The following is a 72,089-nucleotide window of genomic DNA, read 5'->3' as shown; positions in this document are numbered from 1 at the left end:
GCCCCTTTAAATCTGAAATTTCATCCAGTAATTTACTGTTCTCTTTCATGAACACTAGCTATATCACCAAGGTGTTTGTCTACCTCCTAAATTACAATTTCTTTTGCAACTGATTTCCCTCCTTTGTGTATATGTTTCTCCATACCTTCGTGTGTGGTGGTTGTTTAACAATGAAGCCATCAAATTGTCGGCATCCAAAAAGTCCGCGTCCTCTATGTTTTGGGATGAAATTTCAAGTGGTGTGGGTTGCAGTGTGGGGTCTCTGTCAACAAAGTCCTTCAGTGTGTTCACAAGGGTGTTCCTCGCAAGGTCAAAAGTCCAGTTTTATTGTCATTGCTCCTTTTGCTTGAGGATCCAAGAAATGGGCCACAGTGTACTCCATCTGTACAATTCCACATTGTGGGAATCTTTTATCGATCTCTAGCAAAAAGTAATTTGTAACTTGTTTGATTAAGGGATCCTTCATCGATTTTTGAGTTGTATCAAACCCTTACTTTATTGTAACAAGCATGGGTAAAACCTTGTGGATGGTCACTGTCTTGTCGGCAGAAACTGAGTTTGAAAATGCTTCAAATAACTTCAAAATTCTAATGATTATTTTGACTTTGCTAATCTCAAACTGGTGTGGCATCAATATTTTCAATTCTGAGCCAGATGTGTCACTATCAGGTCCAACTATTCGCGCCATGGCTGGAAGAAGCGCAATTATTGATTCCAGCTGGGCTAAGTCTGAATTGCAGCACGTCGAACAGTTCTGTACCAACGTAGTTGGTGTCATTTTAAGGGCCTTTGCTTTGTTGCCAAGATCAATTGTCCTCTTCTCTGAGTTGTGAAAATAGTTTACCAAACCCGTCATCTTTTTGTGAAGTTGATTCCATTGTGGACATATGTACATTTTCTTTTCCTGGTCTTTTGCAGCTAGTGAACCCTTGACAACCAAGTGGATCTTGTGGTCGACGCACCACATGTTGGTATCAATGTCACTATTTATTTTTGACCCCTTTTGAATATTTGCAGCGCCGTCTGTAACAATGGTGATTTACCTCATGTTTTGGAATTCATAATTATTTTTTTCATAAACTTATAGATTTTTGGAATGGCTCTGCAACTCAGTGTATGTGCTGAAATTTTATTGTATTGGCCCAAGGTAGCACTTTTGAATATATGAATGAATCCTCTTTTCCGGTTCTTCTCTAGGCTTTTTGGTGGGTGGTTGTTGTGGTTCGGATGATCCAATTAGTGATTGCGATTCAGAATCATCAGAATCAACCTCATAAGAGTCATTAGCCCTCATTCTATCTCAATCTTTTCTTTCCAATTCTGTGAACAGATCTGCATGTTTTCCTTTGAGTTGTTTGCGCAAAACACTTGTACAAACACTTGTGCTTTCCTGTAAATTTTTTATGACACTCCTTGCAGGTGGCTTTGTCGTTTGGCCTAAGTGAAAAGTTCCCATTATTTTGATGGTTCAGTCATTTGAAAAGAAAAGAAGAAAGTATGCAAAAAGAAAAGAAAAAAATACATATTACTCGAATTTTTAAAAAATTTTCCCGACAGCGGGTAGTTCCGTATTTCGAGTAGTTCCGATGATCGCGTATTAAAATAAGGTAGTATATTAAAACATGCTACTCGACTTAACTAATTGACTAGTAAAAAAAACAAGTATATAAATGAAATAAGAAGATAGTAAAGAGAAGGCCTTAAAATTACTAAGGGCTTCTCTTTATTTTATAAAATAGTCATAAATAAATAAAAACCCTTAAAATAAGTATAAATAAATAAAAATATAAAAACAGTATATATATATATATATATATATATATATATATATATATATATATATATATATATATATATATATATATATATACAGTATGCGACAAAAGTGTTTACATGTTTTTGAAAAATATTCTTTTTTAAAATAAATGATTGAAATACATGTTTATATATCAATATATATATACCAAAATAAAGGTAATTCATTGTAGTTTCATGTTTTGAGCCTGAATTTAAATGAATGAGAAGTGTTTATAGCAAATTATTTATTGAAACAAAATGTCAGATGTAAACAGTTTTGTCGCGATTTATGCTATTATTAACTTTAATGCGAAATTAATACTTTGTGTAGCCTCCACGACTTCTAATGACTGCTGCAATTCTCGCAGGCATGCTACCAATCAACTTCTTGCATTCTTCAACAGTTATCGAACTCCAAACATACTCAACTCGTTCCCATAATTCTTGTCGACTGGCTGCTCTTGTTTCATAATTATAAACTCGATTCTTCACAATAGACCAAAGATTCTCGATCGGGTTAAGATCGGGACTTTGCGCAGGCCACTCTAGAATCTTAAATTTCTTCGAATTTAGGAATTCTAATGTAATTTTTGCCTTGTGCTTTGAATCATTGTCTAGCATAAAAAGTGTCGAACGAATTTGCTTTCGCCATCCTCGTAAACTAGGCAAATAGCCATTGTTTAAAATGTCAATATAATGTTTCGCGTCCATTATTCCATCAATTTTTACGATTTTACCAACACCAGACGAAGAGAAACATCCCCAAAACAACAACTTTCCGCCGCCATATTTTACTGTTAGAATAAAGTCACGATTAGAAATTCCTTCTCCAGCTTTTTTCCATACATATCGAATGCCATCAGAGCCAATCAAGTTAATCTTGCTTTCGTCTGTCCAAATCACCTTACTCCACTCAGCAAAAGTCCAGTTTTCATACTTCTTTGCAAATTCCAATCGTTGTTTACGATGTTTCGGTGTTAGTAGTGGTTTCTTGATCTTCTTTTTTGCCTTGAATCCAATTCTCTTGAGTTCTCTCTGCACTGTTCGAGTACTTACCACTGTACCTTGAGCATTATTTAATTGTTTCTTTACATCGTGTGCTGATTTTGCTTTATTTGTCATGATTAATCTAGAAATTGTTCTCTGATCTCGAGTAGTGAAAATTTTCTTGCGTCCATTTTTGTTGCATTTCTCTTCTATATCGTTTCGCTTCTTAATTTTATAGACTAAACAATAAGATATATTAAGTTCTCGTCCTGTCTCACGAAGAGACAATCCTGATTTAAGCTTCTGAACAGCTAAATTTTCAATTTCTTTCGACACTTTCTTCATTCTTTCAATTATAATTTTTCTGTTGTTTACATTACGAATTTTAAGTTTAAATAAACCGTTTATTACTAATTGAGATATGTTTTATTTAAACAAATTAAAAATATAGCCACAAAGTATTAATTTCGCATTAAAATTAATAATAGCATAAATCGCGACAAAACTGTTTACATCTGACATTTTGTTTCAATAAATAATTTGCTATAAACACTTCTCATTCATTTAAATTCAGGCTCAAAACATGAAACTACAATGAATTACCTTTATTTTGGTATATATATATTGATATATAAACATGTATTTCAATCATTTATTTTAAAAAAGAATATTTTTCAAAAACATGTAAACACTTTTGTCGCATACTGTGTATATATATGAAGGCTCCGCGGGAAGAAACGGCAGGGTCACATTTTGAAAGTTTCTACTTTTTACACTTTTTAGCTTTACCATAGTCATAGTATTTAAATAGTCTGGAAACGCGGGTCGTCTTCTATGGATTTCGTTCAATAACTTGAACATTTAAGGGTGACCGGACTGAGAGTGCATCAAATAATTTTAAAATGACTTTTTCTGCCGCAGTTTCTAATAATTTAGATGAATTTGATGCTGTTTTAGCTGCTATTGATGAAGATTTGTTGGAGACTGATCCTAATTTTAGTTCAACTGTTGAGTTAGCTGTTGGAAATATTCCTAACGCAAATGAAGAGCGTGTATTTTTGTGTTTATATTGCGAAAAAAGATGTTTATCACAAGGTGGTTTAACTCGTCACCTCAATGCCAAGCACAAGGACAAGCTTATTGATAAACAGTTTAGTAAAGAGAAAAAAATAGCAGAGCTTATTCTTCATTCTAATTGCTTTCAAAATTACTTGATTCAGAGTGCAGAAAAGCTTGCCATAGATGAATGCTACCCTACTAAAATAAGAACTGAATTTAAAAATTTTAAATTGACATGTATAGAGGTCAATACAGCTTATTCTTTAATAAAAAGTATTATTGAATCATTTGATGGAAATGCTGAAAATTTTTACCCAGCTTTCTACAAAAAATTTTCTGAAGCACCAAGTCCTTTTAAAAATCTTAGCCAAAACTGCACTCTTCTTTTAAGTTTTGAAGTTGCTTATCTTGTCTTGGCTCATCTGACTGGCGCCTCCTTTAATAATGATGTTTTAACATTTAAACATGAATCTTATCAGTTTACTGAAAAAGAAAAATCTATTATCGCTTATCTTAGTGGTTATGTTTTTGGTACCTTTTATCGTAGAATTAGATTTAGTTCTAACATGTCTAGTTTGTATCATAAACAGTGTTTATCATTTTTGCTTGCTGGTAAATGTACAGGAGAAACAATTTCTTTGCCAGAGCATAAACATGTTAATTTGCATGATAGGGGTGGTTTATGGAAAGTAAGTAAAGAGGTTATTTGTATCTTTACTACTGCAGAGTACCATTTTATTTCTATGGCAAAAAAGTCATCTCATACTATCAATTGCAAAGAAATAGTTGATACGTTAATTAAAGACTCTTTTGTGCTTGTTAACTTTTCAAAAATTATACATAGTTCAACTGATAAAGTTCAAAAAGAAATAGCACTTAATTTATTAGAAGATCTTCTAACTCTGTATATACGTGTTCGTACATTTTCCTATGTGAAAGATAAGTTGCAAGCTTTCAAGATTTCTAAAAGTCAAACAAAATCAAATGCATTAAGAAAAGCAATTAAAAAAAAAGTCTCAACTTTGGAACAAGGACATTAAAGACTTGGCATGACTTGGACTTATGAAAACGGCTATTTTCATAGCCACATATCTTTTAAAAATATTAATAGCATATTACTAACTACTCCTGAAGTAGTAAAATGAATACTTAATGACTTACTTTTATGATGTATAAGTTTATGATATATTTCATATTGATATTGTATAAATCAACTTTGATATATACAATATCAATAACAAAATTAATATAATTGTTTTTTCAATTTTAAATTAACAATAACACATCTAATACTTTATAGTGTTACCATTTTTTTAAATTGTAAGATAAATTTTGATATAGACAGATCTTTAAAATTGATTATTTTTGACCAATACATTTATACCAAAAAATATTTTAAAAATAGTGTACTACATTTTTAAAAAAGAAAATAAGTCGAAATCTATATATGTTAAATTTTAAGTGAAAAATATTAATAATTGAACTCATCAAAAAATATTATCTTATGTTTAATACAGTTTTTACTTGGTTTAAATTTTTTTTTAACACGATTTAATACTCACTCGTATTATCTGTATAGCTAATTACATTTCCAGTTACAGGAAGAAATACTTTCTGATTTCTTATCATGTTATCATTGTAACCAAAGTCATTAACAGATGGATTATCTTTTCGTGATCCAAGTGATCGTTGGCGTCCAAAATAATTTTCAATTGGATCCTGACAAAAGCGTTCAGTTAAAACATATTTTACATTTTGCTGCAGTAAAAACTGAACAGATTCTATAATTGAATGAACTGTAATCTTCAAACCTTCATATGTTTGATGGGCAATGAACATCTTTGATTTTGAAATTTTTGAAATATCTCCAGGATGCTCTTCAATAGATTTTAACCAATCTTTAAAGTATTGCAAAAAAACACTTTGTAACCAAAAAAACCTATCATCATTTAATGATGAGAATGGAGCTAGATTTGGTTTTAGATCAAATTTATGACCATTTAAACTTCTTATATTCATTATATCAAAGAAGCTATCCATTAAGGCACAAAACTTAGCAGTGCCTTCAGCTTCAGGTGGTCCGTAATGTAATAAAACTTTTGATACAGTAGAACTTAGCACTTGAGCAGCAAGTTTAACATTCATTATTGAATATGGCGTCAATTTTATATGTTCAAAAGTGAGTTTAGGCAAAATATGTAAGCCACATTCTCTGTCCTCATAAAATATATCAGCAATATGATTCCACAATATGAACATACCACCATTCCACATATATCTTGTTCCTTCTGCATTTTTTGAGTTAGATAAACAGTTACGAACTGTCTTAATTAAATGTGGTGGGTCAGATATAAAATAAATAAATCGTTTTTCTGAACTAAAATAGTTAAGGGTTCTATATGTGACATCAACATGCGGATTCATATCATCATTACGTGTCATGGTAAAATGCATTTTAAACAACTTGCGATTTGCAGAAGCTCCATCACAAGTTACAGCAATAACTTTTAAGGAATTTAATTCACAAATTCCAATTGCTTTCCAAAGCAATGGAAAAATTTGACAAGCGGTGGCTCCAGTTGTTGCAAAGTTAGCTAAACTAAATTTAAAAGGATTGACAATACTACGAACAAGAAATACTAAAACATAGGTAGCAAAATCATCTACTTTTGGCAAAGTTGCTATGTTAACATCAGCATCACCAAGATCAACATAACCCACAATCTCCCCAGTGTGCTTGTCCCAAACTAAGTTTTCCTGAATTTTCATTTCATCCATTAGAATGACAATAAATTTTTCTTGCTCCGAAAAATCTTTGGTTTTTTCTTTTAATTCATCAATTATTTCCTTATTGAATCCACGTTTAGGTTTAATGTAATTTTTATAATCACGTAAGCGACGACGACTTGGAAGGACAAGAAAACCTGTTCCTGATTTCTCATTGTAACGTATATCATCATACATTGCAGCAGACTTTGATGCCAGTGAAAGACAGTATCTAATTATTATAGGATGATATCTTACATTAGTTGGAGATAACCTCAAATATTTTTGCTGCTCCTCCCAAAATAGCTTCATAAAAGGTGAGATTTTGTTTTGATCTGCATTTGACATAATTGATATTAAATCATCACTTAAACTTGAACTGATAGTCAGGGCAGATTTTGAAATTGAATTTTGTAAATCAATGATTTTTTCTTTCAACTCCTTATTTTCAATTCTATAGTTTTGAATTGTTAACTTTAGGCGATCTGGAGAAGTCAATGATATTGGTGCATTAAGTTTAGCAGGCTTTTTCGCTACACTTTGCTTTCTTTTTGATGATTTGGAAGACTTAGAAATTAAAGTTTTTTCATTTATAATACAGTTATCACAACATTTCAGTTTGCTCAAAACTGAACATGTACTTGATCTGAAATACTCAGTTTGATAAGTACCATGAAAGTTAAATTCTGTTTGATTATATATTTTAGGGACACAATGTTTGATGGCAGACTTTTTTGCTTCATCGAGTGAGACTCCTAGACAAATACTATAACTTGAAATAACTTTGATCAAGTTTGACAAAGTGATATTTTTCATTGAACTGTCATAACTTTTATAAACTTCATGGGTTGATGGTAAACGCCAGGCATAAATGCGAAGTATAAATGTTAAAGAAGCATCAATAAATATGTCTGTTTTTGTAACTGCATGAATTTCATCTTTTTCAAAAATATGAACGTGAGAAATATTATTATTTATATTCCAAACAGAAGGAAGATTAAGATGTACTATACGCTTAGTAAATTCTTCCATTGATTTGTAACATTCCTGGATTGAGTTTGGTTGAGTATTTAAATTGAATTTCTTATCAACTATGATTTCTGCAATTTACGAGAAGTTGTGCTTAAAATAAAATTATCAATTCAAGTAGTTTATTTGCAATTATACAACAGTATAAACAAAAAACTATTTTCATATATATATATATATATATATATATATATATATATATATATATATATATATATATATATATTCTTTATTATTTTTCAAAATAATTTTATTTTACCTTGAAATAGAAAAACTTTTTTGTGGTAAATTTATTTTTGGTATTGATCCAGGAATAAGTGTAGTTTTTAAATCATCTAAAATTATAAAAATGTACCTGAATTTTCTTGTTTCCAGTATAGATACCAACACAATGTTAATACTGATATAATATTTGTCAACTAATCCAGCTAAGTAAACTTTATATAAAATATAAAGTTTATTAGGCTCTATTAGCTAACATTTCAAATAAATATATTTTGAAGATAACGTATTATATCTGAAGTCATCCATCTAATTATACAGTCAATGAAATGCTTCCATATATTATAATTATATGGCATATACAAACCAATTTCTTGAAGCAGCAGATATATTGAATATATAAAATACTCCAATTTACTCACGACGAAGAAGTTGATCCTTTGTGTAATGACGTTCACAAATATAAAGATTTCTTTTTTCGATTTGAGCTTTTAATCCTTTGTCAATCACTCTGTCATGTGTAATTACACTTATTAACTTCTGTCTCCAGTTTGCACTATATTCGTCATCTTTTGTTGGAATACGAAATATAGACAATCCAACATGATTTCTTGATACTGAACAACCAAATATAGCGCAATTGGCTCCTGGCATTTTCAATATTTATCACAGAGTAAATGAAATTAAGTAGCAGCTAAGTACTATGTTTACAATTTGATGCACTCTAAAGTAGTCTGAGCACTAGTATTGAAAGGAACTTAAGTGTTATGAGAAAACGGCCCGCGTTTCCAGACTATTTAAATACTATGACTATGGCTTTACTAACCATGATAGCATATTTTGTATTTGAATTCAAATCAAATAAACGATTTGATGCATATTTAAAGTTTTTCTAAATTTTCCTAAAACTTCGAAACTTATAAAGGTTTAAAAGTTTAATAATGATTTATCTCAAAATGAAAAAATGCGACCCTGTCGTTTCTTCCCGTGGAGTCTTCATATATATATATATATATATATATATATATATATATATATATATATATATATATATATATATATATATATATATATATATATATAATTTTACGGAAAGGATTAAAAATAGTCATAAATTATTAATAATAAATAGTCATAAACATGTTTTAAAGAAATGTTATGGAAAATGCCCGAGATTTCCGATTTTATTTCCCGACTAGCAAGTAGTTCCGAAATACCGGTACCCGTATCATTGGAACTACCCGGGTAGTTCCGATGATCGGGTAACAAGAGCGGGAAGCGTATTAAATAAAAAAGTAAATAAATTTAAAAAAAGAAATTTTTACATACTTTTATATTTAAGAGGTGAGGTGATAGCACAATGAAAAAAACTTGTTGAGAATTGAGTGTTATTTCCACCTATTCCTTTTGAGTATCATTTTTTAGCAAATTAAAAATTAATACTTACATGGAGGAGGTGGAACTAATAAATAGAAACAAATTTTATATTAAAAGAATTGAAATAAAGTTAGATTTAAAAAAACTCAATAAAAAAAAAAAAAAAGAACGAAAATACCCGAGCGAAAATTTCGGTCCAATGATCGAGTAATTTTATTACCCGATTTTCGGGTACTTCTACGGGTAGTATTAAGGTAGTTTAAATCGAGTAATAACCGACCCTAAAGGTTGGGTATCGGGAAACTAAAGTTATTAAAATTACCCGTCTACGGATACCCGCGGGTGATCGGGTTGGGTTATCTCTCCCTATTAAACAGTAACTTCTAAAATTAATGTTTTAAATAAATGCATATGGGTAAGTAAAAATTAATCAAAAAATTTACATTTAAACTCAAATGAATTGGGCGCTACTGCAGTTTCTCCCTCCCCCCCCCCTTTTTTTTTTTTTTTTTTTTTTTTTAATGATTAGTTATGATATAAAATTTTATGCTGATTCAGAAGAATATAAAAACATAGACCTGAAAGTCAACAGAAAGTGCTCTAATTTGAAGTCAAAGTTTTAAAAAATCCCACTAAAAACTTGAGGAGACTTACGATTGTGATTAACCGAAGTAGCGTCAGTTTAATCGCGAACGAGGAAAATTTTGATCTTCCGAAAATCGATTAAATTAATTGTATTTTCGTAATAAAGGTCATTATTTGATTCGTAGCTTAAGTTTATATTCTAGTTAAAGGAATTAATTGAAAATTCAATTGTAATAATTTGTATCTTTTTGTCAGTTACGAAACTTCCGTTAACAATTTGCGTTGAAGTTCGTAAATAATGATTTGGGTCTTTTTACAAAAGGTGTTTTTTATATAATTTTATTTGTTAACAAAATTGTGCTCCACATACTAGATCAGTTTTCATTTTAAAAAAAGAGTTTTTAAAATCTTATTTTTGCTGGTATTTTTATTAGTATCGTTAGGTTTACTGAAGTTATTGAGATATTAATAATGAAATTCATTTTTTGTTATTTGTGTTTTAATCATTATTTACGATTCGTAAACGTAATATTCGTCAGTTACGAAATTTACCTACATTTTTTTCAACTAAGTTTCTACAGTCCTGCTGTCATTAACATGTCAAAATTCTCCATATGGCGATGGTTTGGTAAGGTCAGCGAGGGTGGTCAGGTTCCAATTGATGACTCGTAAGAGAAAGAAAACACCAAGGTCTCGAATTCAGAGGAAGAGATAGATAATGAAAGTAAAAAAGGAGCAATTGCTACTCAAAACACCTTTCAATCTCAGTACTCAGCAACAGAGGAGCATGTCAGAACACCAGCTAGGAAAAAACTTAGAAGATACGGCTTACCCAAGGTAGTCAAATGACAAGTTGTGGTTGTTGTTAGAAGATATATGTGCAAACAAGTTTAACATTTTTTGCATTGTTTAAAATTCTAAATATTTTTATGACAACTTCAGTAAAAGTGAAACTGTTCTAATGTATGTGTGTAATATTCTTTAATCGCACATTAGTAACGAATGGGTTTGTAGAAAAATCTTCGATAGTTGTAGTCGTAAGAATATTCAGTTTCGAAATTTTATGACAATTTAACGGGAAAGGATTGCAATAAAATAAATGATGGCTGTCATAGTTTTGACGAACCTTTCGAGCAAATTACTTGAAGTTGCGAATTAATTGAATCAGTTACTCGTCGGAATTTCAATATTACAATTTTATTAATACCGTTAATCATTGCGTTCGGTTAATTTTACGAACGCACGTCATTTTATTCTTTAATCGTTACGCTCGGAAAAACTTTGTAAGTCTTTCCTCTACTAAAAACCCTAATTGCCATTTTGAGAATAACAAGCTAATGATCTTTTAGCTTACAAAAGCAACATATCGATGGCTCCGCGCAAAATCTGACTATCTGCAATCTCCGCCAAAAACAAAATTGGCATATCTGCAATCTCCGCGTAAAACAAAATTGGACTATCTGCATTTTCCGCCAGCTTTATTTTTGAACTATCTGCATTCTCCGGGCGTTCAAAGTTTTTATTGCATGAAATTATGCGCCTTGTCAAAATGTGATTTCACTACAAATGGCAGATCTCATGAAATAAGTTGTTAATAAGAAGACAGTAATTGCATTATTTTCCATCTATTCCTGAGATATAAATCTGTTTAAGTTTTAACACAAAGTTTCACTTGCCACATTTGATTTTGTTTAGAAGTAATTATTTTAAATAGTTATGGCATATGGTATGTTAATGCAAATGAAAAATTTACAATATTTTTAGAACATCATTTTAGCAGCTAAAATAAGAACAGTCTGCATCTACTTTAATCTCAAGTCTGAACTTAGTAAGCGTATACACATCATGAATTGATCAAAGTGTAGCTGATCGCAAAACCAATTTTATGTATTCAAATTTAATTTGAAATTAAAATGCTGCTGGATTAAGAAAACGTTTTACAGTTTTACGAGGCTTATTCGAAACATTGTTTGGTGTTTTTCAAGTTTGTCTATTTTCAACAGAAAAAAAAAAAAAGTAGTGTTACTGTGTTATCTATATTATATAGGTATACTATATAACATATAGCAGTCAGTCATGTTTTGGTTAAATGTGAAAATAACAAGTTGGTTTGTTTAGCTTACAAAATTAATTAATTCAAGTGTATTATTGCTATCGTCAAATAAAATATGTTAGATCTTAAAAATATGTTAGGACAACAAAATTATAGATGTTTTTAGATAAGTTGTGTTTGTATGTTAAATTATAATTTCTAAAGTTAAAAGTTACCTAAATGCGACTATAATTTAAATTCAAGTAATTAATATTGTCTATTACAAATGTGATAATTTATTATATTGGGTATACTGTAAAAGTAATAAAAGCCTGATATTCAGATCAATGTGCAAGTTAAGGATATGTTTATTTAAAACAGCAGTTTTTTGTTATTTTGTAATTATTCTTTTATAGAAAAAATACAGCTATTTTTGATTGTATCATAGTTATTACTATCATAGTAAAAAAATTACAACCCTTTTTTATATATCATTACATCCCAAAGTCTTGGATATGTAAAAATTATCAAATATAATTGGACCAAAATTGTTTGATCATCACTGCAGTTGAGGTGACATCTGATTAAACCAATGTTTAATGGTTTAGAGCTCAAATCCAACTGAACCTTAGGTTCAGTTTGATTTTGATCCTAATTATTGATAAACCAAGTTTAAGAAAAGTTGGAAACCATAATGTTTAATACTCAGGCATGAGTTTTTAACTAGTTTGTGTTCAGTTAAGTGGCATCTCCAAAAAAGAATGGTTTTAAGTAGACAACAAAGAAAACTCCACATAGTTTGATTGCTTAATGAACAAAAATAGCTTAATAACAATAATTTTGTTAGTTATGATCAAGGTTACAATATATATATATATATGTGTGTGTGTGTGTGTGTGTGTGTGTGTGTGTGTGTGTGTGTGTGTGTGTGTATACGTGTATATATAAATATATGTATACATATATATATATATATATATATATATATATATATATATATATATATATATATATATATATTTATATATATATATGTATATATAAATATATGTATGTATATATATATATACATATATATACATACATATATTTATATATACACGTATAGTATATATATATACATACATATATTTATATATACACAAAATTATTGTGATATGTGTGTGTATATATATATATATATATATATATATATATATATATATATATATATATATATATATATATAATTAGCAAAAATACTTATCTAATTTTTTCTTTGACAGCTTGTTTTACCATCAGTAGGTTCATCAGGAAGTCTGATGAACCTAGTGATGGTGAAAGATAAGTTTATAAATATATAAGGTTAATATATAACATGTTAACTAATGATTAATTTGTTAACCTTCCTGATTACTTATTGATGGTGAAACAAGTTGTGGAAGAAAAAATTATTACTGCTCTGCTCTTTAAGACCATTGAGCACTCTATTTATAGAATACACTAACATAGTTTATATATATATATATATATATATATATATATATATATATATATATATATATATATATATATATATATATATATATATATATATACACACAGGGTGTCTGCCAATATTATAAGTTGGATTTCCCTAGCTTTTCCCTAATATTTACCTATTTCTCGTTTAGAAAAATGCTCTTCAACTGCAAAAATATAAACAATAATACAACCCACATTAAATATATCAAGAGAAGTTCATAAAACTATCTGCCAAATAAACTTTTAGATTACGTGAACTATATACAACTTATTTAAGTTATATAAGTTTGATAAAGACTCATCTTTCCTGATTTTTTTAAAATTTAACCTAATTTCTCTGATAATCCCCTGATTTTTTTGAAGATATCCGAATTCCCTGGCATTTCCCTGATTTCGCAGACATCCTGTATATATTTATATGCAGATCTTGTGTATAAAGACCACTTAGCAACATTGCAACATAACATAACAAGAATTTAATTTGATCTAAACTTATTAGTCACAACAACAAGGCTAAATAAAATTGACAAAGTATGTATGATGAATTTAGCAATTAGTATGTAACATAACAATGTTTTGTTACATATGCTATATTATTATTAACAATAACATAAGTTATTTTTAACATATTTATCTTAACTAAAACTACTTGATTACTCACAAACTTAATCAAGTTATGATCAAGGTTTTGTCGCTATTAATAAATGTTTAAATAATCGCTATTTAAAAAATTGTAGAATTTTATAAAAAACTTCAAATATTTAAAGAAACACCACCAAAAATTTATGCACCCGAAAAACGCAGATAGTCCAAAAATGTATCTGGCAAAAATGCAGATAGTCCAATTTTGTTTTACGCGGAGATTGCAGATATGCCAATTTTGTTTTTGGCGGAGATAGCAGATAGTCCGATTTTGCGCGATATTAATAACATGGTTTTTACGTTAAAAAAGTCGTTAAAATATGTTTATCTTGCGCAATTTCTTGTGGGTATGAAAATAGCCGTTTTTTGGTTTGTTAGAGAATAAATTATAATCCAAGTCATGCACTTTTGTAATAAATTTTAAAAAAGAATTTAACAGTTTTGTTTCCTAATAGAAGAATTTTTGAAATTTAGTTTATAATTTTTTTATCACATTTAAAATTCACAAAATATAACCCTCAAACAATACGATAACAATTATTCATCAATTTGTCTACATTCTCACATTCGGCGCTACTCGACTTTCTCCCCCCCCTCCCCTAATTTTATGATTGATTCTGATAGAAAATTTTATGCTGATTAAGAATCGCATAAAAACATGGGTCTCAAAATCAATGGAAAGTGCTCTAATTTGAAGTTGAAAGTACAAAATTATACGACAAATCCCTAATTTCGCCATCTTGAATAAACTTATTTTACGGCTGATTTTGTTCTCAAAAGCAAAACATTGGCAGTTTTTATTATAAAAAAATGTTTTTTTGAATTATTGTAGGCGCGAAAGTTCTTTCGAGTGTAATTAGATTTACAAACGAGTATAAGATATCTTACTCTTGTGAAACGTGATTCTTTCTTGAAAATTTTATTTTTATAAAAGAATTTAGGACTTTTTTTTAAATAAAAATTTGCTTCGTTGTTTTTAAGTAAAAAGTATTAGTAAAGATGAACTTTCATTGAATAATAAAAATGGAATTCTTTCATCTTTTTTGCAAAAAATTTTCTTAATGAAATTGTGTGGCTATGAAAGTAGCCGTTTTTAATTAGCAAGATCCTTGACAACAGGGCTATTGCGTTTGTTTGTTGGTTTTTGAAGAGCTATGACATGTTGATAAATGAAGAAACAGAATAATTATTTTGAAACATTCCCTTTTCGTATGACGGACAAAATGAAAATAAATTTTTACGGAAGGTAAACTTGAAGTGTTAAAAAAAAAAGTTTATAGTTTTAAATATATATACTTTGTTAATAAACAATTCTAATTGTTTTAAAATTCATTATAGTACATAATCAATAACAGAATTTTTCAACTTATTCCATAAAAACTTTAAAAGATATTCTAGACAACAAAGTAAGAGTCCTAGTTAAAGCATAATGGCGTGATAATTTTAAAGCGAATGAATTCTCACGTTCTTTTATTCGAAGTCTTCATTATGATAAAATAAAAACAAGGCCGTGGATACATTGAAATGATAACTTTTAGACAAAAAAAATCACTATTCAAGATGGCGAATATTAGGGATTTGTCGTATAATTTTGTACTTTCAACTTCAAATTAGAGCACTTTCCATTGATTTTTAAACCCATGTTTTTATACGATTCTTAATCAGCATGAAATTCTCTATCAGAATCAATCATAAATTTAGGGGGGGGGGGGAGAAAGTCGATTAGCGCCCTCACATTCTACATTCAACCTTTATTTGAAATCTTCAATTAATTTCATTTCGTTATAACGAAATAAAGAGTTGATGGAATAACAGACTCAGACTGGCACTACAGCTTACTGGCGCCACTCAAGACTGAAATGGTGACGAATTGGTGCCGTTAAAAACTAAATCTGCAAAAAAACTAGCCCTGAAAAAAATAGTGCCACAAAAAATCTTCGTCGTATTATTTTAGACAGGGGAGAATTTTTTTAAAATAATTTTGATTGCATAATAATGCATTTAAATATCTTGCCTCTGGTGCCAAGCCCTAGTTTCAGACTTCTCAAATTCGAGACTCGGGTTCAGAAAACCCGGGTTCCGGGATCGGGAAAACCCCAGGTAGATACGTTGAAAAATAATGTTTTATTTATTTTAAATCCATAAATTGTTTTTTGGTGCTGCTCTGTCTTAAGTACTCTATTTATTTTCATGGGTTTTTGATACCCATTGATATTTTATAATAATTTTTGCAAAATAATGTTTTATTTATTTTAAATGCATAAATTGTTTTTTGGTTGACTGCTCTGTCTTACACACTTTTTTTATTTTCATAGGTTTTTGATACCTATTGATATTTTATGATAACTATTAAAATTATTTTTAAAATTTGCTATAAACTTATAAGTTACAATTTCATTCTTTGTTGCATTTTTTTAGAACTTAAGGCCACTGAGGAGGTTGAAAAGCTAAGCAGGATGTTGACTGCCGTGGAAATCGCAGTGGATTTATTCTCAAAATGACGAACCAAATTTCCACAGGAACTTTTTGTTTCCTTCAAAGCTAACTTTGTATTTTGAAGATTTCTTCACAACAGAAAGCCAACTTTGCTAATCCTTAATAAAACTATGCAAAAATCATGTTTATAGAAATTTTTGCTGATAGAATTTTGGTATTAGATTTAACAAAACCTTTTTGCTTTTGCTTTCAGATTAAAGTTTAAAGATTTTGATGAATATTTTTTATTTCTTTTAGTTTTAATACATGTGATTATCGGAAAATATGATTTCGGAAAATTTCACAGCACCTAATTCCACAAGCCTGGATTTTTCTAGAAAGCACACTGTTCGAGTCTTTTTACAGTCAGGTTTCAGGTTTTGGTTAATGCAATAAAATAATTTTTGTTATTACAACTTTTCATGCAATTTGAAGATTTCTCTTGATTTAACAAAACAGGTGCAGCAAGTCTAACAAGAAAAAAAATAAAAATAGATGAAGAAAGATAAAGTTTTGATAAAACTGAAAAACTCAAGCGTTAAATAACTTAATCAACCTTTGTCATCATGAAGAAAGAGCATTGATCAGATTTTTTTCAAAAGAAAAACTTTACCGTGCTAAAAAACAATTAATAAAAAAAATTTCCGTTCCTGGAACAAGAAGATACCCTTGAAACAGCTAAATATAAGTCAGATTGCTCACTCGTATAAAAAACTTACGAAAACATGAAGCTTTTTTTTTAGGAGAAGTTTAAAAAATGAACTTAAAAAGGGAATTCAAAAGTGGATACACTACTGACGTACCAGTTGGATGCACAAAATACTGTTACTTTCTCTGTGACTGAAAGTGTGTTGCAAGAGCTTCTTGCAATCGAAAAGTTATTGTTATGTTTCTGTTCCTGGTCAATAAAACTCATCAGCCGTCAGTTGATCCAAAGTGTATGACGTTGGGTAGCATGAAAAGCTTTTTAAAAGCAATTATTTCGACAAAAGTTTTTTTTTATTGAAAGCAAAATCTAAGAGATCAGGAAAGATTTTTGTTGGCTTTCATGTTAAAGAGGTTGTGAGAGCTTGTGAGAGCTTGTGAGAGATTGTGAGAGATTGATATTTCCATCATCAACAAAATCAAGCAGAGAAAAGAGCGAAACGAGTTTATCAGGAAATATCTGCGATGAAAAGACGTGGTGGAGGGAAACGTTGACTGGTTTGGTTGCTGCTGCAGCATTTAAACAAATGTTTAAAATGTATTTATTAAGTATAAAATTTGATGTAATAAGTCGTTTTCTACAAAGATGCAAAGAGCATCAATTTTCTCTATAAACAAACGCGGTGACAAAGTTCTGAGCGCAATTGAAATCAGCTTAATAAAATAAGAAAATTAAAAAAAGGAACATTTTGCTGAGCAGCGTTATAGTTATAAGTCTTTTGATAATCAACGTAACAACCATTTTGTTAAAGGCAACTCATAAGTTTATTTATCAACAAATTCTGAGGCTTTAGTAAACTTAATAATTAAGTTGTTTTTGGATGCAGCCAAATCACACACCTGAATGTTCGCATCGATATCAAGCGTAAAAAAAAGTGCTTCTTCCAAATTAGTTTTTAAAACTTGAAGTCTGGATATTTAATTCTGCATCAGTCTTACACAAAATATTTGAGCGCTTTTTGTTTAGACGTTTAAGTCGAACTTCCAAACAATTCAAAACACAGGAACTAAAGATGCGTTGGGAATAATTTTTTGACTCAACCGGACATTAAATCTACAAATCCATGCGCAGTGCATCACCATTGCAATCGCATGCTTAAAAAAGTTAACTTTTTATATTAAATTGCGGCAAGGAACTACGATAGTTTACCGTAATAAAGTTTTTACTGAAATGAGACCGAAGAAAATGCTGATATTGTCTTGTTAACTTCATTCCCCAAATACGACAAAAAAAAAACTATTATAACTTAACTAACTTCTTTCCTAGTTCCAGGCTGTTTTTTTTAACTTTGATAAAACTTCTTTATTTTCGTTTGTCTTTACATTTTTAAGGCGCACTTCGCACTAAAATTCATCAGTTAAAACAAAGTTAAAAAATTTGTAATTTTCACTGAAAAAAATCATTCCGCATTTAGTTTTTGTTTTGAACAGATTTCGTTTCATAGTTTCTTGTGCACTAAGGCGTTCTACTGTGCACCTCACAGCTCATGCGCAGCAGGAACCTTTCTGAAAAAATCACTGAAAATTAACGTGCGCACTCAACTGCAAACAAACACTCCGCGTGTTTCATTTGTTTGTGCTGAAGTACCAAAGGAAAATTATAATTTGATTTTGTTTTCATATAATGCACAAATTGAAAAATCACTCCGAACTCATTATGTTAATTATTAGCGAAGGTCATTACTAAAATGGAGCTCGAATTCTTTTTAATTGCCACAAGCTGATTGACACCAAATAATTATAAATTAGGAGAATCCTTCGATAATGTTTTTCTGCAAAAAAAAGCAATTGGTATTAATCACTTTTTTTATGGAATAATTCTTGCCAATTAATTAGCATAGTAGTGTGTGTAGCGGGTAGCACTGGAAGCAGCAAATCTTCATCAAGAACTGCAATTATTCTGCACCAACAACTGCAATTATTCTGCACCAACAACTGCAATTTTTTTAAAAAGATATTTAAATTTTATTAAATAAGCTAAAATCTGCTTTTCAGAAGGGAATTTTTTTTTTTTGTTCAAATCATAACTTTGTTGTTTATCAATTTAATTTTAAATTGTTTTAAACTAGTTTAAAGAAATCTTTCTTTTAACAAGAATAAGATGACGAGTTTTTAAACCTTTGGATTTAGAATCAAAAATGAAAAAACTGATAGTATGTTTATGCATCATATACGGACTTATAGGAAGCTATGCTCATTATACTGAAGAGGACGAGTCTGGATCAGGAAATGACGATAATGCCATTCTGACGAAAAAAAAAGGTACGTCGTAATGTAAATCAAACCTTAAACAGTAGCTGACAAAAATTTCATGAAAATTTCAATCTTCATGAGGTTTTTTTTGTTTACAAGCTATATGTTTTTTTGTTTACGAGCTATATGTTTTTTTGTTTACGAGCTATATGTTTTTTTGTTTACAAGCTATATGTTTTTTTGTTTACGAGCTATATGTTTTTTTTGTTTACGAGCTATATGTTTTTTTTGTTTACGAGCTATATGTTTTTTAGCGAACGCAACCAATGACGAGATTAACAAGAGTTTACGTTCAGGTCTGTATATTGCAAAAGTATTTTCTTATTGATCGTAATAAAACAAAATAGAAGGTTTTTCAGCAACTTATTTAATATAAAAAGCGCATGAAAATATCATTAGCAAGTCCATAAATTTTTTTTATTTATTAATATTTTAAAAATGTTAATGATAGTTTTTAACAAAAAGAGAGTAGTAAGTGAATAAAGGATTTGTATTTGGTGAGTACTTGTTTATACGTTTATTTTATCCTATTAGTTATATGAACTTTAATCAAATGTTATTTTGTCTCCGTTTTATTTGTCTCCTTCACCATCGAAGCTCCTTTTGCAATTCAACAGATTTTATGCTGTATAAGCTATTTGCAGAATATTAGATTCATGTGCATTAATAGGTATTCGGATTAAACGATCTCATAAGAAGGCGCACAAGTTAAGCGCAAAGTGGTTACCAATGGTGCGTAACATATGGCAGTACTGGCGTCACAGAGGTACTCCAATTCTCATCTGATTGGTCTGCCCAAACCTCTCGACTGGGTCAAAAAACCGCAACACTTATGCTTGCAGAACTTTTACACATTTAAACAAAATGATGACTCTGTGGAGAGGTTTGGTAAAACACGTGACCAAGAAAATGAGAAGAGTACTGTCTTTAAAATGTGAGATTTTAGCGAATACTTTCTTTTCCGTAGGAGAGTCAGTGTTTGATGTTGGAAGTGAAAACATAATGGCGCATTCTGGTTAGTTTTTATTGACGACATTAAATTACCATTTGACAAGTTCCACACAGTTCCACACGTTTATTCGACTTAAATTTAAAAGACAGTACGCTTCTTTTTTGCCTTGGCATTGTTGAAGAACATTTACTTCCCTTCTTACTAACTTTTAAAATACGCAACTTGTTTATTCGGTTTTTAATTATAATAGCCTAATTACATAAATGGGTATTATAGTTTTGCAAATTATGTAAATTTGTTTTTTTTTTAACATAGAAAACTTATTAAGGACAGACTGACGACGTTAAACGCTTGCTTTTGTGTTGCTTTTTATAGATTGTTGATTTGCTTTTGAGTTGCAGGATAAAATTGTTTTACCGATACGCGAATTTAATCAGATCCGGACTGTTACACTACATTATTTTGCTTGTGCCCTGTTTCGTAGTGGAAAATTTTGACCGCGCTTAAAAGATTGGAAGATTACTTAAGCCTTCTTCATGTGTATTTTCCCTTACAAAAATAGAAAAAATTTGTGTTTGCAGACCGAGACTGAGACATAAAATCGTGTTATCGAGCTATCCTCACGTATTCCCTATTTGATTAAAAAATTTTTCAATTGAACTTTTTTTATTTTCATGTTTTTCAGGCGCACGTCAAGTAATGCAGACAATTGCGACCAAGCTGGCCAGTCATACGAGTAATAAAATAACAAATCATTTTGGAAAAATGCTTCAGACTTCTATTTCTAAGGACGCTGACCTTTTAAAAAAAAGTTAGTTTGTGAGTTTTTTTTTTTATTATAACTATTACTTCTGTTTTTTTTTCTTTTTTTCTTTTTGGAGTAGAGATAGAGGTGGTAGGTTATTTTAAAATTGCATTTGCATTTTTTTATTTTTAAATAAAATAATAATAAACAACAGGGTTTTTTTTTGTTTAAAGCTGTTTCAGTGAAAACAGTTTTTAAAATTTTTTAGCGAACAAGCTCTCCTCCTTTGTAAAAGCATCACCAATTGGTCCGATGGAAACAATATCTGTTGTTGTGCAAGGTAATGCGTCGACAACTAGCAACTTCACTAAACTAAAAGGAGATGAAACAGAAGTCGTGAGACCGGAGAAAGCAGGCGTATTGAATTTCCAACAAGCTGCGACCGAAAGTAATGTGGACGATTCCATAAGGAAGCATAATTTAACGGGCATTGGTAAAGTTCAGAAAAAGAAGATGCATAAAAAGAAACACACAAAAAAACGAAAGTTTAGCAAGTCTAAAAAATCACAATTTCCGAAAATTATTCTTTATCAAGGGCCAATATCAAAGGCGTTAGAAAACATACTGACCGCAAGGAGTTCCTCAAATCAAGTTCAAAACCGAGTCGTTACACCGATGACATTTGAAGAAGCCACTGCAGATATCAAACGAAGCAATATTGCCCACGCCAAAGTATGAGTAAAATTTATTCCATTTTAATTAGCGTAGGATGAACATGCGGCTCTTTATCTTAGAACGTTTGGCCAATTCTCTAAATTTAAATTTTTAACGTAGAAAGAGGCTTCAAATAAATTTTTTTGTAACCCATACATATGTATGATAGTGACTATGTTATCCGGAAAATCCGGGAAGTATGTTCATTCTAATATGCAAATACACAACTTTTTTATGGGAAAATAAATTTCGTAGGTTCATCTAGATTGGAAATTTTGGATGCACAGCGGAAACAGGAGATTAAAAAAGAAGTTGAAAGATAAAAATATAAAAAAGAAGTTAAAAGATAATAATATAAAAATAATATAATAATAATAATAATTTAATATAATGTAAAAGTAGTAAACTGGGTTACTTTTTAGAAAGTATGTCAAACTTTTTATAGATGTTACAAATTTTTATAATATGTTGAATTATTGTTGTAAACTAGACAAATATGCTTACTACGAATCAGAGCTTTGAAAAGAATATCGAAGAAGATAGGCAAAATAAAAAATCAAAACTCCACAAAAAAGCGCCGAAAAAGTACACCATTAAAGGATACGCTGATTCATGGAAGGCAGACAAAAAATCGTTTGGAACAAAAAAATCAGCGAGTAACAAAAACACATTCTCAGTGGTTTATGATTTAAATGGTGGTAAATCAAATAATGACGAAAAACTGAAAGCTGGCTTTGGAACTAGTAAGATCTTTACGGAAAAATTAACTTTTATTATAAAGTTTTCGAACATAGAAACATTAATAAAAATGTAACGCGAACCTTTTCCTTTTCTTTTAAAGTACCAATATTCACGTTGAATCCTTTCGATGCCATCGGTGAGTTGTGAATATTTCTTTACGCTTTAATTATTTTTTGAAGTCTCAGTTAGGTCTAGCATTATTTGCATCAAATTGAAAAAAGGGAATCGACCAACATAGAGGTCTGATATACAGTTTTCGATGAGGTTCCTATGATATTTTTTTGTAAAATTTACAATTCATATTGTATAATACAGTAAATGCGTTCAGCATAAAGTGGCTTGTCAAATTTTTAGTGCGTAGCTGAACCGTGAGATTAAATATTTGTCTGGCTTTTATGTCGGTTTTTTCCCTATTGTTTAATGTCGTCGAATTGTCTTTTAGTTCGTTAATTTTTTAAATTTTAGTATAAGAATATTTAAAACTAACTAGCTATCAGATAGTTAAGAGTTTTTGACTTATTGTTCGGTTAAGTTATGATCTCTTAATCTCGTGAGTCATTATGCTTCGATAAACACACAATGCAAATGCAAATTTTTTAAATTTATGACGTTTATTTAAAGAAATTCCTCTGCTTTATAAGGAAATAATATGGAAGCATCAAACCCACCAAGCAATAAAGACCAAAATCTTACACCTGCTAATGCTTTTCCTCCGTTTCTGCCGCAACATCCAATTGTATCCAGTCCATTTCCAGACAATTTTGGGGTAAGTATACTAAATTCAAACAGCAAGCAGGATAAGCAAAAATCTTTAAAAGCTGAAAATGCTGCTGTCCAAAAACATTTGAATGAAAATGATAAAGATTTTCCAAATAATCAAAACTCCTTCAATGCACCAAGTAGCGAAATTGTTGATCAAGAGCAAGATGACCCTGACGATAATGATGACTTCGTTTCAGATAAAAATAGTACTGTTCTATCAGTAGGTTAGTTCTTACATGAGATTTTTTACACCTTTTAGAGATTTTTGATTTTGTTCGCAAAACTGTTGCTGAAAAAAAAAAAAAAAACTAAAGAAGAAAATAATGAAATAGTTAACAATTAAAATTATAATTTATTTTAAAAATATATTTTTTTTTATGTAGCAGCTACCCCTACTCTTCCCAAAGGTACAAACATTGATATGGAGCCGGTTCAAAACGAACCATTTAAAAATAACCCAGAAATACCACAGCCGGTAGTTAATGCTCCTGATCATGATCGGCCAGTAAATGCTCCTGATTTTGATCGGCCGGTAAACGAAGACAATAATAAAGATGATACCGAAGAAGAAAGTGAAGAGGATGAGGAGGAAGAAGATCCTCATTTACCATCTTCTGTAACAATGTTACCTATTCAACCAGCCAATGAAATAAATAAAGAATTACTTGAAAGAGTTCAAGCAAATTCTAGAGGATTAGAAACATTAAGTGGTGAAGTTTCAGATGTCAAAAACAGAGTTGGAGAACTGGCTGTTTCTTTGAATGACATGGAAAACGAACTGAAAAAAATTGAAAAGAAATTAATAGGTAGTTAAACTTTAATCAGTAATAAAAATGAAAATGAAAAATTAAAAAACTTGTTTACTCTATCCTCCTTTATTTTATATAGAAAAAAAAGCGAAAGAATCGTTTGTGAATTTTGCTGGCCCACTTACTCCATTGCAACAGCACAGCCCGTTTTTTGGTTCTCCAAGAGTTATTGAAATCATCAAAAAGCCAACATTTAAGTTGGTCAAAGAGCCTTTTTTTTTTAACCGCCCCTTACCTATTAACATCATGGAAGGTCCTGAGATACTTAATAACCAGCCTTCTTTCACAATGTTTAGCAGTATAAAGCAGAGAAAACCTTTTAATTTTCCTTTGGAAAGAAGAAAACCCAAAGTGTTAAAGGAAATATTTTTACCCTTGCCTCCTCCAGATTCAGCGGCTGCAAAAGATATAGAAGATGGTAAACCGATGCCAGGTCTTCCTTGGCCCATCAACCAAATTGTCTCAATGATGATGAGACAACTTGAAAAATCAACACAACGACCAGTTAAAATCCCAAAAGGTTTATTAAATTCTTTTATTTGTTTGTTATATATCAATTTAAATTACGTAACCATAGTTTTACATCAACTTACAATTTTTTAAAAAAACAAACAAAGGTTTTGGTTGCAGTGGATCGAAAAAATAAGAATAAAAAATCTGTAAGAGAAGATGTGTTTTTTATTTATATTTTGTGATAAAATATTGATTTAGTTCAACTTCATGTTACAAAACCGCTTCGGCAACCGTTACCATTACCAGATATTGATTACCCTCCGCGTGAACACGACATTGATCAATTAGAACTTGAACTAGGACGAATACCAATCACCAGATTAGGAGTTAAAGAAAATCAAAGACCTAAGATTGTTTTTTTCCCAAAAGAACAAAATATTGGAAAACCGTTTGAACTAACAGGAAAAGGTAAAAAATTATAATCATGGATAAAATGAAGCAACTTTTAATCTAAAATCTCATTCTAAAACGCCACAGAATTTGTGTTATGAAGACAAGTTTACTTTTTTTCGGTTTTGTTTATAGACTGCGACGAACCTTGCTTAAATGGTGGGTTTTGTACCGGTGGAAACACTTGCAAATGTCCAGTCCATTTTGTTGGGCCGAAGTGTGAACGAGGCATTCATCGATCGTTTACAGAATTAGTTGAAATTATTCCATCAGAAGAAGTAATCACACCAAAAAAGTCAAACTTATTTTCCTTCCCGTTGGGTTCGTCCACAAATGAAGATGAAGACTCATTCACAAAAGAGACAGTTGGTCAAGTTGACCAGAGAGAAGTTATAGATGCGTTATCAAAGTTCATTGATCAAATTCCTGTTCTTTCTGAGAAGAAGCGCAGCTCTATACCTCAAAAACCAATTTTAGAAGATGAAGTGCAGTTTTTAAAAAAGAAAAAATAAAACAAGAAAAATTAGGTTCATGAAATAAAACTTCACCAGCTTCCCAAAGTACGTTTGGTTTGGTAATTTTGATGATATTTATTGGAATTCTCGGTATAGAAAACGAATCTATTATTTTTTTAAAACTTCACACTTGTGATTATACCGGTATCTTCTCTCTATTTGTTCATTTGGGTTTTCTTTCAATATACAAAAAAACTGCTTTCATTAGCCGTTGGGACCTTGCAGTGTTTTTGTTTAATTTTGTAATTGCTGGTCAAAGTCTGTATAATTTTGGTTAAACAAATGTTTTGTAGATATTATGTTATTGTTAACTATTAACTTTTTTGTTCGGTGTTGAAACCGAGAAATAATTTTTTGTCATTTATTAAAACTAATTGGCGAAATATATTTATAAAGATAAAGTTCTTTTTCTTTCTCAAGCTGCTTGCTACTCCGGTCGGTAACTAGTAATTGGTAAAACGTCGGCTATTCCAAAATTGATGATATTTTACCAATTTGAGCCAATAGTTACCGAGTTGAATTTTAGTCTCGTGTAAATTAGAAGAGAGATTTTTTTTTTTTTTTTTTGTCATTTAAGAAAGTACGTACAGTAAAAAATCATAAGAGAAAAATTTTAAAATAGAAAATTAAACACAAAGAATAGCAAGATGTCAGAACATAAAGATACAAAAAAAGTCAGAGCGGATTTTCTGCTTCATAGACAAGAAAATGGTTTTTCTGATGTAAGCAGTATTGCTTTAAACATTTTAAATAAATCCTTTGTACATGATTTCAATGTTTGATTTTATTTCAGTAAACGGAGTGGGCTGGAAAATTGTACCTCTGATTGTGGCCTCGATTACAACAACGAGGTCAAGATTTTCAAAAGATAATTATTTCCCAATAAAAACTTTTTTTACATTTCGGAAATTTTTTGGGATTTGAGTAACATTATATTGGACTTACTGAGGAAATCTTCAAAAATAGATGGTATAAAGATAGGAATTCTTTTCGTTATGAAAGTAAGGCAAACTCCACTTTCTAAATTTGTATGGGAGTGCAAAAATAAAGGTTTAGAACCCATCCTTACATGGAACATCCTCAATCACGCAGAATCATTTAAACCTGGTGGCAAATACTGTAATTTGTACTTGACCGAAAAGTCAACATCATTACGTCATCACTATTATCATCGTCATCATTATCCACATCATTACGTTAAAACTGAGTTTGGTCAATAAACGAAACAAGCTGACATCAAAGTGCCGCCATGAAAATAAATTTTTAACAAAAAAACTTTAATACCATCATAGCAGACACTCCATAGCACTTTTTTCGCATTTTTTGTCGTTACGTTTTTTTTACTAGGGAGCTTAGGCAATTTTTATAGCCGATGTAAATCTTTTTTATTTAAAATGCATTGGATTCCTTAATATATTTTATTTTCAAAATGGTTTCAACCACTTCTGTAGCTTATTTAGTTCCAAAGATATTCGTGTTTTAATATTTTCAATTCATATACATTTTATGAAATATTTCCTTAAAGTTTCTCGTTAAACTTTTGGCGAAAAAAAAAAACTTTATTTTTTTTTTCTTGCGTAAAAAGTTGCGTTAACAATAAATATCTAAAGACGGGGGAAATTTATAAAATTTCCACTTAGAAAACAAAAAACCCACCCTATTAGACCGCCAAAAACAAACAAACAAACTGATTGACATAATAAATAAATAGTTGCAGAATCTATTTTTATGTGGGGACGAAAGAATTAGCTTAATTTACTTGTATATAAACAAAACTGAAACATTTAAAGTTAAATAACTTTATCAATTCTAAAGCAAAACGATGTTTCCAAAAAATTATTGTAGTGCAACCTTTTCTAAAAAAAATAACATCTGTATATACATATATACTATTTATTTTCATGGGTGGGTTTTCATTCTTCGACACCTACATAAAATCATTTGTTGCGTTTTTTGGACGAAGTTTTTCAAAAACGTTCGGTATATTTTTTTCCGCGATAAAATGTCACGTGACAAAACTCCCTAATAATACTAACAACAACAACAACAACAATAATAACAACAATAATAATAATAACAATAATAATAATGATAATAGTAATAATAATAATAATAATAATAATAATAATAATAATAATAATAATATATTCGCTCTACTTATACTACGCTGTATTGAGCACTCTTACTGGAAATATTATAATATTTCTACAATACTATATATATATATATATATATATATATATATATATATATATATATATATATATATATGTATGTATAAATTCTTACATTAACGTAATTAAATCTAATTTTTAATTAACTTTTTTAATTTAAAACTTGGAGAATTTTATTTTAACTAGTTTCTTATAGAATAGTGTAGATAAAACATTAAAATTAAAGCGAGCAGATGCAACTGTGGAACAATGAATAAAAATTATCGAACTATTGTAAATCACCCATTAATTGTACGTTTTCGACAACACTCGCTTGATGATTCCCCTCGAACTAAAAGGCCAAAAACTGCTCAGAATGAAGAAAGTGTGCAACGGTATACAAGAGAGTATACAGGATAATCCAGCATTTTTAGCACGTAGACGTTCAGCGCAACTTTATTATACGCAACAAATTTTAGCTACGCTGCAACTTTTTCTTAACTACTTACAACTTGTCAAAAGATTAAAAGCAACAAATTACTGGCAGCGGCTAAACTTGGAAATTTCAATATAGTAAATATCTAATATTATTTAATACCATTATCAAAATTACAGAACCGATTACTTTTCAGGGAAAAGCCGAAGAAAATCCTTATATTCTATGCAACATCGTATGCGATGAAACACATTTTTTTATTAAACGGCTGTCAATAAACAAAACTGTAGAACATGGAGAGCTGAGAATCCCAGGAACTCTTGTGCGTCAATTGTACCCTAAAAAGTGTACGATTTAGTATGAAGTATTGTCTGAAAGAATAATCGGTCCTTATGTTTTTGAGAATGAAGCGGGTGTTGCAGTTATTACAAAATGTGCTCGTTATCAAGCATTCGATAATTTTTTGAGACTGTCTCTGATAAACCACCCACAGCAATTGTTAAAACAAGATGGAGCCATGCATCAAGAGAAACAATGGTATTGTGACGGAATGTTTTTGATGAACGCATAATTTCAAGGGGTAACTTTAACTGGCCATCACGCTCCTCCAGATTTAGCTGTACCACATTTTTTCTTTAGAAATATTTTAAAAAAGTGTTTGCATGAAAAAACCCGAGTCCATACTTAAACTCAATAATTTAGATTAAGTTTTAGAAAATGCTTTAAAAAGAGCACAACGAAGCTCAAAATGAAAACCACTAAAAAGATCTTCTTTATCGCGCTGAGATAAAATTTTCATATTTTACACATTAATTTAAAACAGAATAATAAAATCAACTTTAAATGTAAAAGATAGTAGATTCCTCAAACCCCTCCGTTTCTTTTGCGCCCACCTGTATGCAATAATAAGGCAGTAAAATTTATATATAGATCAAGCTCCATGCTCAATGTTCACAAGGAATTATTAGTCCATAGGCTTCATAGGTAGAAAATAGTCATCAATAACTTAGTAACAATATTAACATTGTTCAAAGCTCCTTTTTTCCCCACAATCTCAAAAAGGCGTAATTTATCTTCGTTTATAATTTGATATACCACATAAAATCCTCTTTTTCTAACCCGAAGTTTTTATCAAAAAGAACAGCTAAAGTTATTTTTGTGAAAACACCCCAACAATAAATTACTAATACAAAAAAGAGTATATCGATACTCACACACGCCATGATAGAAGTTTTATCTCCAAAGTATGTTGTCACCAGCAAAAAAAAAATTGAATAAAAAAATATCGACGTGACATTAAAAATAATCCCACCATAAGTCTATTTTTCTTTCCCAATTTCAAAAAAAAACTAGCTAACTAAATCAGGTGCATAAAGCTACTCTGCTCCAACTTCTTTAGTAAAATTAACAAGAGCAACTTTTAGTTTCTCTATTTCTGCTGTCAGTTGTGCGATCTAAAAGCAAATAAATCGGAAATTATTCATCAACTGTCGGTAACTAAGACCTACAGATAGCACCAAAAAAGAATCCGGTAAAAAGTGCAATAACTTGCATACCTTTTCGGTATTTTGCTGCTGAATTTTCTCAGGAACCTAAGACAGTTGAACGAAATTTAACATTTTACGTCATTTTTCCCTCGCTCTCAAATGATCATTCAAAATAATCTTAGATCTAATTTCAAAAAATCATCTAAGGCTAATCCATAAGAATGATTTAAGATTAAACCCTAAGAAACTAAAACCACTCGTGATCTGAGAAACAATATACCTTGATCGCATAGTCATCAACTTGTATACTTTCGATTAGTTTTTTAAGTTGTTGTTCGGTTTTCTCTTGTTTACTTTTCATTTTTTCAACTTCTTTTTTAAAATCAAGGATACCCTGAACATAAAACTACATGTTAAAATAAAGGATACCCCTAACATAAAACTACATGTTAAAATCAAGGATACCCTGAACATAAAACTACATGTTAAAATCAAGGATACCCTGAACATAAAACTACATGTTAAAATCAAGGATACCCTGAACATAAAACTACATGTTAAAGTAACAAATAAAAAAAAGCCCAAATATATATTTTTAAAAAAAATTATTTTTAAAGAAGTTTTAAGTTTTCAAATATTTATTATCAAATGTTTACTATTAAATACTCAAGCAACAAAACAAAAAGAAAGAAAAATCCGGAAAGAAAAACCTTTAAAAGCAACTGCACTTCACAACGATCTCCGATCAACTGCACTGCACAGCCTCCTGGGGACTCTTCATCGTTATTTAAAATATGAACTCTAAAAGTTTACAGAGCTTATATTACCCAGACTGATTTTTAAAACAATATAACCATTCAACCACATTGATAACTACGCAACAATTATGACAAAAAATTGTAATGGTTCACTATAAGATTTCAAAACTCTTCTCTATTTCTTTTGTTCTTTTTAAAACTTTAAGAAAAAAAAATTAAAAAACAAAAACAAAAAACATTTGTTATTTAATAATTATATGGAACTCACTCGTTTGAGTTCGATAGAATTGCAATGACGCCCTTGAGTTTTGAAAGCACAACATTGGTTTCTTCGTGGTACGGTTTAAGATACACTAAGATAAGAGTCATTATTGAAATCGAAACATATCCTTTAGAAGTTAAATATACTTTAATTGCAATTATCTAGAACGAAAGGTAGGAAATAGTTTAATAAAAAATTTTATTGGTTACCAATTGGCTTTGCTTTAGTATTTACATACTCTTCTTTCATTGATCTAATTGTCTTCACGACTTCCATCATCCTATCAACTTCATTCTCGATCTCAATATCTGTCCAAGGTAACTAAAAACAAAGATCTTAAATTAAAAAGCATTTTTGAATTTTGAAACGTTTACCTTTGAACTAAAACATTTACCTCTGTTGGGTACGGTGCGACACAAACAGACTCTGGAGAACCTTTCTGATGAGGTAGCCTTTGGTACAATTCCTCAGTAAGATACGGCATAAACGGACTTAACAAACGCAAACCATTATCTAAGCACTTATATCTAACAGTCGGTTAAAAAATAAATTAACAACCTAAATTGATTTTCACACTACATATATGTACTACGTCACGTTTACACCAGAGAAAACCATTAAAACAAAAACAAAAAAAAATAATGATAAGAAAAAAACTAATTTTTTATTAAAAAAAGAATAAGCGCATAGTAAAGACAAAAGCGCATAAAGCGTGTTAAGTTTGAAAGTTTTTTAAATTGGAAAAAAAACAAACTTTTATCAAAAGGATACAACACATTTTGAGCACAAACTTTCTGAGCTTCATCATTGCCATAAAAAATAGGTTTCAATGTTTCCTACAAATAAAAAATAAGTTTTAAAGTTTTTATCAACAGAAAAAAACGGCTTTGAAATTTTCATTTTAACCCCTTTTTGCATAACTTTTTTATATTGAACTAAACTAATGATTTTAAAAGCATTCAATGGCCTAACATCAAAAAAAAAAAACAAAAAAAAAAAAACAAACTATTTTAAGGTAAATAAATTGCAAAATATTTATTTGTATCATATATGATACATCATGCAGTAGTGGAACTTTATGAAGAAATTATAGACTAATGTTTGTTGTTAAACAGAGTGTTTATCTTGGAATATGAGCTTGATAGTTATATACACTCAATAAAGATATCATTAAAAATAAAAAGTTTAATGATGGAAATCTTTAAAACACTTGCGGTCCTTATTTATACACATCACAGTTTCACACTTTTCACAAAATGAATATGTCAAGGCGGAACACTTGTCATATTTGCAACGAGCCCGCTTTTCATTCAATATGGGCCAAAGTCCAACTTGATCAAACCGAATCGCTTCATGGGGAATGTCAATTTTTGGACCGACACGAGGCGTGATGTCAGCAAGTGATGGACAACCGGCTTTTCGTTTAAGTGACACATTGTACATTAACAACAAATCTGCTACCGCCAATTTGAATCTGACAAGTGGAGTTAACGAATTACGCTTCTGCCACAGAATCCAGGCATTGATTACGGACACATCAAGCAAGTGGAAAAAAATCCAATGATACCACTTTTTCGACCGAATCTTGTTCCTGTAATAGCCAAGTAGAGAATCAAGCAAGTCAACTCCGCCCATGTGCTTGTTGGAGATAGTGACAATTCCCGGACAGGAAATGTTGATATGGCACGTATCTTTTTTTGAAAATCTTTTAACTTCGATTGAAGGTTTACTTCCAATAAAATTGGACAGCAAGGTTACAACTTTGTTATCAAACCAGGAAACTATTGATACATCAACTTTGTCAACCGTCAACCTTGGTAACATGTTCGGTAAATGTCCCGCAACCCTTTTGCTTCATTTCCTTATATGACAAGACTGGGCAATTTCCAACACGGTTCCTACGTGCAGCTCCAACCATTTGAATTCCCCTCTTGAACATATAAACATTCAAACCAATGCTGTTGAACCAATTGTCAACATACAATTTATGATTAACGTCATCTGGCAAGATTCGGGCAAGACGCATGACAACGTTACTACTTACCCCAAGGTCTGGTTCATTCTCAAGACAAATGTTGTCACCTCCTCCACAGTAAACTTAAAATTATAGCTGAAGCCAGAGACACCACTCAGGACAAAAACTTTAAATCCCCATTTGTGCGGTTTTTTAGGGTTGTATTGTTTGATTGAATATCTCCCTTTGAACGGAACAATCTGCTCATCAACCCCCAAACTTTCTTCTATTGGAATACTGTTCAGCTGTTCATTTATTTTGTTTATAAGAGGGCGGATCTTGAAAAGTTTATCGTCTTTGTCAGCAGCGCTGTTGTCACAAAAATATAAAATTACAAATTTTTTTCCTTAGATGCATAATGTATCATTTCTGATACAGTTAAAAAAAAGTCATGGAGATATGACAGTTCATAAAAATAAGTTAACAAATACACAAGAGGACTACCAATATGTATAAGAAACTTTGGAAATTTTTTTGAGTTTATGATTAAAAGAAATCTTGCTCGACAAAACGATGTGCTAACAAGAATTAGTTGATTTGCTGCCGGATGCCATTTTGATAACACAAGGAATAAAAGTTAAAGTAAAAGTTGCAAAAACAACCTAAGTGCGGTGCCCACACTCACCTAAATATAGTAGGCTTAAAATAATCCCATTTCCTGTTAAAAATCTCAGCGTATTCATCCAGAAATGCACAATTTATAAACTGTATCATATATGATACAGTATGCAGAAAGGGGTTAATAAAAAAAAAAAAAAAAAAAAGCACTTTAACTTTAAAAGCAAAACAAAACTTTGAGTTTAATAAATAATGGTCACTGAAATCTTTTGGTCAAAACAAAGAGAAAAACACAAATTTTAATGCAACCATAGAGATTTCAAGCAACACTAGATAGAGATTTCAAACAACACCAGATAGAGATTTTAAAAAACGTCATTTTACCAGATAGAGATCACACAGATCGTAAAGCCAGAAGTTGTAAAGGGCAGTGGTGCATTTTGGGAAATCGTAAGTTTTGAACCCTTCATTTGATGTATTTGCAGCAGCAGCGAGTCGACTTAATATCCACTTATCCATTGCAGATTCACAACCATAAGGCTATCAAAAGTAATTAGGAGAAAAACTTTATAAATACTAAGACTAAAAATTGAATGACTAAAAATTGAATTAAGATTTAGTGGAATAATCTCATTGTACACACCTCTAATTGATTTTCTTTGGGAGAAAACTCAGGAGTGAAATTTTTCATAGCAAATTTAGTGGCATTCCACAATTTGTTACAGAAATGACGATAACCTTGAATACGCAACACATCTAAGTTGATATCTCGTCCTACAATCCAAACAAAGTTATAACTCTATCAGTTTTTCTCTATACTTCATGACAAATCATGTTCATATGCTAGTTTGGTACTCATGAAATCTATGAAGCATTGTTTTGCATGTGAAAAATGAAACTTGGGAATCAAAAAAAAAAAATACCTAAAATGTTTTAAAAGTAAAAATAATTGGAAAAAAATGTAACAAAATTCATATTCTTTTTTTTCTGGTTTTCACGGGCATTATCTAATCTTTTTTTGATAAAGTAACAAAGCTCTCTACAAACTTTAAAAGCATTTTTTTTAAAACAATACTTGATTTTACCAACTAATTTTAAAATTTTTTCAGCTTCCCTATTTCCATCATAGACTAGACCCTTTAAATAAACACAGAAATCTTGTGCAAGTTTTTGGATAATTTGCTTGATTGCATACTACTCATAAATTAGTTCCAAAAACATTAATAGTTTACTTTAAGAATTTATTTAATTATAAACTAATATTTAAAATGTTAGAGAAGCCAAAAATGAAAATGATATTTAACAAAATACTGTTGTTAATTTGAAAAATACTTGTATATATAAAAATAATAACAGCTCTCTGAAGCTCAGATCTTTTTAATTTAATGAAGTCAGTATTTTATTCCTCATTTAATTTTCAAGAAACTATGAGTGTAAGTACATAACTGAAATAATATGATAGTTTGAACTTTTTCCTTTTCTTAATATTGTCTTTGGATTGTTCTTGAAATATTATTTATGTTTCTGTTATCCTGATGCCTTTTCTTTATGAACTTTTTTCTGTGCTTAATCCGGCTTCATAACAATTGATTATGCTATTAGCAGTGTTTTTTTTTTTGTATTTTTCTTTTAAAAATGTTTGCACATAAACGATTTTTAACTAGAAAAATTTTCTTCACAAAATTTACACACATTTTTATTTTTGAACTTTTTCTTTTTCAGAAGACACTTTTATTTACTTAAAAAAAAAAAGGTACTTTTGATTTTTTTAAAATTTTTTATCAATATATTGTATAATTTATGTAAACAAAGATAGGTATTTTTTTATGCAAAATTTAAACAAAAAAAACGATTGTATTTTTCTTAAAAAAAAAAAGATCATAAAATCCCAAATGCTTTAAAAAGATCTATATTTTAACAAGACTATCAGCTATAAATCTACATTTATCCTGCATTTTATGGATTTATATGGGGCTAAGACTAAAATAGTTGACTTAAATGCTTAGAATAGATCAATATATCAGACATAAAAATAATTTGTCAACCTCTAATCTCTTGAGTAGCCATAGGAAATACATAGTTAAAAGGTTTATCACATGATCAATTGAGCATTTAAATAAACAACTCAAAAACCAAACCTTGTGCTGTATATGCACAGAGTGCAAATCGTAGTGCGTCAGTTCCACATTCAGGTATCCCATTGGGGAACATCTCTTTTTGGCCTTTCTTAGCTTTTTCAAGTTCCTTTGGATCCAGATTGTATTCATCTAGTCGAGATATCAAGTCCTGTAATGATATCCCTGTGATGACATCTAAAGGGTCGATGATGTTTCCTAATGATTTGCTCATCTTACGGCCATAGGCATCGCGTACCATAGCATGCAAATATACCTTAAATTTTAAGCTACCTGATAATAAAATCAGCACTAGTCATAACATGACAAACAAAAAAATTACAAAATTTTTGTAAGTTACAGTAAAAGCAACATATTTACTTCTTTAAATGGAAGTTCTCCAGTTAATTCTGTTCCAAACATAACCATACGTGCCACCCAGAAAAACAAGATATCATGACCTGTTTCCAATAAAGTTGTGGGATAGAAAGTTTTAAGATCAGCCGTCTAAAATAATACACAAAAGAGTATTTTTTCTGGTAATTTTTCAAACTGAGAAATATCCATTAAACTTGCTGTTAACTAAGATTATTACTAACTATATTTTGCATAACCATAAACATTAAAAAAATTAAAAATAGTTACTTGTTCTGGCCAACCAAATACAGAGAAAGGAAAAAGTGCAGATGAAAACCATGTATCTAGAACGTCCTCATCTTGTTGCAAACAGATCTTCTCCTTTGATACATTGAACCTTTGAACTGCTTTTTCAAGAGCTTCTTCCTCAGATCGCCCACTCACCCAGTATTCATTTGATTCGGCAGGACCAGAAGGTTCTCCTTCAATAGTGACAAAATATGCAGGTATTCGATGACCCCACCATAATTGCCGAGAAATACACCAATCTCTATAAAAATATTAAAACCAAATTGAAGTCTTGAAAGTTTATGTGTAAACTTTTGTTGTATTTTTATATTTTTTCTCATGTATAATTTGCCAGAAAATATTTAAACACATTATTAAAAAAACAATAATCAAACACAACAAGTAAAGCCCTTAAACTATTGAAATGAAATCATTTTTTACATTAATTCTTCTTTTAAATTTTTTAGAAAAAGACATTTGTTTTAAACAGAACGACAAAAAACTTCACTTATAAAATTGTTTGTTCCAATTTTGTGTGTTTAAGAGCTGAATTCATCAAAAACCTAAGTTTTTAAGAAGCTCTAGTTTTTTGTATTTTGAAGTTTATATATTACCCTTTAATACTTCTTACATCAAAGTGGATACAATACTCTAGCTCTGTTTTTTTATGGGCTTGACCAAGTAAAATCATCATAAGTGTGACAGTCTCAAAGGGAAAATGTGAATTTACATGCAGCAAACATAGTTAATGAGCAATTAGTTGCAATTACATAAAGAGGTTCAATTAACTTTTCTTTACATAGTGAATAAAATAACTATAAGTTTTTTTGTAGTATTTTTTTATTACTATTTCTGATTTTTTAATAATTTTATTTAAATTTTCATGTTATTAATGAATCATGTACCAACATATAGTATAAGAGTAAACTTTTTTTTTTTTTTTTCACTAAGGGATTCATTTTATTTAAAAAACTAGTGCCAAAATGGCAAAACCAGTCACATACTTGTAATTTGTGTGAAAAAATCATAACATGACATTAACATAATTGAAAGAAACTGTGTTGACCAGTGTTCCACATAAATATACCATAGATATAGCAATTCTGTTAAATTAAGTGAAATAGACTAAATAATCATGTTTAAAAAATATATATACCTGCAGTTTTCCATCCATTGGTACCATGTTTTTTCATGCATCTGAGGGATAATTTTTAAATCACCATTCCTTACAGCCTAACAAAAAAGAAGTTCTTGAATGACTCAATTCTCTAGACCTTAACCCAATTAAATACCTCAAATCAAAAAGTTTGAGACAAAAAACAAAACTAAATGACCTAAAGCCATCAAAAGAAAAAGGAATAATATCCAAACCAAACCAAAAAAAGTGATTTTTTAATAACTTCAGCACCACTTTAACTACAAGCTGTTTTAGAAATAAAAGTCAATCAAACAAAAATAGCTAAATATTCCATAAACACTTTTGATAGTTAATAATAAACTGAGCACAAAATATTCAAAAGTCATGGCTTTTCAAACATTAATTTTACATTATATTTGCTTGCTAATTTTAAATGATCACAGCAAATATTAAAAAATACCTGAACTGCCTTTCCAGCCATTTCTTTGCAATCTACATACCATTGAGGTTTTAAAAGTGGTTCAACAATATCCTTTGACCGACTAAATATTCATCATTTCAATAAAGTAACAGCAAAAATATATCTTTATTTAATTACAATTAATCGGCAATCAATGATTGGTAACATTAAACTAATAAAAAAAAAAAATAAACAGAAAAACATTTAATGAACTGAAAACTCTTTACCTGCACATTGGGATAACCATTGCATTATCTTCAGTTTTTAAATACATGTTGATTGATTTTAGTGCATTTAAAACTTCATATCTTGCGACAAATCTTTTCATTTTCTAAATGAATAATGTACTGACTATAATTTCTAAGTAAAAAGAACACAAAAAAAAAAAAAAAACACCAACTCAGATTGTAGTTAAAACTAAAGAAAAACAACACCATTGTCGTAAATTAAAATCTCTGCTCAAAGTTTATAAAAAGAAAAAACTGTTTTAACATGTGGTTTATAAGATCCTTAAGCTACTTTTTCCACTTTCTTTTCTCTACCATTTAGACATTTCTTGGGAGCTTTCAAAAAATTTCCCAAGAGTTACAACTCTTTTTTCCCTTTTCTATTCTAGTACATTAAGTCACGTCGGAATAGATCACATATAGTTGCAAATTCCCAGCCAGAGAATTTTCCAAGGATTACAAAATTTGATGGAGAGTTTACTTTAACATATTCACTAAATTGACAGATAAAGATTTTAAAAATTATTCATTCAGATTTTTTTGGTTGACTCAAAGGAACTTTCAGTTATTTGCTTTTCATTTAAATTTTCTCCATTTTCAAGAAATGAAAAAAAAAAAACCTTCACTTTGAAATCCTGGACACAATTTTGAGTTTTAGCACATATTTTAAAATTCTAATCATGAACTTATTTTTAAATTGAGGTATGCCACCTCCATCAGCTAAAAATATTTCAACAAAATATTCCAACAAAATATTCCAAACAAATGTTTTACGCTTCATGAGCTGTAAGAGTTCTAAAACTAACAACTGTGTATTGTAGATTAACCATTAAGAAAAAAACTCACAATAAATGATTTGTACTCATTCTTAAAATCATCGACATCTTTAATAAGACCAGATTCATCAATAATTGTTATAAATGGAAGGTTATGTCTTTTGCCAATCTCGTAGTCATTATGATCATGAGCAGGAGTTACTTTTACAGCACCTGTAGGAAATTTTAAAAAATTACAATTAAATATATTTCATAAGATCAACAATGAGTCTTTTAAAATAAAAGTATGACTTGGAATAAAAGTTCAAAACTTTGCCTTAAACTATACTATTGAACAATAAATTATACTATTGAACAATAGATTATACTATTGAACAATAAAGCATTGACAAATAAAGCAATGAGCAAAAAATTTCTGAGTTTTATAATTTAATTTTATAGTTTTATAATTACAACAGTTCTTTTTATAATTGTTAAGACTTAAGTATTTTAACATTTAATATTTGTTATATACTATATTTATTGTCAATACTATTATTAAACGAAATGAATATAGTGAGTGCATTCCAACGCCTACAATAACAGAAAATCAGCATGGCTTTACCCATTCTTATACCATAACCAGAGTGGTGCTATCTACATTGTTATATTAAAGAAAATGTGATTAAAGAAAAGGAGACATAATTCTATGTTTAGGTAGGAAAAGCATTTTTGAATCTATGAGAAAATTTCATAAGCCTTGATGTTTAAAGAAAGTGGATTACTACTCCTTTATGAATGAAAACTCTGTAATTCATAGAAGCTTTATCCAGCAGGACAGTGAGCTGTGTCTGTTGTGAGTGTGTCTTTAAGTCCAAATCCTATTAACTATGTTCTTTGTTAATTATGTTACTTCACTGTTTTACTTCATTTTAGCTAATTTATTTGTTCATTATATTAGTGATGTTAATTATTGTGTTAATATTGTTAAGCTGCAGATTTTCCATATTTAACAAAAGATGACAGCTATTTCATTAAGATGCAATCATTCAAAAAAATATTCATTGCCAGGAGCAACTGGTAATAACTGGATTAAAATACTGTTTAGCGCTCCTAACATAACTTATAGGGAAATATTAAAGGAATTTCAAAATGTATTAATCAAGATTTTATTCATTTTAGCTCTGAATTAAAGTTTGCTTATCTACAAGTAAATTTATGAATACTTTCATTAGTTTATCATTATTTTATGCTCGATCTAACTTTCTGTTTTCCCCTGATTACTTCATAATCTGTCTGTATTTTAAAATAATCTTGATTAATTTTGATTCAAATGAGTAGCAAATTAAGTATGTGTCATCTATTTTTACATAAAATTTGAGGTTACTAATTTTCAGGGTTGCCACCGTTATTAAAGAACGAAATTCCCTGATTTTCCCTGATTTTTTCGCTAAAATTTTGCTTTTTTCTCCCTGATTTTCCCTGATTTTTTGCTAAAATTTTGCTTTTTTCTCCCTGATTTTTCGCTAAAATTTTGCTTATCTCCCCCTGATATTTCCAGCATTCAAACACCCAAACTTAATTTCCAAACCAAACTTCTCCATTTTATCTCTAAAAAAACAGATACCATAATCCCCCAATAAGTAATGAACCAATCAATTTGTTTGAAAACTAAAACGAATAATCAAATACTTCAATCAACACATGAAATTGCTCTTTGAAAAAAATATAAAAACTACAGTAGAATCCCATCAACTTGAACTCTGAAGGTGTATATTTTATATTTTTGAAACGTTGAATTTTTAAAAATGTTTGACTTATCAGGATTTTGTGACCTATCTTATTGCCCTCCCACCAAGGGCTGAATCAGGGTATATTTAAAACGGATATGTTCGATGGGCATTGAAAATCTGTCAGACTTATCTAGGGTAACAATTAAGATTGGAAATGTTTTTAATAACGAACAATGTATTAAAAAATCAAGAGTAAATACAACAAGTTATAATAATTAAAAAAACTAACAAAAACGAAATGAGTAAGCTAAAAAAGTAATATTGGTAAATACTGAAATGTTTGAAATAAAGATCAACCAATTTTATGTTAGAAAAACACAATTATTTAATATTGACTTCTTTTTTTTTCTTATGCAGTATAACTAATGCCTCTTCAAGCATCTTTATTTCTTTTTCGTGTTCCTCACTTTTTCGCTTACGATCATTGCCTTTTGTAAGAAGAAGCTTCATTTGAGACATATCCTGCTGTCTGCCAGCTTCCTTGGTGAATGTAATAAATTCCTCATTGTATGTTTTATTAACTTCGTTCAACACTTTGTGCTTTTCCTTAAGTTCCAATATTTCCTGATTTAAAAGCATTATCACGCTATTTTCTTTTTCTTTTGCTTGGAGTTTTCTATTTTCCTCCAAATAATTTTTATATTGTAACGAGGCATTACGAACAGCCTTTATCATTTCATTGTTTATTTCTATTTCGTGAGCCTTCAATTTGTTTGACACCATAAAATCTTTGATAGTGCGACGAGATATAAGTGACTTTTCTTTCATGTTTTCACTGAGCATATTACTGTTAATGCTGAAACCTCTCTCAATTGATGCTTGCCCATGACATAAAGTAAAAATAAATATCAAAACTTTTGACAAAACCTTGTAATCTACACCAACTTTAATGGTTTCAAAATAAAACTTGTCTAAACGATTTCCGGCGTGAAAATTTTTAAATGCTGGTAAAAGAGTAGATGAACTTTCCTCTAACAACTTTGAAAATTGTATGAAAGCTTGATCACATTCATTTGAAGTAATATGTGAGCAAGAAAGAATTAGATGTGTACAGATTTCATCTGATGAAGAAGATCAGCTTTTTGTTTAGAAAGAATTGACGCTGGACTGATGCAACCAGTTGCTTCCAGAAAAGAAAATCGATTCAAACTTCTTTCAAATATTTTTTCCAAGATTCTAATGATAATGAGACGACAATCTTTCATGAATCTGTTGATGACATCCTCAGATAACGCATCCTTTCTCCTCAATTCCATAATGTCTTTTTCTGCAGCAAATCCAATTGTCATTAATTTTAATGGTAGAAAGTTTTCCTGTTTAGTGAAATCAAATTTTTGAAGTTGCCTGCCATTGACGATGCTGCTAAGGATATCTTGTTTTATAATTAAACCCATTAAACTTTTAACAGTTGAGAACAAATCTTCGAAAAGAAAGGGAATCATTGGGGCATCAGTTTGATATCTCAGTAAGATTTTCTGTAAAAAACTTGCAATGTAACCAAAAAACTTCAATTTAGTCGAAGTTAACTCATCTTTTGTTCCCCCTAACACTGTGTCATAGCTCTTGCATTTTGGTTGCATACTTTTAGGAAGAGTCTCCCAATACTTGGTTATTTTTTTAACATTCTCCCAAATTAAACAAAGTCTATCTGCAACTTTTTGGTCTTCAACCCAGCGTGTTGAACAAAATGCATAAGGAAAACTCTCACATTCAGTAACAGTTACATAATCAGCTCTTCTAGCTGGAGAATCATGAAAAAGGTTGTATGATGCTTTCATTAACTTCCCTATATTCCATTCAGCAGATTGAAAACCTGATTTGAGAGCCCCATGTATTACATGAAGGTTACAACTCCCAATGTTAAGAAGTTTAGGGAGCTCTTGTTGATCGCGCTGCGTTTCAAGAAGATTAAGAAGAGACCAGTTCACATTTGGACCATCCATGCTTAGTTGAGTCAGACTTATGCTATTAATTGTTGACAAAGACCTAGTAATACTTTCAAGTAAATTTTTTGCTGTAGGGTGACCTAAAAATTTAGAGTCAAAGTATCTGGATTCAACATGATTTAGATCGCTCCTCCAAAACCAAATATTTAGATACAATTGACAATTTTGGAAAGAATCGTTCAGGCTTTCATCAAATGAAACAGTATAATAAGGAGATTTTTTTATATTTTCAGTTAGAAGTCTGTGAAAATAAGGTCCAAGACCAAAATTAATTATATAGCCAAGTTTTGTTCTACCCATTTCATAAGATTTAGCAGTATTGCTATCAGGGAACATTTTCTGATAAAGTAGCCCATTTTCATTACACGAATTCAATGAGAAATTATTCTGTACTGCATTTAAAACAGAATAGATTTCTGCACAACTTTTATCACATTGATCTACTGTAAGAATTGCTTGCTTTTTAGACATAGACAGTGCAAGCACTTTTTGCCATTCATGTGACTTATCACAGCTCTTCTACCCATATTTGACAAATTAAATTCAACTTGGCATATTTTGCACTTGGCTGACTTTTTATCACTGCCTATTACCAGCCATTTTTCAAACAAAGGATCACTCAACCATTCTTCTTTGAAATACGTTGTCATTTTAAATTTTAAAAATTTGTACTATTCTAAAAAAAAGACCAAATGTAAATGCAATGCGATTAATTTTCTTTAAAAATGTTAAACATTAACCCTGGCACGCTGGAAAAGGAAAATTTTTATTAGAAAACATTTCAAATCATTAAAGAAAAATTAAAAGTTCCCTGATTTTCCCTGATTTTTTCCAAAATCAACTATTTCCCCCTGATTTTCCCTGATTGTATCTAAATTTCCCTGAATTTCCCTGATTTCCCTGATTTCCCTGATTTGGTGGCAACCCTGATTTTATAATTTATAACCATACAATTTTGCTTATCTATAAGTAAATTTATGAATACTTTCATTAGTTGTATTTCCATTCTGAAATACAGTTAAAGCATAGAAAGAGTAATTATCAATATATCTTTCCACTATAAGGTGGTACAACAAGCCTGTAATATTTAAGACTTTTTTTCTATATTTGAATCTTTCCATCTGCCATTGTCAATCATTGCCAACTAAAACCTCATAAAATCCAAAAACATTTGTTTTAATTTATCACCAAACTTACCAACATTACAACTCAATAAAGACTTATGGTTGGGCTTTAGAAATTTAGAAGTGCTAAATAACTTAAAAATGCTGCAGTTTGATTTTAAATATTTTGTTCTCTCAATAAAGTTAAAATTTCCTAGGGATAGTTTGATTAATTTTAGAAAATATTTATCATAAATATTTATTCATCTAAAACTTTAAACTTTTTCTTTTCTGTTTTGATCAGGTTTTTGATTGATTAAAGGGTTTCAGCAATTTCAGGGATTCATCAATAGTTCTGATCATTTTGTAAATCAGAACATATTCTATTGATGAATCTTTGCAAATCAGATCATATTCTATTGATGAATCCCTGAAATTGCTGAAACCCTTTAATCAATATTCCATGATAAAGTATTTCATTAATTTACAACAGAAATCATATGTTAACAAGATTTCTTCTTAGTACTTAAAAGAGCCATTTCATTCTATTTAACACAAACCAGTTCCGAAAGCAGGGTCAACAGTATCATCAGCAACAATAAGTAACTTCCGATGGCAGAAAGGATGCAGGGCGTGTTTCCCAATCAAGTGCTTAAAAATATAAAAAGATTTTAAAGATAATTACACAATTTGAACAATCATAGCAATAATAAGATGACAATAAGAAATATCTTTATACTAAAATATTTTTTGCACACATTAATATTTATATTAATACCTTTTCATAAATGAAAACATGACTTCATTAATATAACAAATCTTAATTCAATGACATGGAAAAATGCAAAAAATTAGATTTTAAATTAAAAATGTTAAAAATTAGAAGAAAAAAAAAAAAGGAAAAAATAAATAGGTACCTTAAATCTTTCATCACTAGGATGCACTGCAATACCTGTATCACCTAACATTGTTTCAATACGAGTTGTTGCCACAGTAATTAGTTCATCTAAAAGAAAAACAGTTCAATACCACTCACAACAAAAACATCAAAACTAAACATGACAAACTTTTTAAACTTTTAGCACCCACAGTAGTCATATAGATAGCAGTGGTTTAACTTGCTATTTAAACTATATTGTAATGTCTTATTTAAAACAATTTATATTGATTTAGTAAGTTTGATTATTTACCTAAAAAGTTATAGAGGTTTAATGTTAAATAGCATGTATATTTGTTTTAAAATTGTTTTGTAATTTTCACTCAAAGATTTCAAAAGGTAGGCCGTAAAGGGTTAAACACAAGCTAAAATTAAACATAACATTTTTCAATAACCTGAGTCTTCAATTGTGTACATGAAGTAAACCAAAACACCAAACTCAATTTTTTGACCATAACCTGGGACATCTAATAATGTTCTTCCGCTTATTTCTTTTTTATCCACCTTCAAGTAAAATTAAGAAAACATAAAACTAGTAAGTAAAAGTCATAAACCTATAAAAAATTGCAAAATCAAGAAAAATGTACTTCATGGTTAAAAATGATTTATAGTTGATAAAAAATTAGTAAAAGTAGTAACTTTTAGCCCCCTCCCCCCTCATACATGATTTTTAGCCCCCACATCTATGATTTTGAGAAAGTTAACTTGAAAAGTTAATTACAAAAACCAATTCTAAGCTTAAATCAAAAATCAAAACTTTAGACAATTTAAAAAAATTTAACATAAATAAATTTTTATTAAAAGAATCAATACTTTACTTCAATATCAGATATTGCTGAATTCAGGGTACATGACCAATTCACTAATCGATTAGATCTATAAATTAATTTTTTATCATGCAACTGAACAAAAGCCTCTTTAACAGCAGTAGATAATTTGTCATCCATTGTAAAACTAGCTCGATCCCAGTCTACAGAAATACCCATTTTACGCATCTGATGGTATATTCTATCCCCTTTAGTATTTTTCCATTCCCAGACTTTTTCTATAAACTTTTCTCTTCCTAAATCATGTCTGCTTATATTTTGCTCTTTCTTTAACTTGCGTTCAACAACAACTTGTGTAGCAATACCAGCATGATCACAACCTGGCACCCATAACACTGTTCGGCCATTCATTCTATGCCTATTTTGAATTTCAATAACATATCAAAACAATCTGTTTTCAGTTCAAGGAGGGAGAAAAGAAAGCTTATAATAAAGTTAAATATAATTTTTGAGTCTAAAATTAAATTAAATGATGATTTTATAGTCCTGCCAATTCAGTGCACAAAATATCCATAGAGGACTATTAATAATGCTGTATCCAGAGGACTATTAATAAAAACAGCATTAATTATATTTTTAACATGATTAATACTTTTGTGATAGATATTAAGTATTTTATTCAAAAACATTAAGCGAAAATATCATACCATCTTGTAATACAATCTTCTATAGAATTAGTTAGTCCATGTCCTAGATGAAGATTACCAGTAACATTTGGTGGTGGAATCACAATAACAAACTTTCCTTTGTTATTTTCATCATGCACAGACAATCTCTATGGAAATATCAAATTAAATGATGTAGAAAATTTTATACAATATTAAAAAAATTAGACAGGTTATCATATTACAATAATATTTATATATAAATTCACTTATTATAACTCACCAAGACTTTATTACAACTAACACAGCTAATCCAAAACATTTGCTTGAGACTTATAATATTCACTTAGCAATGATGAAAGTAAAGTTTGGTATTTTTATTAGCAAGTTGATTTATGACTTTACCATCAAGTTAAATTCATGACTTATTTTTGAGTTAATTTATAACTATCTTTATTAGTTTAGATAATCAGGATCAAGGAGGTAAGAAATAAAACACAAAACATTTAAAAATATGTTGTTTTTTTTTATGAAAAAAAATGAGGAATTGATAATTTATTTAGCAACTTCTTTTTTTTATTTAAAAATTTGACATATGTTGGTAATTTTTAACTATACCCTATTGTTTTTCCATGTTAAAAAAAAAAATGACTGTTTTAATTTTCCACTTGGATAGAATACTTACTCCATACTCAGGCTTGAAAAAACCCTAAAAAAAAAGTGTAAGTTACTTATACATATAAACAACAATATTACAAATATATATGCATGTTATATTTTATATAATACAGACACTACACATTTGAATGGGTATTTACAACCACTCTTATTATTAGTGAAACTACCTCATATTGTTGAATAAAAAAAAAACATATTTTAAATATTTAAGCTGTATATCCTTTTAAATAACTAAATTTATTTACAAACTTTAATAAAAGAATGCAATAACCTTTTTCTCCCACCAATGGTACCAAGCACTTTCTACATAAGATGGACTGTATGCATCAGGAAATACAGCACTTGTATCTAAATACATTATTTACTCACACATGTCACTTGTTATGTGCATATCACTAATATTATTCTTATAGACTTACAGCTTAATTCATATCAATTAAAAGCTCAAAATCTCTAAATCTCATTTTGAGCTTTACAGAAATAAAATCAATTGAAACATTTACAAAAATATTTATAAAATAATTTATTAGGTGTATAACTTTGCTTCGGGTGTTTTTTTTCTCAAAATTTAAGGCTTTATTTTCAAAAATTAATAAGATATTTTTAGTTCAAGGTATTGTCCATTGCTGACCACTACTTTTTCCGATCTATCCATCAGCAAACAAATCTCATGTTGAAAAAACTTGTCATTCTTTGAGGCGATCCACAAATCAATTCAATTTTTCACTCCATTGTAAGAACCAATATGCTGATCAGCTAGGCTGTGCGCCATTCATTGGAAAAGGTGGTAATTAGATAGAGCAATTTAGGGAGAGTACGGTAGGTGTGATAGAACTTTCCATTTCAGCATTTCCAAGTATGTTTACACTAGCCACACAACATGGGGGCGAGCATAGTTATGCAGCAAAATCACTTTGTCATGCCTTTCCTTGTATTGCAGCCATTTTTCCTTCAGTGCCCATCTCAAACATATCAATTGAGTTTGATATCAATTGCCTATAATAGTTTCACTCAGTTTTAGCAGCTCATAGTACACAAAATCGAGATAGTCACACCAAATACAGACCATAATCTTGGTACCATGAATATTGGGTCTGGCTGTTGATGTGGAAGCATGACTGGGCAAGCCCATGATTTTCTGCGTTTAAAATTATCGTGACCCCATTTTTTGCCCCCAGCAACAACATGGTGCAGAAATCCCTTCTGTCATTGCCTTTAAAGCAGCTGTTCACAAGCAAACAAACGTTGTTCAACATCCCTCAGCTTCAACTTGCATAGCACCCAATTTCCTTGCTTCTGAACCATTCCCAGGGCTTTAAGGCGCTTGAAAATGGCTGACTGAGTCCTGTGCGATGATTCCACCAATTCTTTTTGGGTTTGGCATGAGTCTTCTTCAAGTAAAGTTGTCAACTCGTCATCTTCAAACACTTTTTCCCTTCCACTGCCATGCTACTTTTTGATTTTGAAATCACCATTCTTGAAGCTTTGAAACCATTCACGACACATTCTTTCACTAATAGCTACCTCACCATACATATCTGAGAGCATTTGATGAGCCTCAGTTGCATATTTCTTTGAATTGAATGTGTAAAGTAAAACTTCCCTCATATAACAAGAATTTGTCTCATAAACTGACACTTTAAAGCAATTAAAAATATGTGAAGCGTTTAAAAATCACATATGTTTGGAAGTGGTGCTTTAATTACAATAAAAGTCATTACATTTTATTTAAAGGAAAATGATATTACAAACTATGTACAATAAATTATTTAATTAAGGATAATGATTCTGCTTGATAAAGAAAATTTATATACAGGATTTCAGCCTTATAATGATGACATCATGAAGGAAACTGCAAATTATTTTTGCTTACCTTTTTTCTTACCAACTTCAGTTGAAATATCATAAGTAACTAACTTTTTTGCTTCTTTCTTAGGTTTTGATTTTTCCTGAATATACAAAGTTTAAAGAACTATATTTAACATATACTACTATATATAACTATATATACTTGTAGGTAAATGTTGATTTTGACTTTCACACACACAAGAAAATATTTTATATTAACTAAATCTATGGTAATGTAGAGCTACATTTTTACCAGATTCTATAATCTTGAAATCTAAAACATTGTAAAAAAGCAATTTTTTAAAAAAGATTTGGATCAGGAAACTGGAACAGTATTTTAAAATCTAGAAAAGTGTAACTGCTGCATGAAAAAGAAAATTTGAAAGACAGACTCCAGTTTTAGTTGTCAGTCAAAATATTATTAAGCTTGTAGTGGAACAGACCATACATGTTAGACTGTCCCTTATTTTTTTTATTTGAATTTTGTAAATACATATACAGCCAAAATTTTTAGTTTTATATAAAAATGTTTAAAAAAAACAGATGATTCTTATCATTTACATTGAGTTAAGCCATATTACAAAAATCATAAAGTAAAATTTGCAGCTAGTGAAGGCTCAAATTTTGGGAAAAAAATAAGAGCACTCATGATAAACTCCCTTTAAAGAAGTTAGGGCCCTTACTTCTGTAATGGCCCCAATTATTACCTAACACCACACTTATGGTAAAATATATAGTTTGCTACAAATTTAGCTTAAATTAAACAAATGAAAATAGATCATTGTCTTTATCAATACTGCTTTGCAACTACTATGATTAAGCCAGGATAATGTAAACCATAGTAATTGAATATCACTCAATCTTTGAAAAAAACTTAAAAAGAAAAAAGTGAATTGTGTAGAACATCAAAATTGCTAGTAAATCACTATTGTAAGTAAAAAATGGGAGACTGCAACTATTATGCAACCTGAATAGAATTCTTTTGACTACAAATAAAAATTGTATCAAAAGTTGACCTGGTTTATGACACCCTCAAGACAACCTCAGAAAGTGAATAACTATTTTGGTTTGTGATCTTGATTTAGTCCCCAGTACATGCTTTACTCCCTTTTTATGGTTTTCTCACTCATACTTGCACATATCAAATCTAAATTTTGGACCTCAACAGACCTAACTTGACCAGAGAAATGCTTATAAATATACTCTTAGCATACTGTTTGTTAAAAAATAGTTAAGAATATTGTAGACTTAAGTAGGTGATTATAATTGCTTTTCACATAATTTGGAAAAGAGTTTAATAAATAACTATAACTCTCAATAAAGCAGCACATAACAATTATTGGTTTTAGCAACACAGTTTGTGGGGTGTCTGTGTGTGTCTGTGATTGTGTGTGTATGTCTGTTTCAAATCCAATCAACATTCAAAAAGCATGTACCTCTACTTTAGGTTTAGGTTTTGATTCTTGTTTTTTTGCAAACTTCTCTAATTTTGCTAGTTTTTTGGCATCTTTTTTCAGTTGAGCGGCTGTTTTAACAGAATCTTCGTCTTTCTTTTCTTCCACTAATGCTGTTTTATTTTCATCCATTTGGCAATTGTGTCTAAAGATTACTAGAGATCGATGTTGAAGGTATCTTATCGAGTTAAGAAAAGAATTATCACAATTTTGACGGTATTTATTTACACAATTCAGTTGAGTTGAATTTTTTGCTAATGGGAAGAAGGGAAACGAAAATTTTTGGAAGAAGATATGACTAGTCTTAAGTAGACGAATCACCATTGACGTGTGTCTCTGAAAAGTTGTTTCGAAGTATATTGCACTTACCGTACCGCGTAAATGCGCAAACCCAATCTTGTTTGTTGGAAAAATAAAAAAGTTTAATTTTCTCTTAGAAAGAATTTACTGTTAGTGACAATGTTTTAAAAAAGTTAGACTTCTTGTTTTCATTCTTTAAAGATACAATTGAAAAAATGTTTTTTTTGGAAAGTCAGTTTATAAAAGAAATGTTATAAAAAAATTTTAATTTAGTTAATATCGATAATACCGGGAGATGGCAAAACAATTGAATAAGGTTGTCTATGTTTAACTGCCACCTTCAACTTGATTGACAGTAGGAATTGGCTCAACATATCATTCTCTAAGTAGCTTATGGTTTTTAAAAACCATAAAAAAGCCACACGCAAACTTCCTTCCATTTAAATATTAGCTTGAATCAAGGACTACTAAATGAAAAGACGCGCAAAGTCGATTTTCTGACTTCTCTTGCGGAGGCCATTAGATAATTATCTTTCAGCACTTATCTCGTTAAGTTGCATCATGACACAGTTGCATCAAAACATATTTTAATATAATTAACAATGCTTAAATAATTCTAAGCTATTATTTTTAAAACTATTTTTAAATTAATAACACAGTGAAACCTTGTATATGAAACTTTATAAAAAAGTAAAAACTCATTTAAAAAAACCACGATAGATTAATCTAATAAAACTTTCTCTCTGTAAAGAAATACACAATATATATTTAGCCAAGTGTGGCTTTTTAATTGATGCCAGATAGATGAATTCCATGAAGAATATTTACCAAACACCTGAAAAAATATTTTGATGATAAACCAAAATAATTGTGTCAATGATGAAATAGAGAATATTTATAAATCTTTTACAACCAATATAACCAATTCTGATTAGCTTCTGTATAAACAAACAAGGAATTGTTTGAAGAATTTTCAGTTTGAATTCTCCTTTACTAAGTAACCTCAGAAACTTTGGTGCTCGGCTGAAACTGACTCAACAAAACGTATTCGCTTTGAGTGAATACGTTTTGTTAATACCATCAGGACCGTTTCAGGCCTGAACCGCGGGAGATGAATCAAAGTAATCCCTTTCATTCTAAAACATGATTCGGGGCTCCGAGCACAGCCACTCTTGAATGGAACTTTTTATAGCAAAAAAAAAAAACTTTGCATCATTAGGTTGTTTTTTCTCTTTTGGTTATTAATTTCCGTTAAAAATCTGCGAAATTAAAAATGTGGGTTCGAAATAAACCTATTTGCCAATTGCCAACAGAAGTTATAACTTTTATGCAAAACATCATTCAATCTCATTTCCTGACCTTTCGTTTTATTGTTCTCTTATAATTCCCAGCAACCGTTTTGTCAAAAAGCTTTGAAATCCAATCCAACATTTTGTTGCTCAATAGACTCATGTTACACAACCTTTTAAAGTGAATTTAAAGGGACAATTTGACATTTCAATCATCAGCAGCATTTTTTTTTTTTTTTTTTTTTTTGTTTTGAATCGCTACTTACTTGCATTTGCCATTATGTCGCTCCAAGACGTCTGCTGTAATTCCTTAGTCTTATGAGTACCCTATACTTAAGACTTATTTGTGTAACAAATGGTTGCATCCATTCTCATTTTAGAACTTTTATTTAATAGCTTAATTTTTAAAAATCACTTTACAAGAATGTTAAGAGCCTGCAATTTATTATTTAAGAGCCTCGTACAAAGTTTAAAAAAGGCTCACCTCCAAAATACTGCAATTCAGGCTTTGCACACCTTGTCAGCTTATTAAAATAACTTTTGAAAATCAAGGTTGTTTGAATCAAGATGCATCTTCAATAGTAGACGGACATTTCTTTATTCAATAAATCGATTGTTCTATTACATAAACACAATTAACGACATTTTCCAACTTGTGAAAAATATTTAAATTTTTTTGTTTAAAAATGGAATTTTAATTCTAAAGATTGAGTTGTACCCAGTTAAAAAGATCAAAAAAAAATTTTTTTGACAAATGAGAAATTAATGTTAAAATCAAGTAGTATCTATTTTCCTAAATTTTCCAAACTTATCTGGTAAGCTTTTTTGTTCAACTTACAATATCTCCGTTTCTTGGTCACTATCAAAATATACGATACAAATATACATTTAAAAACAGCAGGTGAATAGATAGACACAGTGCGCCATATTTCACTAGCTTAAGCTTGCCATCTTCTGGCCAGCGTTAAGCGCAAATTCGTTTATTATTCGTAAATATGAGATTTTTTAATCCATAACTTACGATCTTCTGATATTAAATAAAGTTTCTATACAGTTACATACAATTATCCTTCGACTTTTATTTATAATTCGAGGAGCAGATGTAAACAATGTTTATTGGGTATTCTGCGAGATCAACAGACTTAATTCAAAATTACAAAACTAAAAATTCGATTGGATTAAATTAGAGAAGTTGACGATAATTCAAATAGTCAACTTTTGCAGAAATTCTTTAGCGACTAAACTAGTCGCAGTGTGTAACATATTTCTGAATAAATATCTTTTCGCAAAATTTTGTAAGCTTGGCTTGCAAAATCTTACTAGATTGAATAAACTAAAAAGAGCGATTTGTACGTTTTACGAAAAACTCATTGGAAGTTTATTGTGAAAGCCAAGACCCAAGCTCTGTTAAATGTATGCCTCCAACATTTTAACGAGGTGACGGTTGTGGAATGACTTTTAAATTTCAAAATTACAACCTTAAAGGATCTTTGTCAAAATATATATACTTTTTAAATCTCTAACACATCTTCATCTTCCAGTTCAAAAAAGTAGAAAGCAGCGATGTAGATGAGTTAGAGATTTTTAAAACATGATTGTGATACGGTTATCTCAAGGTTGTATTCTTACGTTATAGATATGAAAGGTCCAGTCAAGAATTTATATGACACTTTGATTGAAAAGAAGAATCTGAGGAAGACGAAGAAAAACTTACAAAAAGGTTTGAGATCATTTTGTATATAAATTTTTCATAACTATTGAATAAAAAAAATTACCGAAGATGGAAAACAAAAAAAAACCCATAGCCACTTTAGTACAATATTTTAATGTTGAAATCCATGTTTTGGAATCATTTGGATTAGCATAAAATAGACCAGGTTGCAGAAGAATTGCTCCAGCGAGACACTGAAGCATCAACCTTAATCAAACTCGTCTACTTAATGAATATTTTTTGAAGTGGGAATCCATAGAAGTTAAGAAAATGGCTGTCAATAAAAAAATAATCTTTTGAAATAATGAATTTTATTGCACGCAACTCATTGAACTAAATCTTGCCCATAAGTTTTTTTTAATAATAAAAAATAGCAATGACAAAAAAGTGTCTGAAGACTTTGCACGTTGTTTCAGAATTTACTTTGAAGCACTGGTTCTTAACAATATAAACACATATACAACAACTGATTATGCTTTTTTTTTTTTAAATAAGACAAAAATATAACTCAGAAATTATTTGCACCCAAATTAATGTACATTGTGATTCAATCACAATCATTCTCTGGGCAAACGTCAGCGCATGCGTGTAAATGTAGGCATTGAAGATCTTATCCTCAGCTAAACAACAGCGTTTGTTGTACCTTGCTTATGATAATAAATTTTGATACGAGTACAGCCTTTTTAAAAGTTCGTTCCTTGACTTAATAACAATGTCGCGGCGTTTCTTTTCATTTTCAAATTTATATCCAGAGTAATCTTGAAACAAATCGGAATAAGCGTCTTTAGAAACATGACAAGAGTAAAAGCGCACGATTTGTGTAACGTCACCTTCACTGAACTTTACTCTCTGACCAAATTGGAAGTTGTTACTAGGCTCAGGATATTTCGGTACAATCGTATCTTTTCCGTTTTTTGTAAAAGCATCAGATCGGTAATGCATAACACTCTAAAAATAAGTTATCAAAGAAATTAATATAATCTGTTAGGTGTTATACAATTCAATTAGTTACCAGCTCACTTTTGAGATCTTAAACTATTTTAAGTAAAATCCGAAATACTTCTGAGAATATTCAAGGTTGAAATTCCTTTGATTACTTATGATAAAGTTACGATACAATTCTAACAAGATTTAAAATGTCCACTACACAGAATCATAAAAAGAACAACTCTGAAGATTGCATACATTAAAGTTGTAGTCCACTTTTTCATCACTCACTTGCCCAAAACTATACTTCTCAAAATTGACAAAGTCTTCTAAACAAAAGTAAATTAACCAATTTTTTAATCAAGTTTGAATGAAATTAAATTTCTTAAAAATGTTACATGACTATCCATGAAGATGAAATAAAGAAACGATACCATAAATTAACGGACCACTTTTTTATACCTTCCTTAATGTTTTCAAACCGAACTTTTATAAAATCATCTCTGTCTGGTCTAGAATGTTCATGTATAAAGCCAAGGGCATGCATTGTCTCATGCTCAACTGTCCCTAGGACACAGCAACTTTCACCAATAAAAATTTTTTGAGCGCCACCCTGTCTTCCAATGTGAGAAGAACACCTTCAAAAGAAAAACAAGAATTTTTCTTACTGACCTTGTTAACCAATAAGAATTTTTCTTATGAACCCTTTAAATCTCCTATTATCAGTTTTTTAGTGGGTTATTTGTCATCTTTTAAATGGTTTATTGTATTATATTTCTAAAACTAATAGATGTATAAAAAACCTATAGATAAAGATTTGTAATCCACAACTTTTCCAAATGAATTGTATCCACAAAATTTCATTTTTCTCTTTATTTTATTTGCTTGGTTTTTAACCTTGGTTTGTAAGTGTTAACAGAAATTAATATGGTTGATTTTTAAGACTCCATTTTAACACTTTCGCTGCCAACTACGAGTATACTCGTAGTAAGTTGGCGTCATTTATTTGCCAAACTACGAGTATACTCGTAGTGCTTTTTTTTGTCAGTTATATTCAGAATAAAAAATAGTATAGAATTATTTCAGATTAAAAATATTTTTTTTATTGAAATGTTGATATCTAGCCTTGGCAATGAGAATGAAACCACGCAAAACAGCCTCGGCAAAAAATAATCATTGGAGAGATTATGGCTCGGCAAAGAAAAAACGCGTAGTTTAAAATAGCTCGGCAGCGAACGTGTTAACTCGGAGATTTCAATCAAATTCTTACGTAAGAAGCTTTTTTGGTATTTAACAATCTGATGGCAATACCAAACAGAACTTTTCATGATTAAAATTATTGAAAAGCCTTAATGGTTAAGTTAACTAAATTAACTTTGCATACTAAGTTTAATCAGTTACATATAATACAACCAACATGAAGCCAATATTTTAATCTAAACAAAAGAAACAAGCAGACACAAAAGGAAATAATAAAACAAAGTGTGTAATGCACAGAAAAACAAAATTGTTTATCTAAAAAAAAAAAAGAAAAAAAAAAAGTAATTGAAGCTGTTGGATGTTTTTTCATATTTTGTTTTCAAAATATATATATATATATATATATATATATATATATATATATATATATATATATATATATATATATATATATATATATATATATATATCAGATAAGTATTCATCACCTTATTACTAAATAACAAATTAAAAAAACAAGATATTGGAAATCATTGGTTTATTAATGGCTAAGGTTTTAAAATAATTGGATTATTTTTCAAAGAGATTGGTAAATTCAACAACAATCAATTTAAAAGAATTAATATACTTATGCAGACATTTAAGTCTTAGAAACAGGCAATTTTTAGTATATTGGTGAATGGTGCATTTCATATAACTTACTGACCACTCACTAATATTTTAGTGGTCAGTAAGTTATATGAAATGATGATAAAACACTTAATATGGTCGAATGTGAAAATCATGCTATGTAATATGAGCTTATAAACGCAGATGATATAGGTGAAAGTTGAGACCCACTGCAACATTGTCAAGATTGATCTAAAGTTGGAGTCAACATAAAAATGATTTGGGAATAAATTGTGACATTTAGGCATTTTTTATTTTTGCAATCCATAACAATTGATTTTTAGCACAACAATTGTGCTAAAAATCAACTGTTATGGATTGCGAAAAAAAAAAAAGCCCAGATGTTAACATTTTAAAGAAAGGAAAGAAGAAAATATTATGTAAAAAAATTAAAAATCAAAAAGAGAAGCTCACATCAATAAGTTTAATAAACCCATCCCTCAGATGCCAATGTAGCCTAATTGTAAGAGACAACTACCTGAGGAATTGTGACTTAAAATTTAAGGAAGGGAAACAAGGTATTTTAAATGAATAGTGGGTGTTTGACGATCATGGAAAACAACTTTCTGTTAGACTCCTAAGGCAAGGTCTTAGGCATTAAATCAATAAGGTAAAACTTTGAAGTATTATTTGCTGTTCAAAGAGGAAAAAGTTAGAGTTTAGCAAACAGCTCCAGTTAAACTTTTCATACAGAATTCTGGCATAATCCTATAATCTACATAATTAATCTACATAATTTACATAATTAAATTTCTTTTCCTCTATCACAAAAAGGAAAAAATGTATCCAAACTCCAGGAATGTATTAAAAATACTTAAAGTTATTTTCTGAATTCTTACCAGCAGCTCCTTTTCTTTTTTGTTTATCAACTTAAATATGAAATACCTACCTTCAGAGTTCAAAATCAACGCTAATGTCTACAGGACTTTGAAAAAATAACTTTGGCTCCTGGGAAAGTATAGTGTCAGTTAAAGTTGTTTGAATATAATTTTTCAAAACCATTAAAAAAAAAAGACATTTATGTTGGAAAAAAAAAATGTTTTACCAAATCTGAGAATGATTAACACTATTATTGCTCAAAGTCCACCAAGTGAGATTGAAGCAATACTCAGATTTTCTCTGGATATCTTTTCACCATCAAAAAATCAGTATCATAAATTTGCTACAAGGTCAAATATGTTACTGCCCAACAATTTCAACTAACAAAAAAATGAACTCAAGATCTTACACAAAGCATGTGTGATAAAAACGTAGCATGTTTAATAGTGCTCTAAAGTTTTTTTTAAATTATTGGCACTTTAAATCATTTTCAATAGTGTAAATTTTAAGCTTTATAGTTATTATCTTTTATCTTTCACCCATCGAAAAAATCCAAAACAGAACATATTTTTCTGCACGGGTCTTATTACAGTGTAAAAGTTTTTCTCAAAGAAAAAATGTCCTTAAGCTGAAGACTTCATATCTTCAGAAAATAAAGCTTTTTTCAAGATTGTTAGCAATTTTGCAAAATTTAAGAAAATCAGTCCGTAGAACTTAATTATTTTTATTAACTTACTTACACTGAGTTTTTTATCTCAGAAGATAAAAACATTTTAATACCTCTATATAAGACTCTCTATTACTAATTCTTCAGAAACATTTTTTTTTGTCTAAGAATACAAGATGACAAATAAACCAGTATCAATTATTACTTTATATGTAATCCAGGTACTTCAGTTACCATATAAATTTCAGACAAAGAGCTCTTATTGGTCAACAGGATTTGCAACATAAATCAAATATGTAAATATAAAAACCAAATAAATGTTTTAAATTGTTAAACAATTAAAGTACTCACGTGTCTTCTTCAGATGTGTATACAACATAATCAGACTCATTAGTTCGTGGAATAAGTTTAATGCAAGTCCTTTTCTTAAATTCTTCAATGGCTGTTATAAGCAGCTTATAAGCACATGGTTCTAAAAAAAAAAGTATTTTTGTTTTTTGTTAAGATTAGCATGTTTTTATGTTCATAATTACTTTGGGCTAGTTAAGACATAATTTTGTATTCTTTTTTTTAGCTTACAGAGATCAATGAGCTCTTTCAAATATGGATCTTTTTAAGTTTTTAACTTGAGCTTATGAAATAGACATAAAAAATTATTGATCAGGTCATCAGAATATCAGAATGATATTTTTGGTTATAGAATTTATAGAATTAGGTAAAAAAAATACTTTCTACTGTAGTGATTTTTGCAAAAATTGCTATCAAATTGAAGTAATAACACATTGGATATGCATATCAACATGCTTCTTAAATCATAATCTGCTTTCATGAGGTCAAAGATGGCAGCTGTTCATCCCCAAACCCTATTCAATGCGTTACCACTACTAACCTAAGCACCTGAGTTTATGTAATATTACAGATATTTGATTTATTAAATTAGTGGAAGAGTTTCTCATTTGACTTTTATTTCAATTAGGATTTTATATATCAAGTATAAATGGCTTTTAAATTCATTAGAATTGGGTAAATTAAAAAATGTTTCAACAAGTCTGATTATTTAAGTAAAAAAACCTATTTCTTATTTCTTTTAATCTTGGGCATGTTAATCTATTTTACAAAAAGTTTATCACACTTATTAAAACCCTGATGCTATAATTTACGTCAAAGAATTTTTTAAAATTTAAAAACTATATATTATCTTACTGAATGATTTATGAATCACATAAGGCAGTACTCCACCTTCCCACTTTAAATCTTCCATCACAACAACTGATTTTTTATTTAAAAAGTCACCCCTTACGGCTCTGCTCAATCTAGCATCCATGATGATATCTTCTTCAAAGATTTCCCCATTTTTAGGAATCTTGGCAACTTTTTCAACTTTAACATCATTCTCACTAGCTGGTTCAACTATATCACTGATATCATTTTTAGAACTGAACTTTTTTGAAGCACGCTTTAAAAGTTGAGATTTAAGAGAGGAATCCTCCAAGTCATGATAAATTTCATTTAAATTACGGTAGATCACGTTTAGATCTAAAAGTTAAAAAAACAAACATAAAATTAATCTTTTTTTCATCTCTTAGTAATCTGAATTCTAGCTTGAGAACATTAACAAACTGCATTTTAAACAATATTTATAATTTATAAAAACAATTTCAATACTGCATTAAAGGTTTATAGGTGGAAGAGAAGCCAAACATGATCTTTTATATAAGACTATACCTAAAGAAAGAACCTTATTGCTAAATGAATCAAGTTTTAGGTTGTGATGGATTCAATATATTTAACTACTAGTGAATGCAGCTAAACTCTATTAATGTAATTAATAGAGTTTAGCTGCATTCATTAGTAGTGGGAATTTATGCTTAAAGTCAGGTATTGAAAAAATCAAGTATCATGCAGTGATTGAATTCTTATCTTTGAAAGGTGCAAATACAAAACAATTTCATGAATGATTATTAGAAGTGTATAAGGACTTTTCAACTTCACTTCAAACAATCTACAGCTGAGTTTCTTAATTAAAATGTTTTTGTACAAGTCTTGAATATAATCAACACAATGGACCTCCAAATTTTGAAACACCAAAAACCGTTTTAAAAGTCCAAGTTATCATCGTCTCAAATGATGGGTTACATTTTACATGAAGAATTAAAGATGAAAAAGTTTTGTACAAAATGGTCTTTTTATAACACTTTATAACTTTATACCATAACAACAACAGCACTTTATATCATGACAACAAGGTCAGTGAAAGTGCACCAAATAGAACAAAGACTGTTCCATAAGCAGGTAAGGTTATGGCAACAGTTTTTTGGTATTACAAAGGAAATTTGCTGATTATTCTTAGAAAGGTAAAACAATCAATTTTGAATAATATACAAATTTGATTATTATATATTATATTTATATTATATTTAGATATTTGGATTAAAAATTTAGATTTATGATTTCTTGAATCTCCAGATTTGTCACCTCTTGATAATTGAATCTGAATCTCTGTATGTGGAATCAAGGGCTTGTCAACATTTCCAAAAGGTGTCAACTTCCTGAAGGCTGCTATTAAGAAGGGGTGGAGCAAGATGCCCAAAGACTATATCCAGACCAGGCCTTTTGAACTGGATAAAAAATTTGTAAGCTTAAACATAGATTAGGAGAGAGATTATATTGAGAAAAAAAAACTTACTTCATACGAAAAAAATTTTTTTTTCATTACTATTCTAGAAGATCATTGGACACATCTTATAGTGAGGATGTACAAGAAGCGAAGAACAAAAACTACACATAGAACTTTACTGGGAAAATTTGGTAAGTTATAAGAAAAAACGATAAGTTTTTTAGGGTTCATCATACTTAAATATCAGATAGCTAAAAAGAAATAACAGAAAGACCTTGATGATCCTCCCAAAAGTAGCTTAAATTACATAAAAAAGATTTGGGATTTTATTATGGTTGCTTAGGGTACCAGAACTGCATATCGAGAGTGAATTTTATATTTCAGTACAATTGCATATTGCAGCAAGCAATAAATAAATAACTTTTAAAGCAAAAAAAAAAATCATTATTCAAGATGGCAAATTTTAGCTATTTATTGTATACTTTGTACTTTCAATTTCAGATTAGGGCACTTTCCATTGATTTTGAGATCTATGTTTTTATACGATTCCTAATCAGCATAAAATTCTCTATCAGAATAAATCATAAAAATAGGGAAGGGGGGGGGGGGGGGGGGGAGAGAGAAAGTCGAGTTGCGCCAATATTCTTACATAATACACAGGGGACATATTCGGACAGTAGCCATAACACTTACAATGTAAACTTCATTGTTGTGTTTGTACTAGTAACTGTTAGCCATTCCTAATTCTAATATTCGTAATTTTCCGAATTATGCTAACAATATTCCTAATACACTAAATCATCATTTCATTGCTGATAAAAATCACTAATGCAATGACTTTTTACCAGTATCAGTTTATTTTATGAAAATGCACTCATATTTTCACTCAAATTGCTGAGGTTATTCGTTTTCTCTTATTCGATAATGACTCAGGCTCATTTTTTTTTTATAACAGGCTGAGTGACAAGAATTTGGGACAAAATGTGGGTTTTCGGCACAGTTGTTATTCTAAAATTCCTGCAAAACCTGCTCAACCTGCTTTCTCAGCGCAACTCCGATTGTGTTTCCAAATTATGGAACTATTTTTAAGTGTAGCATATAACTGGATAATTTTCATACAAATTAGGGCAATTCACTTTTTAAATTTTTTTTCTTTGTAATTGTTATTAATATATATATATATATATATATATATATATATATATATATATATATATATATATATATATATATATATATATATATATATATATATATATGTGTGTGTGTGTGTGTGCGTGTGTGTGTGTGTGTGTGTGTGTGTGTGCATTTAAAAAATTATTGGTGCAGGTGCCTCACCATCACCTTGTGCTTTGCTGCAGGTCACCCTATTATAACATAACCAACTTCTTTTTCCCTTTTTTAAAACGCAAAAAAAAAAAAAGAAAATACAGCCCTCATCAACTTAATCGAAATTACATTACATTTCATAGCTCGCTATTGGTTAAACTAATAAGATTTTGATGTGAAATATTTTTTTTTTTTGGTTTTTATAAATATTCTGATATCAATCCTTTACTATAATTATTCTCGCGTCTACATAACATTTTTAAATGATCGGAAGAGCTGGCTCAGTGAACTGAAAAGTAATTTTTTTTTAATAACATTTCAATTGTTAAAAAAATTCAATATCACCTTTGTACCTTGTGGCACTCGGGCGTCCAAAAGTAGTGTTTCCCAACCTTTGGGCACTATGCCCCACCTTAACCTTTCTAAAATTTTAATCCCCTCTATGTAACATATATGATTTTTAATACTCACAAAATTAAATTTTTCACTGAAAAAATTGAGGGTTCCACACACGATATGCTTTTGGCTCTTATGGGAAGTGAGCACCATGTTGGAAAACAAAAGCTTTTATTTTTACTGAGTTCATTAATATCCGTGTTTGAATACGGTGCATTATTTTCCAAACGCTTATTGTAAATTTAAATATATTTTTTTCCAGATTTAATGTCAACTTTGCTTTTTAAATTTATTTATGAACCAAAAAAAAAAGATCTATTGCATAAAAACCTGTTTACAAATAAGTTGGAAAAATATATAACATATCTATTGTTTTAAAACAGAAAAGATTGGTTAAAATCTTAATTACTGTCTTCCCCTATAATTTTTTTCAAAGAGGACCAGCTCGTTTGTAACATAGCATTCACCAAGGTGACAAATTTTTTGTTCAAATTTATTTACTGAACTAAGTAGAGGATTTAAAAAAACTTTTTTTTTTTTTGAAAACGAAAGTTTAAAGTACATTCAGCTGAAAATTTGAATAAATTATGTATTTCCCTTTTGTTCTTCCTCTCTTCTTTTATTAATGACATTACTCGGATCTAAATTATTGAGTTAGTTTAGTGGACATTGAAGTTTTTGAGTAAATCTACTCTACCCAAGACTCGACGACGACAAAATCAATAGCCTCAATTGAAAACGTCATAACCTAGCGACAAGGCGTAGATAAACATAGAGTAAAAATAATCTGTTGCAAATATCTTATCTACGCAAAGTTAAGTTATCTACACAAAGTTAACTTATCTACATAAGGTTTACTAGATACTAAACTTTTTTTTCCCTCTTAAATCGTTAGAAATGATCTAAAACGAATACACCGAAGGAATTTTTGTAAATGAATTTTTAAAGATTTGATTTAAGTCCGATTATTTTTATCGACAATTTTAAAGTAACTCAAATTAATTTTATCGTCATTTAATCTTCTTTCTTAAACACCTTCTAGCAGCACTATTTTCAATGATGGCTAACTATTAAAAAACTTATGTTTCCTACTTTCTCATGACTTTTCCGATAACTAAATTCTTTAAAAAAAAAAAATTATGAATGTGTAAATCGAAATAAAGTGACATTAATACAATTGTTAATATCTCGCGTTAAGTACTCAATGGCTCAAACACTAACTTTAATACGAGGAGAGTAAACAAACTACAACAGAATTTCTATAAACTTAATCGGGAGTTCGTTGTATCGTGATTTTACTGAATAGTGATGATCAGTATGGTCAGAAAAAAAGCCCTTGTAATTCAGTTGAAGTGAACAGTATATAATGAGATTGAAGTGGTGGATAATTCAACAGCAGTAGAATCAAATATTATTACCTTTGTCTATTACAGGATAAGATAGTCTGTACGATCGCGATAGAACAACAGCATTTAAAATCAAAGTTAGCGAAAAAAGTCCTTTCATCTCTCTTAAATCAGTCTGTACATCAATTAAACTAATGTAAAATTATTTGCAATATTTCTTCACAATAAGGTCTTGCCAGTAGATATGAAAAAAAAAAGATTTTTTTAATTCTTACGCTAATTTATTCTCTTTTCTTCACAGTTTTGACTGACTTTATAATAATAAAAAAAAAAACATTGTTGGCTTTTTAATTAAGTTCTTTTATATCGTAAGCTCCAATATAAAAGCTTATCGGTTTATTATAACTGATTTAAACGTCACAATGTCACGTGGGATAGGAATGCGCTATGATGGTTTAAATACTTTATTTATGTTGGTAAGAGATCCGTTTTGTTTCGAAAAAAATTAACTAAATTATTTTGTAAGGTCTAGTAAGTTTTAAATAAAATCCACTCTCGTAATAAGTTTTTTACTAAAAAATTAAACAAATATTGTTTCAAAACTCTGAAAATAACTAATTCTTGGAGTAGTATTAGAAGTAGGGTTATTCGTATTTTCCGTTGCTTTTGCTGTATTGTTGTTGTTACTGTTGCTGTTATTTCAGTTTTTAAAGTTATTCCAGTTGTTTTATTGGCAGTTGTAGAAATGCCGCATCAAAAGTGATCAAAATGATATTTTGATATCATAGGAATTATCCATGGGTGAAGGGGTTCTAGACCCTCAACATTTGTAGGTGGGGAAGAATGGTCATTACAGCTTTAGGACCCCTTCACTTTTTAAAAAAAAATTAGTTTAAAAGGGTTCACATTACTTTTTTATTTCAATTCCTATTGGTCAACTGCAACTTATTGTTAACGTATTAAAATAAACATCTTGACGAATACCCTTTAGACCACCACGTAAGAAAAAACTTTCAATTACTTGCCTCTTCTGCGGTTTCCACACTAATAACAGCAGAGTTGCGGCCATGTATGATACCGTTTCGATGTAGTATCGTACCACTTCCGATTAAGGTGGAAAACCCCTGAAAAATTTTTTTTGAGTAAATATCAATATTTTATAAATTTAACTTCATATACATAAAGTAAATAACAAAATTAACTGAAAAAAACAAAAAAAATTTTTTTTGGATAAAATGGTAGCTGTAGCAGGTGCCAAAAACACCAAAATATTGAAAGACCCCGGCCAATGTATCTAAAGATATACACAATTTTAACAAAATCTTTTTTGCATACTTATTCTAACAAGGTAGTTCTGTGATATGAACGAAGCAGATTTTTCATAATAATTTTTAATAGGCTAATATATTGGACCAAAGTACATGTAAAAAATTTGACCGAATTTTATGACTTTGTTGACCGATTTAAGGACTGGATTCAATTTTTAAAAAAATCTGTCACGTTTAAATCACAGAAGACAATCAAACAAATTCATACTTAAAATTTTAGCTTAACACCACTTTTAGTTATTTAGATATACTGGCCGGCGTCTTAAAAACTCTACATCTGAGAAAAACAGCTTTTAAAAATGCTGACATAAAAAATTTCAAAATAGTGTAAATAAATATCAAAATCTCTATATAATAAAAAAAGTTAAATCTTAAAATGCACCAGTTTGATATGGGTTTTGCTCTTTTTCAATAAATTTGTCATATCGACTCTTCTTTTTTACACGAACTACTTGTCTGTGTTTCTTTGCTCGTTCTGTGTTTTTATATATGGCTAAGTATAACCGCTTTTGATTAATTTTCCAACATCCTTCTAACAAATACTTTCCAGGTCTTAAATTCATTTTTCTAAAACTAAAACACTAGCTTGTCTACCAATGTTAAAATGGGCAACTGCATCAAAGTGCAACATCAATAACATTGGGCACATGGTCTGGAATAGAATTTAAAATAAGATCACTCTTCAAGTCTTTTAGTTCTTGAACAGCATCCATCATAGTGTCTTCAGCTGCAGATTTTACTGCATTAGTTAGTTTTATAACAATTTTATTATAATTATTAGCAGTCATTGGTTTAGGCATGTCCATTAATGAGACAAATCTTGAGAATCCAGAATAGCCTTGACCACATGATCTCATAGCATAAACAGCCCTGCTATTAATATCAAAAAATTTTTTGTATATTCAATGTTGAGGTATAAAATTCTCTTGAATAATCACATACACAGCAGTTAACATAAAGACAAGACACTAGACCAATTCTCTTGTTTTCATTTTCAGAAAGAAACAATTTAGATGACATACATTCTGGACATCTAAGGGTAGAAACTACAGAGTTTAGAATTTCTAAATCTAAAAACAGGATCCAGTAATTATATTACTAGATAACTTTGGTCTTGATGACGAAATTTTTTTAACTTTTCTAGCAGAAGCACATGTTTCATCAGAATTAACAAAGTTAAAATCAACTGGTTTCCCCATATTTACATTTACATCTTCAACACTTGTAGTAACATTTATGTTCATATCTATAATATTCGATTCCATATTTACATCCATATCAAAATTATTTATAACTAAGTTCTTTTTTACATTAATTATTTTTTTCCTTTTATTATTTGTAGCTTTTTGTTTAACTCTGCAAGCCTTAGCCATTATAGAAGATTTATGATATATTTATGAGCTTTCCAGTAACTGTTTTTATACTCAAGTTGTTTTGAACAATGGAAAATACAATTTACTTGATAAGATATATTTTTCATATAAAAAAATAGGACTATTGTTTAGTAAAATTGGACTATTTTTTAGTTAAGGCAAAAAAAATTGCCGTTGTTATGGCGGTTGTTAAGGAAGCTTAAAATACTGGGGTTCAATAAAATCTTTTTTAATGAAGATCTATAGCGAATTTTCAAAAATGGTTTTCAGATGGTGATTCTCTGATAAATTTTGCACAAAACAAGAAAATAATATTTTTTTTCAAAAATTTCATATTTCTGAGGGGTTTTCCACCTTAATATATCAGTCCAAAAGAAAAATTACCGCCCACTTCATTACGATTGCAGTTTTGAATAACTGAGTCATATTTTAGAATGACTGAGTCATATTTTAAAAAGTTTAATTTTAGTTTTCTGAAGTTTTCAATAGGATTTCATCTAACTTTGAGCTTTCCTGGTTTAAGTGTTGTAATCATTCTAGAATATTAGAAAAATCTTAATGCATAAAAAGTATATCTTGGTAATGAAAAAATTGAGTATTGTATAATTGTACCTAAAGTTTGCGTCAACCCATAAACCATTTCTTCATTACAAAAGGGTGATTTTTTTTTGACTATGGTTTAAAAACTGTGATATGGGAAAATCGCTCGTTTGTTAAGAATTGAAACATTATAAAGAGCATCGAAATGGTACGATGTACTGGTTTTTTTTGGTATTTGAAAATTAGATAGCATTGGGTGCTCAAGTGTACTAAGGCGGGAAACCAGGTTTTTTTTCAGCGAAAACTGCATTTATGCTTTAGTTGATATTTCGTTCAAAAGCCAAAAAAAAAAAAGCAACATATTTAGTATCGTTGGAAAGATTTTTCAATGCACTTTTTGATGCAATTAAAACATATATTTTAAAAGCAACCTCCAGGACAGAGTTGGGGTTAGAAAAAAAACAATATTTTCTGCAAAACATGTTCGCGCACAAAGGCTAGGGCTCATTTTTGCCTAAATTAAACTTCAGAAAATCGGTTGAGCTTTGATACATATAACCACATCGCACAGTGTATCGCTTCATTCAAGCTAGGTGGACAAAAGTCATATCAAGAAATCAACTAATTGATAATATTTTCACAATAACAGTCCTATATTAGTAATAACTTGCGATGTTAATTATGAAAAACATTACAGAGCAATGAGTCATAAGCAATTAAAGAGGCGTTAAAATGTAATTTCATTTTTGAAAAAAATTAAATAAAAATTTACAATCGTTGCATTAACATTTAGCAAGAATTAAAGAAAGCAATCATTTTAATGCAGCGATGGATTTTACTTTTGAGGGTAAGTACTATTTACTTACATTAAATATTTTATTTAAAAGTTAAGCAATATGTGTTAAAGTATGGTTTAAAAAACTGGGTTAAAATTGTAAAATATTTTTTGGTTTTTAATTTTTAAACTTATACAACTTTTTGTATCCACATGTATCCAAGCTAATTTATTAACAGTGTATAGCTAAAGTCCTAAGGTGTACAACAAAGAAAAAATTTTCACCACATAAATCCACAATTTTTTGTTATTAAATTTCATTTAGATCATGTGCGCTCTTTTTCAAAAATGGAGTTATTTGAAGAATGGCGAAGACATAATCAAGAAGAAAGAAATTCTCGTTTAATGGATTTTATTTTGCAAAGATTTTACTTTGTAAAGATTTTGTGTTACTGATGTTACTGATGTGACTAAAGATTCTGAGAGGTCTTTGCAGTTAAAAATTTCATGTATGGCTTCAAAATTCGCAAAAAAATGGTCTGCAGCACATATGATGATGGACCGTTTTTTAAACAAAAATAAAATTTGGTTAGAGGGGGCAAATGTAGAATTTAAAATAAGTATATACCAGCAATGTACTTTTTCATCATCTGGAGAAATTCAAGGACGACCAAAAAAGAACTTTGAAGACTCGTCCTTTAAAACCAAAAAACGAAGAGTTGAAAACTTAGTAAAATTGCAAAGTGCAACTGAGTTGACCACAGCTGCTGAAGTAGCATGCCGTGCGTTGGGGCACAGAAACCAAGCTACTTTAATCAGAAAAAGTCTGGAATCATCAGAAAAAATTAAATCAAAAGACTTTATTTGTGGGGGCAGGCAGTTAAATCGTGACGAGGCATTAGCTTATTATATTGACTCTAAATGTACAAGTCATTCTTATAAACAGACGAGAAAGTGGTCTTTAAAGGCAGGGCATATATTATTTCCATCTTATTATAGTCTATGCAAGTCGAAAAAGTTATGTTATCCATTAGATGAACCATGGCCTACTTTATTTATACGGCCGGATATTTTGCATTTTGAAAAAAAAAATAGAAGGCCAGTTTTTAAAATCGTAATGTTTCGAAAACTTAAGACTTTTTGAATATTTGCAAATGTATTTTACTTTCTAAATTTAAAAAGTCGACAAAAGTGGTTTATATTCATAAATTTAGGTACTAAGCGAATATTCTATAAGAAATAAATAAAAAGATATCAAAACAAGCCTTTATTTTAAAACTTAGAATTTAAGTAAACAGACACAATTTAAAAAACAAGAATATTTATATAAAATATTTAAATCTTTTTCTTTTTTCATCAAAATAAAAAGTAATTGTATTATATATAATTTATTGAGTTTTTTCAAATTTTCTCTTTTTAAAAGATTTTACATGATCAACAGCTACTTCGCTGGTAGAGATAATTCTTTTATTATTAAGGAAAATGTTGATAACAATTCTTCCAGCAAGTTTTATCCCAGTTTTCTCATGCATAGGACAAGAAAAAGTCTGAAAAGAGTCACAAAAGTGATTTAACAAATATTCTAAAGCTTGTCTTGCATGTAAATTAAGTTTCTTTATTTTGTTATAAGAGTAGTCAATCATAGCAAACGATGTGCAAACATAATCCAAAAGTGATGGTGAAGGAATAGTGAGATCACCCCTAGAAATAATTGTTAAATAAGTATGATCAGGATTGCTTTCATCAATATTAGCACAACATAAAAATTCTTGGCAACATGTACCAAAGCGTTTTTTTAGTTTCTTTGCTATATATCCAGCAATATGAGCACCTACTTCTCTACTTTCTGGTGCTAGATTCATGATTTCTGGAGCACACTGAGTTGTATTGATATCAAGAAGAAAGTTTTTCAAATCTGTTAAATTATTTTCTGACTCAAGTGGTACTTTTAAACTATCATCAAAGTTAATACTTTCTTTAACTATACTTTTGATTTTTAATATTTTTTCAGAAATAGAGACCTCTTTTAAACCAATCAAAAATCTTCCACCACTCATTTGTCTATATTGTCCAAATCTCCTTTCTAATGGGTCACTTTGAAACCTCCCAGTTAAAACAAAGTTATATCCGTCATTAAGTAAGTCCTCAATCAATGAGGCATGACAATTAAGTGTTCTTATCAATGCTGCAGCTGTTTGAGCACTTAAAGTAAACTTCTCACAGTTTGGTACCTTTTGCAATTGCCAAGCTTCAATCCAGTGTGCCATTTCCCTAAGAAATTCAGGTTTTTTATCTCCAGAAACAACTGCATTACCTAAAATATTACACGTTGAATACTGACTTTTTGAATTTGATAAAACCCACCACTTGTAAAATAATGTCAAAAAATCTGCACTACATTTAAGATCAGGGAAATATGAGTGAATTGCTGCAGAAGTAGTTTCATCAAAAATTGCAAGTGCTAAAGAAACGTTTTGTTTAAAATTGCCTGGATGTAATACTTTCATTGTTATTTTTGGTGCTTTACGCAAACCAGCATCAAGAGCGAGGTCTTTTTCATAAATATTGTGGAAGGTGTTCCATTTTATTTCTCCACCACATACAATTATAGGATCTTTAAATCCATCAAACTTAAAATCTGGAAATAAAAATCTTTTACAATTTAACAAATTATTTCTGATATTTTTAATAAGATGTACAACATCAAAACAAAGGTAAATCTTTTTTAGATTGTAAATAAAAAACAAATCTTCAGCTTGTTGATTTGATGCACAAAGGATTTTTTTAAAACAAGAAACATTAGAGGAATGGTTGTCACACACAATAACTCTAACATTAAATTCACATTCAGTTAGAATACGAAGACATTCAAAAATTTCTTCTTTCAACCATTCAGCATTGATTGTTTTTTTAGGTAATGATTTAATCACATATGGAATATTTTGTTTCAGGCCAACTATCATAAAACAAACTATTCCATTATACAATTCTCCAGACTCATCACTACCAATCATCTCTCCACCAAAATACTCTTCACATTTTTGCAAGTACATTTCATCAAAAATCAAGCAAATGTCTTGAGATATCTTCCCTTCTAATTTTAAATGTTTTGCACAACTTAGAGCATCAATATTTCCACTAGTTATTTTTTTAAGTAAAGATATTGATGGTAAAGGCAATTCTTCACGCAAAAGTTGGTATGACTGTGTAGAAGTATATCGTAACATCAGTGAATACTTTATAATATTGACTGAAAAAATAGGTTTCTTCATATACTTAATTTGCTGTAATTCAGTTAATATAGATGAAAATTGTTCAGCTTGTGATTTAATGTAGGTAGGAAAATTATAAAGCATGCTTTTACGAGATAAACAACAATCTCTTCCATGACGAAACCACTGAGGTAATGGTAGGGGTGAACCTTTGTAAAATAATTTAACATGCATCTCCTTGTTTATGCGAATGCACTCTGTAACTTCAGGAATAGATAAAGTACTATGACTCAATTTATAAAAAATTACATGATCATCATACTTCAAGAATGAAAAACCATCTGGAGCAAGACTTTCAGTAATATCATCAAAGTTTATAATCAAATCACTCAATAAAAACTGTCCATATTGATCTGGCTGAAATATTCTTTTAGTTGGTGATTTTCTTAACGAATTAGAAGATTTTATAAGTTGTGATGGACTTTCTTCAGGCAAATTTGTACAATCAAAAATAGTTGGAATAGGCTTTAGTTTTTTTATTAATCGAAAACGTTGATTCGTATTACCTTTCTTATAATATTTTTTTTCAAAATGTTTGATGCATATTACGGAAGTATTTGTAGGTGTCTAATCTTTTCTATTTACAAATTTAATCCAATTTTTTTTCAACTCTTCATTTTTTGGAAACGAAAATACTACTGTAGATACTTCACCATCATAATTTGAACGACAATTCACAATACAACATTTGTTAACCATATTCTTTGAAACTCGAGTTGCTCCTTTAAAAGCGCCTTATGAAAAAACTGGCCTTCTATTTTTTTTTCAAAATGCAAAATATCCGGCCGTATAAATAAAGTAGGCCATGGATGAACATATTTCTGTTACAGAAACACGTGCCGAAATTAGCCTACAAGCTATACTTGATAAAACTACTGAACGCTTAATTGAAGCCCAATGCGAAGTTCTTAAAAGTATTACTTTTACTACGCCATTCACACTAATTAGCAAATGGGGATGTGATGGGAGCTCCGGTCACAGCACATACAAACAGAAATTTAAAAACTCTGATGCTACTGATGAGTTTCTGTTTGTATTTTCATTTGTTCCGTTGAGACTGAGTGACGGTCAAAATATTATTTGGCAAAATCCACGACCTTCATCCACGCTTTATTGCCGACCAATTAAATTTATTTTTTCAAAAGAAACAAATCTTTTAACTACAACAGAAACTAACCAAGTTTTAACAGAAGTTTCTCAACTTGTTCCAACATCTATAAGACTCAACGAATCTCAAATTACTGTTAAACACGACCTAATACTATCAATGGTAGATGGAAAAGTTTGCAATGCCTTGACTGACACAAGTTCCCAACAAAAATGTTACATATGTGGTGCGACTCTTAAAATGATGAACGGTGAACTAAAAGACTTAGTTGTTAAAAAAGAACATTATGGTTTTGGTCTGTCTACTTTGCATGCGTGGATTCGTTTTTTTGAGTGCATGCTACACATTAGCTATCGTTTAGATATAAAAAAGTGGCAAGTTAGAAGCGATGAAGATAAATCTAGTGTCCAAAAACGTTCAGAAGATATCAAACAAAAATTTAAAAAGCATATGGGTCTTATTGTAGATAAACCAAAACCTGGCTTTGGGAATACAAATGATGGGAACACTGCTCGCAGGTTTTTTATGAAGCCAGAGTTAAGCGGCGAGATTACGGGTTTAGACATCAATCTCATTAAAAATTTTAGTATTTTATTAAGAACACTTTCCTCTGGCTATGATATTAACTATTATGAATTTGAAAAGTTTTGTT

The 72,089-nt window shown here is 29.7% G+C and overlaps 5 protein-coding genes, 1 long non-coding RNA gene and 2 pseudogenes across 10 annotated transcripts; 2 read left to right on the top strand and 6 right to left on the bottom strand.

Annotated features, from left to right (window-relative positions):
• The first annotated feature begins 3,586 nt into the window (after window positions 1-3,586).
• LOC149883158 (uncharacterized) lies at window positions 3,587-4,883 on the top strand. Its single transcript, XM_090101163.1, has one exon. The coding sequence runs from the start codon at window positions 3,687-3,689 to the stop codon at window positions 4,881-4,883; it is 1,197 nt and encodes a 398-aa protein (XP_089957289.1). The 5' UTR covers window positions 3,587-3,686.
• On the bottom strand, window positions 4,638-8,636 carry LOC149883157 (uncharacterized; annotated as a pseudogene). The gene is made up of 3 exons (XR_016456621.1): window positions 8,283-8,636; window positions 7,898-7,973; window positions 4,638-7,731 (listed from the first exon to the last, which is right to left on the bottom strand). The product of XR_016456621.1 is annotated as an uncharacterized LOC149883157 (transcript).
• A 9,073-nt stretch (window positions 8,637-17,709) lies between these two features.
• Window positions 17,710-18,594, bottom strand: LOC149883156 (uncharacterized). The gene is made up of 2 exons (XR_016456602.1): window positions 18,436-18,594; window positions 17,710-18,274 (listed from the first exon to the last, which is right to left on the bottom strand). It is a non-coding gene; the product is annotated as an uncharacterized LOC149883156 (long non-coding RNA).
• A 215-nt stretch (window positions 18,595-18,809) lies between these two features.
• Window positions 18,810-25,974, top strand: LOC145181059 (uncharacterized). 4 transcript variants are annotated; one of them, XM_090100266.1, is made up of 13 exons: window positions 19,071-19,441; window positions 19,687-19,728; window positions 20,103-20,198; window positions 20,400-20,447; window positions 21,070-21,195; window positions 21,398-21,861; window positions 22,334-22,586; window positions 22,685-22,720; window positions 23,226-23,570; window positions 23,730-24,152; window positions 24,235-24,675; window positions 24,867-25,076; window positions 25,194-25,974. In XM_090100266.1, exons 1-13 carry the CDS (start codon window positions 19,318-19,320, stop codon window positions 25,568-25,570), a joined length of 2,985 nt encoding a protein of 994 aa, XP_089956392.1. In that variant the 5' UTR covers window positions 19,071-19,317; the 3' UTR covers window positions 25,571-25,974. The 4 variants fall into 4 exon arrangements, with proteins under 4 accessions (XP_089956395.1, XP_089956392.1, XP_089956394.1 ...); XM_090100268.1 differs by lacking the exon at window positions 20,103-20,198; XM_090100267.1 differs by lacking the exon at window positions 20,400-20,447.
• A 3,297-nt stretch (window positions 25,975-29,271) lies between these two features.
• LOC145181195 (valine--tRNA ligase-like) lies at window positions 29,272-50,162 on the bottom strand. The gene is made up of 26 exons (XM_090101291.1): window positions 49,754-50,162; window positions 48,343-48,418; window positions 46,741-46,817; window positions 46,477-46,500; window positions 45,834-45,961; window positions 45,178-45,544; window positions 44,755-44,863; window positions 44,340-44,428; window positions 43,983-44,073; window positions 38,672-38,814; window positions 37,826-37,929; window positions 37,599-37,680; window positions 37,157-37,233; window positions 36,001-36,262; window positions 35,737-35,862; window positions 35,380-35,632; window positions 33,885-34,015; window positions 33,626-33,781; window positions 31,441-31,505; window positions 31,064-31,196; window positions 30,879-30,990; window positions 30,676-30,760; window positions 30,360-30,450; window positions 29,930-30,043; window positions 29,719-29,754; window positions 29,272-29,616 (listed from the first exon to the last, which is right to left on the bottom strand). The coding sequence occupies exons 1-26, from the start codon at window positions 50,093-50,095 to the stop codon at window positions 29,539-29,541; spliced, it is 3,351 nt and encodes a 1,116-aa protein (XP_089957417.1). The 5' UTR covers window positions 50,096-50,162; the 3' UTR covers window positions 29,272-29,538.
• Window positions 40,575-42,882, bottom strand: LOC149883155 (uncharacterized; annotated as a pseudogene).
• A 3,203-nt stretch (window positions 50,163-53,365) lies between the features above and the next one.
• Window positions 53,366-63,423, bottom strand: LOC145181659 (zinc metalloproteinase nas-1-like). The gene is made up of 6 exons (XM_090100678.1): window positions 63,114-63,423; window positions 58,557-58,889; window positions 57,705-57,825; window positions 54,461-54,636; window positions 54,257-54,327; window positions 53,366-54,019 (listed from the first exon to the last, which is right to left on the bottom strand). The coding sequence occupies exons 1-6, from the start codon at window positions 63,199-63,201 to the stop codon at window positions 53,720-53,722; spliced, it is 1,089 nt and encodes a 362-aa protein (XP_089956804.1). The 5' UTR covers window positions 63,202-63,423; the 3' UTR covers window positions 53,366-53,719.
• Window positions 63,424-68,399: 4,976 nt separating this feature from the next.
• On the bottom strand, window positions 68,400-71,098 carry LOC149883154 (uncharacterized). Its single transcript, XM_090065472.1, has one exon. The coding sequence runs from the start codon at window positions 70,501-70,503 to the stop codon at window positions 68,446-68,448; it is 2,058 nt and encodes a 685-aa protein (XP_089921598.1). The 5' UTR covers window positions 70,504-71,098; the 3' UTR covers window positions 68,400-68,445.
• Window positions 71,099-72,089: the final 991 nt, after the last annotated feature.

Source organism: Hydra viridissima, unplaced genomic scaffold (genome assembly GCF_058129835.1).
Source record: "Hydra viridissima isolate aposymbiotic clone 2 unplaced genomic scaffold, HvirCarnegie_v1 scaffold_10, whole genome shotgun sequence".
Taxonomy (NCBI): Eukaryota; Metazoa; Cnidaria; class Hydrozoa; order Anthoathecata; family Hydridae; genus Hydra; species Hydra viridissima.
The sequence above is the reverse complement of the archived record's forward strand: the minus strand, read 5'-3'. Positions and strand labels throughout refer to the sequence as shown.

Excerpts from the sequence above, each read along its gene's own strand:
- LOC145181195 (XM_090101291.1), bottom strand. The coding sequence starts at position 50,095 with ATGGTGATTCGTCTACTTAAGACTAGTCATATCTTCTTCCAAAAATTT. Across the intron at positions 45,962-46,476 it reads TTTTCAAGCCTGAGTATGGA|AGATTGTCTGTGCATGATGA; the intron begins GTAAGTATTCTA and ends ATATTTCCATAG. Across the intron at positions 33,782-33,884 it reads CCAAAGAAAATCAATTAGAG|CCTTATGGTTGTGAATCTGC; the intron begins GTGTGTACAATG and ends TACTTTTGATAG.
- LOC145181659 (XM_090100678.1), bottom strand. The coding sequence starts at position 63,201 with ATGAAAGGACTTTTTTCGCTAACTTTGATTTTAAATGCTGTTGTTCTA. Across the intron at positions 58,890-63,113 it reads TTATCCTGTAATAGACAAAG|ATCTAAACGTGATCTACCGT; the intron begins GTAATAATATTT and ends TTTAACTTTTAG. Across the intron at positions 54,637-57,704 it reads TACACATCTGAAGAAGACAC|GTGTTCTTCTCACATTGGAA; the intron begins GTGAGTACTTTA and ends TTTCTTTTGAAG.
- LOC145181059 (XM_090100266.1), top strand. The coding sequence starts at position 19,318 with ATGAAAAAACTGATAGTATGTTTATGCATCATATACGGACTTATAGGA. Across the intron at positions 21,196-21,397 it reads CGCTGACCTTTTAAAAAAAA|CGAACAAGCTCTCCTCCTTT; the intron begins GTTAGTTTGTGA and ends AAAATTTTTTAG. Across the intron at positions 21,862-22,333 it reads GCAATATTGCCCACGCCAAA|ACAAATATGCTTACTACGAA; the intron begins GTATGAGTAAAA and ends GTTGTAAACTAG.
- LOC149883154 (XM_090065472.1), bottom strand. The coding sequence starts at position 70,503 with ATGCATGTTAAATTATTTTACAAAGGTTCACCCCTACCATTACCTCAG.
- LOC149883158 (XM_090101163.1), top strand. The coding sequence starts at position 3,687 with ATGACTTTTTCTGCCGCAGTTTCTAATAATTTAGATGAATTTGATGCT.